Source organism: Cervus elaphus, chromosome 21, assembly GCF_910594005.1.
Source record: "Cervus elaphus chromosome 21, mCerEla1.1, whole genome shotgun sequence".
In the NCBI taxonomy this organism is placed as follows: Eukaryota; Metazoa; Chordata; class Mammalia; order Artiodactyla; family Cervidae; genus Cervus; species Cervus elaphus.
The window spans coordinates 43,130,043-43,202,131 of NC_057835.1; the positions used below are offsets into that span (position 1 = coordinate 43,130,043).

Consider the following 72,089-nt stretch of genomic DNA (forward strand, 5'->3'; position numbering starts at 1 on the left):
ATGCTTATATAGTACCCACTATTTGCCAGACACTATGTGTTTTGTAGGTATCGGTCTACTTCATGTCCAAAACAACACCATGTATGTAGTAGGCATTATGATGATCACAGTCCCATTTTACAGGTGAAGAAAATAAGGCAGAGTGATTCAGTAAATTGTCCCAGATCATAGAGGCACCAGTTCTGAATTTGCACTCAGGCACCCTGACTCCTGACTCTTATTATCATGCAGTACTTCCTCTCCTCAAGTCAGCCTGCACCTCAGCAGCCCTTAATTTCGAGGCCTGGAGCCACAGTATGGAACTTGAGCAACTATAGCCAAATCCTGTTTTTCACTTAATCACTCAACAATAAATGAGTGAGATGGGAAGAACTAGCTTGCAGCCAGCTCTGGCTCCATAATTCATAGAACTCAGTCCAAAATGAAATTGTGGGGCCTCTTGTTCAAAAAGTAGGAAAAAAAAATAGGATTAACGACACTAAAATATAAAGCCTTTCCCTTCTTTCATGGTTTCCCTCTTGTCATGGAATTTTTCATCTGCTGTTGAATGTTGTTCTAAGTAAAGAAAAATTAAAAATTGAAGTTATTAGCATGAATTTGCCATTCATCTTTGTGTTGTGCAATGTCTATTTTCACGGCAAATAGAAAAGCATTTAACTTTTATGTGGAATCACCAAAATCATACAGTGATTTTTTGTTACTTGTACCTGAATATCTTTTTTTTTCTTTCTTACCAGAACAGTGGAAACTCTGCATAAAACTAATTCAACTGTTTTTATTTCACTACTTGACATGCACATTTCACCAACACTTTCTCCTTCTGGCTTACTGATGAATAGGAAGGACTGAAGGGAATGTGAGTTGTCCTGTTCTTTTTCCATTCCTTCTGTGTTATAATTTTCAATGTAAAATAGTTCATCAATAGGAAGGAAGTAGGTTGCTCGGTTGTGTCTGACTCTGCAACCCCATCAGGCTCCTCTATCCATGGAATTCTCTAGGCAAGAATACTGAAGTGGTAACCTAGCCCTTCTCCAGAGGATCTTCCTAACCCAGGAATGGAACTGGGGTCTCCGGCATTGCAGGTGGACTCTTTTCCAGCTGAGCTACCAGGGAAGCCCAAGTTCATTAATAACTGGAACTAATATGAGTATGAAAGGATATGATAAAATTCCTTGGTTGTTCATGTTTCTTGTAACACCATTGCTTTTCTTTCTTTTAAAAGTAATTCTGTTTCAAACAGGAAGCGAATCCTCTTTGGTTCAATTGCAGAAGCAACACACTGTTTACTTGATTAGCATCTCTCTCAACCTTCACTTATGGTGGGTCCCCTGGAATCCAGTGTACATGGACACACAAACACTATGTGTGAATTGGGAGGTAAGGAGCAGTGCAAACTGATATGCATTTTGCTTGTATCTCCTCTGCTCATGTGTGTGTTCCATTGTTCCATGGGACTTTGCTTAAAAAACACAAGTGCAAAAATGAGATTTTGGAGAATGTCATGATGGCAATAGCAGAGTTTTTTGAGGGCAAGGCTCTGCACAGGTTGTATGCCTGAAGTAAGCCTAGCTTTGGGCCGTTAGATGAGATGGAAGCTGAGTTGAACTAAAACCACTTTTTCAAGTTAACCCCAAACATCATGCTAAAGATTGGGATAGATGTATGTGCACTGTCACGGGTATAATAGATGGCTAGTGTGAATCTGCTGTACAGTATAGGGGACTCAACTCAGTGCTCTGTGGTGACCTAGATGGGTAGGATGTGGGAGAGAGCGGGTATATGTATACATGTAGGTGATTCACTTCATGGTACAGCAGAAACTAAACCCAACGCTGTTAAAGCAGCTATACCCCAATAAATAAATCATAATGAATAATAATAATATATTTTTTTAAATGTAAGAGATTGGCCTGGGACTGTTAATTGTAGTCACAAGTGATCAAAACAGGCCACTGTGCCTCCAAAGGCAGTGGAGTTGGCCGACTACTGCTCTATTGACATGAAGCCCTGCTGAATGATGATGAAAGATGGCCTACCATTAACAAATGGTAAGTGCTAAGTGTAAAAACTGGAGAGCCTGGGTGGTTTCAGCATAGTTAAAGGGCAGGTATAATCAAATGGTAGAGAGGAGAATTGATTAGGAGGGTTGCTGAGATGTTTGGACCCTTGGCCGAGGCAGATCTGCCCTGCGAAGGTCAGAGTTCTAGAGGGAAAAACTGGGAATTCTGAGAAGTGGGACAGGGCTCTCTGGGTGTCCCTGAGGATATTGACTCTACAGCCCCTCTGAAGCCTCCAGATGTGCAGAGGTGGCCACCCTGCCCTTCTATACAAAGAGCTGGCACTGCAGCTGTGCTGGAAGATGCTGCAGGCTCTACCCACAGGTCAGTTGGTACCCTGGTCAGATTCAGCCCTCATTCATCTCTTCTGGCTGCCAAGCCAATAACTACAGATTGGATTTTTAAGACTGCTTGGTCAACAGACCAAAATGTAAGCCTGAATAAGCAAGAATGTATTAACCTGAGGGCACTTTCTTGGGAAATAAGGATTAACACCCTAGCAAAGACTCTAGTCATGGGGCACATATGCTGCTGTGGTGGCTTTTGGAAACCTAGAAAAACAACGGCCAACTCTCAGTAAGTTAGGAATGCCTAGGTTGACCTGGCTGATGGTGGATGAAGGGAAAAATTATGCTTGAGAGAGGTGGGCATGTTGGAGTGGCTATATTAAGGAAAACCCACAAAACCCATCATGAGATTATATCCCATGAGAGAGCCGAGAGAGGACCGATCATATGTTAAAACCACCAGGAATGTACTGGAGAGAGATGCAGGCCAGTGATGATGACCATTATCAGGCTCCATTTCAAGGTAGTTGCGAAAAGAATATAGTTGGTTAGTCACCTGGGTTCTAGTCCTCATTCTAAAATAACGGTGATGCAGGATAGTTATAAAATTCTCTAGGCAAATCATTCAGAAAGTTTCAAATTGGAAAAGAGAAGTCTTTATGGTTTCCTCAGATCTGTATAAGTCTATGCCTTACTGCTCTTGGCTCTTAACACTTTTCTTTGGCTGTGTTGAGTCTTTGTTGAGGTGTGTGGACTTTCTCTACATGCAGTGCTCAGGCTTCTTTTTGTGGTGGCTTCCCTTGTTGTGGAGCACAGGCTCTAGAGGGTGAGGCTCAGTAGTCGTGGGCTTAGATGCCCCTAGGCATGTCCCCAACCAGGGATCGAATCTGTGTCCCCTGCGTCACTGGCAGATTCTTAACCACTGGACCACCAAGGAAGTTCCAGAGTTTTATTTTTAAATTGATTTATTTTTCCCTAATGTCTGAAGAGGTAGATAATATCATTTAAGTTTTAGGGATTAGGAAACAAAAGTTAAGAGAGTCTGGATGATTTAGCATGTTTTAAAGTTGACAAGAGAGAGATAATTACTTACTATTGCAAATCATGAAGCAAAGTGGTCTGTGTTTGAATAAAGGCTCTGTAGCTCACTAACCCTGTGACATTGGGCAGTGACCTAAATTTCAAACTTAGTTACTTTAACTGCAAAATGAGGTTAAGGCTAAAATTTGAATTATAGATTATTTGGAATGTTACCTGTGATAATCCAGGTAAAATGCATGTAGCATATATTTAATAAGTATTAACTCAAAATGCATTTCCTTTACTGTTGCTGTTGGGCTTGCCACTTGCATCTGCCTGCCTGATCTTTCAAACTCCATTTTTATTTTGGAATTCCAGGTACAGGAAGATATGACAACGCTCTGTTTTTATTTAAAAAACAAACTAGTATACAAGTATTTATCACTCTGTCACTTCCAATATCAAAATTTAAAAATCAATGGAGCCCAAATTTGAAAATGTACAGAGAAGTTCACCATTAAATCACTTCACTTATTTTCTCTTTTCAAAAAAAAAATATATATATTTTTAAAACAGCAGGATAAAAAAAGAAAATCATGTTCAAGAGAGGGCTGTTAGCCTACTACATTTCTTCAATGATTGATTGTATTTTCTACCAGGACTCAAAGGAAAGAAGAGAACATGAGGGTTGATTGCATCAAAAGTGTGTCACAAATAAAGGAATCAAGAAATCACATATGTCTGCACAGAAGTCAACTAATAAATCAAAAGCGTGTTCTTAGCTAAGTCAGATGTTTCTTTGAAACAGCACATGGTACAATTCTAACATGCTCTAGATTCAGCTACCGAACAGGCTGTTGCTTTCAACTAGTGAAAAATCTTGCAGCGCAAATGTTTATAAGGCTGGTAAAACCTTTTAACTTTATTTTATGCCCTGATTAGCTATTACTGGTCTGATGATTACATTGTAAAACCTAAAATCATAAGTGGAGAAAATAACCTTTTGGCAAGAGTGAACCCTAATTGTTACAACGTCCTATATTATGTGTTCATCATTTCTCTTTAGCAGTTATTTTGATGTAAAATTTAACAAGTTTTCTTTCATCCCATATCAAGTCTGTATTTTTCTTTAAATTGTGGATTTAAATTTCCACATCACTTTTTAGAGTTGAGAGTCATAAAATTAACATATGTCATCATAATTTTAATCAGATCCTCATGATAGTACCGTGTCCTAATCAGGGAACAATAAAAATTATAACCTTTAAAAATGTTAAGATGACTGTATCTTACAACAAAGAATAAGCCAATCCCGTTATAGTGGAAGAAAACTAATTCACATAGAGTTTTAAACTTTCAATACTAAAAAGTCCCTGACTATGTGAAGGTTGCTGTGGGTGTGTGTAACTTTGTAGCAAAGGAGAAACTTCTTAGACTATGATTAATTGACAGAGGTAGGAGGAATTTGGCTCAGTTGATCATTATTCTATTTTTCAATGATATTTAATTGCTATTATATTGTAATGTCAATGGTAGTCAATGTCAAATCTGAAAACTATATTCTACCCCCATTCATCCTTTGACCAAAAAAAAATGCAGCACAAAAATGTGTGTTTGTTAGTTACTGATACCAAGGAAGGACAGTCTTTCAGAGGAAATTATTGAGTACTGTATTTTATCAGATTTAAAAGGGAAGGAGGGTCAGCAGATATTAATGAAAAATTGGGGAATAGAAAACTAAGAGAGGAATCATTGGTTTAATTTTCTAACCAGTAATCAGCTAATTATTCTGAATGGAAACCAATCTTTCATCTTGAGTGACCAAATGCAACAGCAATGAGAAGGAAGAATGGCCTCCTTCCTATATGTAGAGCTACTTAAGTGCAATGAGAGGGCCCTGGAGTTGCTTTGCCAGAATTCTGAAATCCAGGGATTTTTTTTTTTTGCCTATTTCTTCCTTTCATTAAATCTACTCATTATTTTCCAAGGCTGCCAATTCTGTGTGTAGTGTCTATTCACAGCACTTAATATTTCATCAGAGCCTAGTGCTATCATTAGGAGCCAAACAAATAATGGAAAAGCTAGGCTACAAAGCCAAGTGGTCAAATGGGAGGGAATGGCTACATGGTGCCTAAGTACAGCGGCTGTTTCAGTTGTGTGATTTTTTCCCCATCTGGCTCCCAAATCAAATAATTGAAGAACATAAAAAGGGAAATGGCGCTAGTGAAATGTTCCCTCTCTGATAGACACTTGGCACCTGCTGTCTTCATCATGCTTACACTGATCCAGGCCCAAGACCAATTCTGTTCATAGTTAAGAAATATTAATGAGGCTTGCAACAGTAACTTGCTGACTTAGTGTCAGGCCATCCCATATGAAAGACCTGGCCCCTTGCTTGTGCCCCAGTTGCAATAAGGGGTGTTGTAAATCCTTTGAACACAAATGTGACCTTTCCCAATTTCCTGCTTAATTTCTCCATGACTTGTTCTTCTCCCTGAATCTTACCCAATTCTACCTAATACCAGGCTTCTGGATCTCTCTGTCTCCTTTCCCGTTTGCTTGCTTATTCAGACTTCTAATTGCCTGCATGTGCTTCCCACTAATAATCATGCCCCACATTTAGCTGTTGGGATCTTCCTGCCATGTATTGCCTGATCACTTAGATTTGCTGTTAATCCCTGGACCTACCACATGTGGAATCAGAATTACTCCCTTTTCCTACTTTAGCATCCATCTTCATTTGCCTCCTCTTTTCATTCAGGTCAACCTGGCTGGTCTGATATGCCCTGTGTGCTCTGGTTCTTTGATTATGGGACATAGGAAGAAATATACGGGCAGAGGGCCTAGAAACATGGCGGCAGTGAGAAATCTAAACTTCAGAGTTGTCTCTGCCTTGCTGCTATCTTGGATAAATTTTTCCATCCTTTGTTCCTTTTGCATTGTACAGAGAAGGCTTTTGTGAAGTCTTGATTAATCTGAAACTACAGTGTGCGACAGCTCACAGGTAGTGATTTTGGCAGCTATTTTGAGTTTATCCACATGTCAGTAGCAGTAATTGCAAGCTTCTTTTCTTGTTAATTCCTGCAGTTGCCACTCTTCTTCCCCTGCTGTGAAATTTTGTCCCTCTCCAAAACAGAACACATTTTTTTTTTTCCTGATGTGCAGAGCACACTCATTAATTTCTCACTTAGTGATGATTCATTAATCATGGAAGGGCATGTGAGCTGCAGTTAAAGCAACTCCTTTAATTTAATTTAACAAACATTTATTGAGTGTTTAATGTGCAGAGCAAAGCACTAAGCATGAGACCCGAAGAGACCCAGTTTGTAGGATATGTAAATTATCTCTTCATCAGGATAAGTATTTAATAAACTTATCTTAATGAAAATCTAATTGATATATATTATGGTTTTATGTTTAGATAAAAATTTAAGAATAAACTTTAGTTATAAAGAAACATACTTGGATTGTTTCTATAGAGAATGAGTGTGTTTTATTTAAGTAACTTACTTACAGTTCATAGTCTTATGAAAACAGTGCCAAGTCAAAAACAATCCTTCAAAATGTCACAGCTTATGTTTCCCTTTTGTATACCATTTCTTTTCTTCTCTGTTGATTCCATTGTGTAGGAATAATACAGAGACAGAATCACGAAAATGGTTATAAAAGAAATGATCTTTGAGCAAAACTAGGGTACAGTGTGAAATAGTCATTTTATATAATCGAATTATAGAATCATGGAATGTTAGAATAGATAAGATCCAGCCATCAATTTTATTTCAATCATTTTACAGGTAAGGAGGCTCTGACCCAGGAAGAAGGAATGGTTTGCCCATGATTGCCCAACTAGTTGGAATCAGAAACCAGCTTTTGATCCAGGTCTGAAATATTAATCATGACTCTCTGAATGGTGAGAACCAGAAAACAAACTAACTCGGGAAATTATTGGTCATGTGTTTGAGAGGTGGGTGGATTGCAGTCATGGCTTGATCTAAGTGTTCCAGCTGTTTTAGTTTCATTCATTCTCCAACTCCAGAATCAGCTTCTCTCTTTGGTGGACTCAATTCCTCCTCCTGGTAAAGATGTTCATAAGTAGCCACAGGATAAAGTGTTCCTGGCTTACTGACTTTACGGAAAACATGAAAAGAGAGTAATTTCTATTATATGAACATCACTCAGGATCCTGATTGCCTCTTCTTGGCTCATGTGGGCACCACCATGACAGTCACCAACTTCCAAAACGTGGGGGATTGTGACTGGCCAGACATGGCTCACATATCCATTGTCTTTGGTCAGAGAAGCCCAACTGCTACCAAAATAAGGGCAATACTAGGAAAATAGTCTGGACAGACAAAAACAAAAACTACATTAAAAAAAAAATCTTAAAGAATTTAAACTGGCTCATAATTAAAAGAAAACAGAATTGAAACCCAATTTTATATTTTTGGAATATTGAAGAAAGTTGGAGATATTGATTAGGATATTGTTTGCTCTATTAGAGTTTGTTGCAAACAATGAATAATTGTTATCAGCATAGTTCACTCTCCTTTTTCCATAACCTTCCCTTTTTCCATGGGAAGGTTCCCCCCGTCCCCGCCATGATCTAAACCTATCCACTAATAATTAGCAACCCCCACCTTTACATTCTCTCTTTATCTCTCTTATTTTTAACTGTAAAACTCCAGGTAGACATCAGAGAAAATTCTTATGAAAAAAGCATTTAGGAGTTCTTGTTCATATTTTTGCCCATAATATGTTCATAATTGTTCAATATTGCTCATAAATTATTGTTCATAATATTATTCATATTATTTTGATTCTTTGATACCTCTTATGCCTATTACATTGTAATGAATACTAATGAGTTAACGAAGGGTGAATAATTTAATTAGGACTTGCTGCATGCAGAGAAAGTGCTATAAGGTTTTGTTTTTAGATAAATTAAAGCTTTTTGAAAGTTTACCCTTCTGAATATAATTATTTCTGTCCCTGTGTATTATCAAATTCAGTCACTGTAATTCAGTGTGCTCAGACACATACAACACACATATTCATTCAACACTCAGAAAGTTCTTTCTAGAATGAATTAGCTAATAAATGACTATTTATAAACACAAGCACACACATTTATAAACCACCTGACCTCAAGGCAAAGGGGATTAACAACACTCAACCACTTCTAGACTTTACTGATCTGTAATTCCACCTCTGTGAAGTAGATGTTATTCCTATTTAAATGATTATGTAATTAGACCAGTATACTATTAAGAGTAGCAGTTATGTCAGATCCTGTGGGTTTTAGTTCCAGCTTTGCTTCTTACTAGTTTACTTGCCTTTGCTAAGTCTTAGTTTCCTCACTGGAAAAATAGTGAGAAAAAATAGGATCTAAACATGCTTGGCAAATAACACTTGGATTTGCCTCATTCAAGATTTTTTGAGGAAAATAAAGTTAGTAAATGATTCCTGTGTTAAAAATCAAGTGAAACATAGATACGTTATGGCTTCCCAGTCCTCTTTTACCCCAGTTCCTCCCATTAAGTTGGGTATTGTAGCCAGATTTAGACTTTCAATTCCTTGAGTTCTTTATTTCTAGTTATTTTCCCTCTTATTTCATCATGGTCATCCCACACCACAGAAATTCTCTGAGCCTGGGCAAATTTTGAATTCCTCTACCTCTGAAAGGCTCCCTAATAATATTTCATTGTCACTGCCGTCTCTTACTTTCCTAACACACATTGAGAACTCCGGGTCTAGAAATCGCTTCTCTCTCCCTATTAGCTTCCTTGCCTACTGCCAATGCTTTAGGCTTATTTTCTCTGAGAGTAGACACTGTCGATATACCCACTTCTCTTTTCCTATTATCTGTTACTCTCTGTGCACTGTGACCTTCAAGCTTTCTCCATCTCCCCAAACTCTATACTCCAGCAGAACTGAAAGTACTGGAAGTTCCTTAAATGTGCCCTGCTGTTACTGGTTTTTGTTCCTTTGCTTGTACCACTCTCTACTTGAAATACCTGCCATACAAAGATACATTTAATTTTAAAGTCTTCTTGGGAAAAAAATCTCTGTAAAGATTTTCGTGATCACCCATCCTAGGTTAAATCTATTACTCACCCATTTGGTGCCCCACAGTGTTCCGTATCCATACAGGAAGACACATGTTCTACTCATTTACACTTCTGATTTTTATATCCACCTTCCATGGCTGCTTAATTTCTGTATGCTCAGCATTGGTGTAGTGCCTCACATGCAGTAGGCTATTAATAACTATTTATTGGATGAATTTATTAAATGAATTAAGCAAGGGGAAATACTGTCTCCCTGGAAAAATTAAAGTTTTTATTTTTCCAGTACTAAGGCACATACAACTCTCCCTGCCTTTCTCTGCAGCTTTTAAGAAGTACAGAGTCAAGTGTGTGAACAAAAATTATTAGCTATATTAATGCTCATTTTTGGTGTATTTGAATACTTTCTTTTACTTTATGTAGAGTTTCACATGAGTAACTTCAGATTATGTGATTTAAAAAAGTAACAGATGTGTGTGTGTGCCTCTGTGTGTAGAAAGGTGGGTAAATAAATAATTTCAACAAGTTATATTTCAGAAAATAACAGTATTTTTCTTGACACATTTTGAGACTTATATGTGCACCAGATTAACAGAGTTTTTCAACTTGCTGTAAAATAAATAAGATGAATGTTTTGCATGAAGAAAATCATATTCCAGCACCAAGAGTAAATCTCCCCTTTTTGAAATTTATAATCAATACACAGAAATGTGAATATCTTGAATAAATCTTCCACTTAAATCTGTAAATTTCAAATAATTTCCTTAACACAAACATTATCTACGGCTCCTGAAAATATCTAGCCAAATGTTAAGATCAAATCCATAGATGGTATTGTGCTGAAGTCTAAATTTTGTGATCTAGATTTCTGAGAAATATAGGGGAAACCATTGAGATATACAAATTCATTATCGTATAACTAGGAAAGCATGTGCCAAACCACTCAAAAAAGTCCTCAAGTTTGGTAAACTGGTTTTCACACCGAAAATATTTAGTTAATTATGTCAAATATTGGAATGCATAATCTAACATTGTAGTTAAGATATGTATTCCCAAGTGGTGCTAGGGGTAAAGAACCCACTTGCCATGCAGAAGAGGTTAGAGACATGGGTTTCATCCCTGAGTTAGGAAGATCCCCAGAACAGGAAATGGCAATCCACCCCAGTATTCTTGCCTGGAGAATCCCACGAACAGAGGAGCCTGGAGGGCTGCAGTCTATAGGGTCTCCAAAGAGTCAGACATGACTGAAGCAGCTTAGCACGCACATCACTGTAGTAGAATTTGCAGTCACTATCTTTTTTTTTTTGAGACCTGAATGTTTTATTATAAGAAATACCTTTACTTTGACCCAAGTGACAAGAGAGCTCTGAATATAAAGAGTTCTTCATTTTCCCTTTTGCACTAAGGGAATAAATATGATCATGCTTAAAGGAGGAGGGAACGAAAGAGGGAGAAGTAATTTAAAATGTTTGGGGAAATGTGCGAGTGTGCAGTCACTATCTTAAACTAATAAAATGTGTGTACATGTAATTTGGGAGGAACTTTTGGAATGACTGAGTTCATAATTTATTATACAATTCATTTATCAAACAGAGCATAATTTATAATGATTGATATTGACGTTGTCATGTTTCGCATAATTACAGAGGTATGCTGGTATATGTTTAATAACTATTCTTTGAATAAACAAAGTCCTGATTTGCAATGTTTGCCAATTTCCATGGTATAAATTCTCCTACTGCAGCCAACTTAAAGCCACCAACATGAGGTTACCTAACACAGTGTTAGGAAGAAAAGCACACATTGACTCTCCTGAGGCATACAAGCCAGCTCCAACACACCAGTGCCAAACTCTTCTGTAGGTTTCTGGTAGAAGCTCACTGTTTCTATGTAGATACTTGTTTAATTAAATCATAAAGGAAGCCATACCAATGAGGCAGATACTTGGAAGAGCTGTATTCAAGACTTCCTTTTGTTTCTCTGAATTCCTTCAAACTACTAAGGGCAATAGAGTTCAAGTTGTGTTGTTTTTTTTTTTTTTTTTTCAAATTAAGCTTGGGGTGATAATTTTCTAAGAATTGTATTGAAAATGTCAAATGCAAGAAGGCTTTACCCATCCATTCTGTTGTCTGGGAGGCTTGAATGTTGCTCTCAAATTGGGCCCAGAGTCTGTTGTTGATAGGTCTCAGAAAATGAGGAAATATCAACTTCCAAGCATGTTCTGTTTGAATGTTACATCTATAATTGATGATGTATTCACACATTGGCATTCGCTTTTCTTTCCCCAGTTTTTGAAATTTTTCCAGATGCCATTATGGGTTAGTTGTTAAAGATTAGGTCTCTAAAGCATGTTTGCATAGAAAGGATATAAAATCTCTTTATCTGTAAGTTGGAAACAGCATAATATCATGGAGGAAAATAAGTTTGATTTTTATGGTCACTGTCTGAGTGAGTGAGTGCAAGTCACTCAGCCTTGTCCAACTCTTTGCAACCCCATGAACTATTGCCCACCAGGCTCCTCTGTCCATGGAATTCTCCAGGCCAGAATAATGGAGTGTTGCCTTTCCCTTCTCCAGGTGATCTTCCCAACCCAGGGATCAAACCCAGGTCTCCTGCATTTCAGGCAGATTCTTTATCAGCTGAGCTACAAGGGAAGCCCATGGTCATTCTCTATTGTGTAGAAAATACCTCCTGTTTAAATAAGTGATATATTAGGTAATATAAGTAAAAACTCTACACTAGTTACTTAAAACAAAACTTATTCAAATGTTTGTTTTTAATATTCAAATTGTTGCAGCTTTATCTTTTACATATACTTAGTGTCTTTGGGATTTTTAAGAGTGATGTACCGGCCAAAGTATAAGTGTGAAAAATGTCTGAATAAAATGAAACCAAATGTCTTTCTAAGCCATTGAAGTTCATATAGTTTTAATGTATTTTTATGAGTTTTCTAGAAAGGATTGTCTTCCAGAACACTCTAGTTTCATCAATACTGAAAATATTTCTGCAATAATAACCTTGCCCTACAGATTTCTTCAGATCTCTTGCCCAAATTGTGTACTAGAGCACACAAGTCTCATGGGATGGTCCTTGAAATAAAAGAGGAAATTTTTACAGTCAAGTATGAAAATGGTTATATTCACTGACTCCCTTTAAAGTCAAGATATACATAAGAATACCAGTCAAGTATGAAAATGGTTATATTCACTGACTCCCTTTAAAGTCAAGATATACATAAGAATACCAAGGACTCTGAGAAGTACTGCAGAGAAAGATATCATATTTACCCTAAATCATCTCCCAATTATATTGATCCTAGACTCTCTTTTTATGTTATCTTGAAACAGGGGGGAAGGGAGAATGGGACAGTCTTTAAAAGAGTGATATAGCCATAGGATATTAACGAAAACTGGTTAGAATCAAATAGGTCCAAGATGGCGGAGTATTCAACTTCCAGTGAACCTTGAGATGCATCATACAGTTCATTGTAATACATAAGCTGAATGACACGCCCACCAGTGCCATGACAATTTTGAAGCTGACCATCAAAGAGCAAAAAGTGGGCCATGACCCAATTCAGGGAAACCTCTGCCCCATCCCCCAAATAATCGGAATAATCCTCCCACTCATTAGACAGTGAAATTACCTAATCCACAGAACCTAACTCCATGGTATCTTGAAGCCTCACCCTCTCTCTCTTCCTCTCTCTCTCATCTTCTGAGATGGCCAATACTCTTGTCTGTGGAATGTGTTTCTTTCTAAATAAATCCATTTCTTGCTATCACTTCATCTCTGAATTCCTTTGCAGTGAAGCGAGAACCTTAAATTCACCAGCAACAATCCTATTAACATCCATGAAACATACTTTTGGCAATATCTTCTTTACAAAATCTTTTTGAAAAATATTGAATTTATACTTTTTTATCAATATTATGTAATACACAGGTAACTTCAGAAACAAGTTTCTCAATTTTCTAGAAATTGGAAATAACAAAAATTGACTCAAGAGACATAGATACACTAAACCAAACAATGATCATGGAAGGAATTCATTATGTTGTTAAATCAGGGCCTGGCCTGTAAAAATACCAAAGAATTTCATGGATGAATGTTTTCAAACCTTCAAAGAACAGGTAATTCCTATGCAATTTAAATTGTTTCAGGCATAGAAAATAAAGCATTCCAATTCATTAAAAAAAAAAAAAAGCCCAAACTACTATGACACTGACTCCAAAATCTGAGAAAGACACCACAAAAAAGAAAGTGATAAATATGATAATATTCATATTTATGAATATTAATGAAAGACAGTAAATAAAATCCAGCACTACATTAAAAGAGTAATATGCCATGGCCAAGTGGGGATTATTTCAGGAATGCAAGACTGTTTAACAATATGAAACCTTCTAGTACAATTGACTACAGGTCAAAGAAGAAAAATCTTTCATAAACCAGTAGGAGAATAATACTTCTTTAAATAAAATGATACGCATATCTCAAGCCAGTTTCTAGAATTGTTCTTGGTGATGAAACACTTCATGTGTCTTCCCTGAAGTCAGAAATAAGTCAGGTGTCTGTTGCTTTTTAGTAAACTATTATTTACTAATTATCTGGAAATGTTCTAGACAATGAAATTAGACATACGGGTGAAATAATGATGATAAACATTGGAAGAGAAGGGTCAAGATTGTCATTACTTACAGATAATATGATTTTATACATTTGAAAAACTCAAGAGAATCAATAGGAAAAAGTACTATTAGAGTGAATAGAAGAATCCAATAATGTGGTCACAAAATATTAATATATAGAATGGGTTTGATACAACCATAAGGAAGAAAATGATATTGGGAATATATTCCAGTTATAACTACAAATAATAAAAAAAGTAATAACAAGCCAAACACCTCAGAATAAGTATAACAAGGAATATATAGATGCTAAATGAAGAGTGATATTTGAATAAATGGACACATATACCCTTGATAACAATATGCAATATTAAACTATGAAATAGTTATTCTAATTAATGTATATATCCATTGTAATTCTAATTAAAATTCCAACAGAATAATTCTGAAGTTCACTTAGAATAATAAATATGTAAGAATAGGCAATATCTTTTTGTATTATTCAAGCTTCTATAATAAATAATATGAATGGGAAATAACATTAGTCAAACAGCAGAATATTCCTAAGATCTCACTGACTTAATGGAATAGGAATTTATATGTCATTTAAGTCAGTTAGCGGGAGTTTGCCTTGTTGGAGGTGTCTCTTTGTTATTGTTCAGGGGTCCAAGCTTCTGTTATCTTGTGGCTCCACCTTTGTTCAAGTCTTTTGGGTTCTACCTCTTAAGAGTTGCTTCTTGATGTTTTTGCCCATAAATGTGCATTTCTTCCTGGCCAGATCTCAGGCACATAGTCTTAACTGTTTGTGGAGCTAAGAAGTGAAATCTAGCTGTGTATACCTAAAGATAATAGAATGTATTTTGAATGAGACAGAAATCTGACAACACTTTTATAATCAGAAACCAAAAAGTAGATTCTAAAATACATAATGTGCATTACTGTGTCTGTCTTAAAGAAATAGTGATGATCCAAGTAACTAAGGGTATGCTTTTTAAAATAGAGATTTTCCTTCTTATATTGAATAATACTATCATTTTTAAAAATTTTGTTCATTTATTTATTGCTTGCTGCCTGGGCTCTTCTCTAGCTGCAGTGAGCAGGGGCTTTCTACTTGTGGTAATGGGCCTCCCATTGTGGTGGCTTCTGCCTTGCAGATCACAGGCTCTCGGGCACACAGGCTTTGGTAGGTGCGGCACACGGGCCCAGGAGCTGCAGCTCCTGGGCTCTAGAGCACAGGCTCAGAAGTTGTGGAGCACAGGCTTAACTGCTCCAGGGTATGTGGGAGTCTCCTGAATCCGGGATCCAACCGAGTCTCCTGCATTGGCAAGCTCTTTGTCACTGAGCCACCAGGGAAGCCCCAAACAATACTATCTTGCAAAGAGAAGCGAATTGTCTTTAGCCTTCTATTGTGTAGAAACATGCTTTATCATTTGTGCACAGCTGGGCTAATTGGAGAAGCTAAGTGGGTGGATTTTCCTGTAGTTCTCAGTGCTTCCTACTGTTTAGGAAACAGAAGTTCACCGAAAATTTGTGTGGGCTTGCTGCTTGCTCCTACATCTGGAACATAGAATGAACAAAGCAGATGGAACTCAATCTGGCGAATGTGTAGTACTGAAGACATCTTGAGAACACGGGTGTCTTTCAACAATTATTACAGTCTGTGAACACTGGTTTTATGTTGTGTGAGCTATGAGCTTGGAAAATCATATAAGGATGTTTCTGAAACATATTCTAAGTGTAGCCATGTCAAATTATTTTCATGAGAATCAATTGCAATGATATGTGCAAAATTACTGTTTTATGTTAACAACTGTGGGTTTCCCTGGTGGCTCAGAGATAAAGAATCTGCCTGCCAACGCAGGAGACGTAGGTTCAATCCTTGGTTTGAGAACATCCCCTAGAGAATGAAATAGCAACCATTATTCTTGCCTGGGAAATCTATAGACAGGGGAACCCAGAGGGTTACAGTAAAAGAGGTCGCAAAAGAGTTGGACATGACTTAGCAGCTAAACAACAAAAACAATAAGAAATGTACAATATGGTAGCTCTTTTAGATTTTTATTTTCTCCTCATTATAAACTGAGCACTTACAGCACCCTGACCCTGTTCAAGGCACCGAGGATGGTGGCCTTGATGAAAATGGACGCACTTCCTCCTTTCAAAGAGCTTCCAGTTTAGGGTGGATTGCAAGCAGGGGACATGAAATGAATATATAAAAAGTAGAAAAGATCATTTCAAATAGCGATTTGTTACGAGTGACATTGAACAGCCTAATGAGATGGAGGCTGGAAGGGAGCAAGGGCTGACCATAGAGCTAGGTAGAAGTGAAAGTGAAAGTCGCTCAGTCGTGTTCAACTTTTTGCAACCCCACGGACTGTCCATGGAAACCTCCAGGCCAGAATACTGGAGTGGGTAGCCTTTCCCTTCTCCGGGGGATCTTCTCAACCCAGGGATCAAACCCAGGTCTCCCGCATTGCAGGCAGATTCTTTACCAGCTGAGCCACAAGGGAAGCCCTAGAGCTAGGTAGGCCTGGTGTATTTCAGAAGGCAGCGCTTGAGATGACACCTGTATCATGAGAGAGGCAAGTTTTACAAAAAAATACACTCAGCAAATGTTTGATAAATGAATGTATCTATCTATTTATTTTTGGTTCATCTTTAAATTCATTTTACACCATGAAGTAAAAAGTAAAATATTTTCAGCAGCTTAAAGAACTCTACAGTTCAGTTCAGCTCAGTCACTCAGTCATGTCCGAGTCTTTGCGACTCTGTGAACCACAGCACGCCAGACCTCCCTGTCCATCACCAACTCCAGGAGTTCACCCAAACCCATGTCCATTGAGTCGGTGATGCCATCCAACCATCTCATCCTAACAATGAACACCCAGGACTGATCTCCTTTAGGATGGACTGGTTGGATCTCCTTCCAGTCCAAGGGACTCTCCAGAGTCTTCTCCAACACCACAGGTCAAAAGCATCAATTCTTCGGCGCTCAGTTTTCTTTATAGTCCAACTCTCACATCCATACATGACTACTGAAAAAACCATAGCCTTGAATAGACGGACCTTTGTTGACAAAGTAATGTCTCTGCTTTTCAATATGCTGTCTAGGTTGGTCATAACTTTTCTTCCAAGGAATAAGCGTCTTTTAATTTCATGACTGCAATCACCATCTGCAGTGATTTTGGAGCCCAGAAAAATTAAGTCAGCCAATGTTTCCACTGTTTCCCCATCTGTTTGCCATGAAGTGATGGGACCGGATGCCATGATCTTAGTTTTCTGAATGTTGAGCTTTAAGCCAACTTTTTCACTCTCCTCTTTCACTTTCATCAAGAGAACTCTACATCTGCATATAAATGCTTTTCCTGGCCTAATGAAGTTATGGGTTTGGACATTAAGTAGGATAATAGTTCAATCTGTCAGCTTTAAAAAAAATGGGATATAGTTGCTTTACAATTGTATTAGTGTCTGCTGTGTAACAAAGTGAATCATCTGTGTGTTTACATATATCCCCTCCCTCTTGAACCGCCCCCCACAATCCCACCCCTTAGGTCACCACAGTGCACCAAGCTGCAGCTTCCTACTAGTTATCTACTTTACACATAATAGTGAGTATATGTCAGTGATACTCTCCCAATTCATCCCCTTCCCCCCATACCCACGTCTGTACTCTACATCTCCATCTCCATTTCTGCCCTGCAAATAGGTGCATCAGTATCGTTTTTCTAGAATCCGCATATTTTAAACAAACTAGACATTTTAATAGGAAATAGAATTTTGGAAGGAATGTAGCACTTAAAATTATCTACGTGAGACAGATGTAAGTGTTATGGCTTCTACTTTTAACCACTCTCCCCCCATCTCTGCTTCCACACTTGCCCTGTTCTCTTCTTTTCCAACATTGTTAGTGTCATTATTCTTGGTTGTTTTATTCATGTAGCTCCTCACCATGCTGGCAATTAAACAGCTATCCCTGTCTCCTCATCTATAAATTTGGACTAATTATTCCTATCTAGTCACTCAGAGGGCTGAAGTAATAATCGATGGTCATGATTTATGTGAAAATACTATGTTATCATAAAACATTATTTTATATTTCCTAGGCTTATAGACCATTTTAAAGCATCAGTGCCATCATTTATTAAATGGGTATGTTGTTGACTTTCTCCACTGTTTCCTTCATAGGGAAGAAAATAAAAACGCTTCTTTAAAACAGTGTGTTAGTGAATATGAATGATAATTCTCAGATTTTTGTCCCCTCAGCTGATTATCATCACTTTTTCTGGCTTGTCTTTCATGGGAGTGTTTTAGGAAATTTTGATGATTATCATCCACTTCATGAATATGAATTCTTGGGGTTGAAAAGATCACAAAGCAAAGAAAAGCAAATAGAAAAGAAACAAAGCCTATCTTTGTGTTAAAAATTCCCTGATAGAAGGCGATAAGCTGATCAAAGAGTACCCTAAAATATTGTTCTGTAAATAGCTTACATAATTTGATTTTATAGATAGAACATTCCAGAAGTTGAGTGATAAGGCTCTTGGCTACCCTCAATAGACCTTTTAAATGTGCTGTTGGCTTAGTGTTTAATATACTGTACAGGGCAATTTAGTCAGGTAACATGAAGTTACTTTTAGTAAGGATTTTTTGGCAGCGTTAATGGTAACTTTGTTAGGAAAAACTCGTTAATTTCTCAATCCCGCTCTCAATTATACCAGAAATCGCTGATTTTCCACTGAAAGCTATTTAAAGAACCACTGGTGAAAGATTCTAGCATGGATGGAGAACTCTTACCCGAAATTAAGTCTTATGTCCAACATTAATATGGATTTATTTTAACCAAGGCTCCTTAATTCTTAGGAAATGGGACTGTGCGCATTTCCATTCTTTCCAAGTGGGTGTCAATTTTGGACTTGTAAGCATAAATTCAGGCCAATTCCTGGATGTGCTGTCTGCAAGGTACCTATGTGTCAACAGCCCTCTGGAAGAGTGGTTCAATTTCCCCCAGAAGAAGCATTCTTTTTAGGGAGAAAATTTATGTTGATGATTTTCAAATTATTGGAACTCCTCAGGCAACTTTCCAGCTGGCCAACCCCTATACACTGACTTGAGAAGAAGTGCCAATTTTGGATTTTTGGCAGTCACTAGCATGACCTGGTCAACTTCAAGAGGCAGCTCAGGGAAAGATTTCAGCATCCACATTTTAACGCAATTACCGGTTTACTTCTGGATGGGATCCAGCACTTTATTTCTTAATATTTGAAGCTCAATCTCTCTTTTTTTAGTGTGCAGGAATTTATTTTTTAAAGAAATGCTGTTTATTAGATGGTTAATTTTAGAGATCTCTCTTAGAATATGGAAATCATTATACTGTGAAAGGAGTGAACATTTCCCAGTTAGTAAATTACATTTTTTTGGACTACATTCTTAATTTATTAAAAAATATAAAAACTGCACTGAAAATGGTAACAATATAGGCACATACATATTTATCTATAGATTATTTCTGAAACCAAAATGTTGTTTGCCTTTTTTTCAAACAACATAGTATTTCTTTATATTCTCAGAATTGGATTAGAAGTTTCAAGCTCCATTCAATTTTTTTAAAAACATCACTAAAATAATAAGCTTTCTAGACTTTAAGCAGTAATACTAGATGCCAGAATAAATGGAACTATATCAAAGTTTTAAGTGAATATAAATTAGAACAAATGGAACCAAAATGTCATGCATTTTTTAGCTAAGCAAAAATTCCCTAAGTTTCTAATATATATATATATATATTATACATACTATATATCTATACATATACAGTATATATGTATAGATACATGTATGCAAAAAATTTTCTACTATACTTGGTAAAGACTTGAGAAAGAACAATAACAAAAAAAGAGACTGAGAAACTGGAAAACAAACTAAATGAAATGGGAGCACTGAATATGAAATACAAAAAATGAAACGAGCAAGATAAAAGCAAGAGATTATCATACAGTCTCGTTATTTTTAAACATGGCTGCTCGTCATAATCACATTTGGAAATTTGGAGAAAAAAATGATACCTGGGCATTAGTGTTTTTCAAAAAATTCCAAGATAATTCTAACGTACATCTGGATTTAAAAAGTGAGTGGAGACTTTTCTATGAAATGGTGGTTGTAATAATATCACTTCAGTTCAGTCGCTCAGTTGTGTCCAACTCTTTGTGACCCCATGGACTGCTGCACGCCAGGCTTCCCTGTCCATAACCAACTTCTGGAGGTTATTCAAACTCATGTCCATCGAGTCAGTGATGCCATCCAACCATCTCATCCTCTGTCGTCCACTTCTCCTCCTGCCCTCAATCTTTCCCAGCATCAAGGTCTTTTCAAATGAGTCAGTTCTTCACATCAGATGGGCAAAGTAATAAGGTTTCAACTTCAGCATCAGTCCTTCCAATGAATATTCAGAACTGTTTCTTTAGGATTGACTGGTGGATCTCCTTGCAGTCCAAAGGATTCTCAAGAGTCTTCTCCAACACCATAGTTCAAAAGCATCAATTCTTCGGTGCTCAGCTTTCTTTATAGTCCAACTCTCACATCCATACATGACTACTGGAAAAACCATAGCCTTTACTAGATGGACCTTTGTTGGCAAAGTATTGTCTCTGCTTTTTAATATGCTGTCTAGGTTGGTCATAGCTTTTCTTTCAAGGAGAAAGTGTCTTTTAATTTCATGGCTGCAGTCAGCATCTGCAGTGATTTTGGAGCCCCCCAAAATAAAGTCTGTCACTGTTTCAATTGTTTCCTCATCTATTTGCCATGAAGTGATGGGACCAGATGCCATGATCTTGCGTTGAATTTTAAATCAACTTTTTCACTCTCCTTTTTCACTTTCATCAAGAGGCTCTTTAGTTCTTCTTCGCTTTCTGCCATAAGGGTGGTGTCATCTGCATATCTGAGGCTATTGATATTTCTCCCAGCAATCTTGATTCCAGCTTGTGCTTCATCCAGCCCAGCATTTCGCATGATATACTCTGCATATAAGTTAAATGAGCAAGGTGACAATATATAACCTTTATGTACTCCTTTCCCGATTTGGAACCAGTCTGTTGTTCCATGTCCCATTCTAACTGTTGCTTCTTGACCTGCATACAGATTTTGCAGGAGGCAGATAGATGGTCTGGTATTCCCATTTCTTTAAGAATTTTCCACAGTTTGTTGTGATCCACACAGTCAAAGGCTTTGGCATAGTCAATAAAGCAGTAGATGTTTTTCTGGAACTCTCTTGCTTTTTTTTTTTTTTAAGCAGAAAAGAATTTAATACAAGATAACAGGTGCTTACACAATTTTGAGAGTGTGGAAAGAACAGGTGCTGGACCAGACTTTCTGGACTGGCTCCCAGAATAACGCAGAGCTGAACCACAAGGTGAGCTACAGTCTCAGAGGTGGCCGCTACTCCTCACTGTAACAACTGCCTCTTACTCTGGAGGAAGAGCAAGGTGAAGCTGTGACTCGGATAACAGAAATCCAGACTAGGAAGTCACTCTGTGTTTTAATGTCCACAGACCTGTAACACAGACACTGGAGTGCAGCTATGGGAAAGTTTTGAATTTCTATGTTGTCAGCAGCAAGAGCCAAGAGTGATGGGGAAACAACCATTTCTTCTTTCTGCCTTCCAAATCTCTCTGAAATGTGGTGGTGGTGGTTTAGACGCTAAGTCGTGTCTGACTTTTGCGACCCCATAGACTATAGCCTGCCAGGCTCCTCTGTCCGTGGGATTCTCCAGGCAAAAACTGGAGTGGGTTGCCATTTCCTTCTCCAACTCTCTTGCTTTTTCAATGATCCAGTGGATGCTGGCAATTTGATCTTTGGTTCCTCTGTCTTTTCTAAATCCAGCTTGAACATCTGGAAATTCATGGATCAGGTACTGTTGAAGGCTGACTTGGAGAATTTTGAGCATTACTTTGCTAGAATGTGAGATGAGTGCAATTGTGCAGTAGTTTGAACATTCTTTGGCATTGCCTTTCTTTGGGAATGGAATGAAAACTGACCTTTTCCAGTCCCGTGGCCACGGGGCTGAGCTTTCCAAATTTGGTGGCATATTGAGTGCAGCACTTTAACATATATTACATACTTATATTATCTAAGGATATAAAACCCTATTATCTTCTATTGACCAATCATGATATTAAAATGAATAATCACATTAATAAAATAATCACAATCATAAAAGATGTTTATCAGTTTTCACAATCAATAGCCAGACAAAACTTAAAAGATAATTACAACTTCAAGCCATAATGGAAACAAGATTAACCTAACAATATAAAATAATTACATACAATTTGATTGGCTAAGTACAGTGATGTGGGAAGTGGAAGTGCATCCATGCACATATTGTTATCCATCCAGCCAGTCTATGTTTTTTGGTTGGAGCATTTAATCATATACATTTTAGGTAAGTATCAATACATATGATCCTATTATCATTTTCTTAATTGCTTTTGGCTTATTTTTTGCAGGTCTTTCCCTTCTCTTGTGTTGCCTGCCTAGAGAGGTTTCTTACAGTTCAGTTCAGTTCAGTCGCTCAGTCATGTCCGACTCTTTGCAACTCAGTGAATCGCAGCACGCATCCCTGTCTATCACCAACTCCCGGAGTTTACTCAAACTCATGCCCATCGAGTCGGTGATGCCATCCAGCCATCTCATCCTCTGTCGTCCCCTTCTCCTCCTGCCCCCAATCCCTCCCAGCATCAGGGTCTTTTCCAATGAGTCAACTCTTCACATGAGGTGGCCAAAGTATTGGAGTTTCAGCTTCAGCATCAGTCCTTACAATGAACACCCAGGACTGATCTCCTTTAGGATGGACTGGTTGGATCCCCTTGCAGTCCAAGGGACTCTCAAGAGTCTTCTCCAACACCACAGTTCAAAAGCATTTCTTTAGCATCTGTCATAAAGCTGGTTTGGTGGCACTGAATTCTTTTAAGTTTTCCTTGTCTGTAAAGCTCTTGATTTCTCCTTCAAATCTGAATGAAAGTCTTGCTGGGTAAAGTTTTCTTGGTTGTATGTTCTTCCTGTTCATCACTTTAAATATATCGTGCTGTTTCCCTTCTGGTTTGTAGAGTTTCTTTTGAGAAATCAGCTGATAACCTTATGAGAGTTCCCCATTATTTGTCACTTTGCCCTTGTTGCTTTTAATATTTTATCTTTGTCTTTGATTTTTTTTTTTCAGTTTGATTACTATGTGTTTCAGGTAGGTCTTGTTCAGTCTCCTGTGGGTGACTGCTCCTTTCCCCTGGGTCCTGGTGCATGCAAGATTTTGTTTGTCGCCTCCAAGAGTGGAGTCAGTTTCCCCCAGGCCTGTGGAAGTCCTGTAATCAAATATTGCTGGCCTGTAAAGTCAGATTCCTTGGGGATACCTAGTGCCTTTGCCAAATTCCCAGTCTAGGAAGCCTGATGTGGTGCTTGGAAACTTCACAACAGTGGGAGAACTTCTTTGGTATTATTTTTCTCCAGTTTGTGGATCATCCACTGGGTGGGTATGGGATTTGATTTTATCATGATTGCACCCCTCTAGTTGTCTTGTTGAAGCTTCTCTTTTGTTTTTGAACGTGGGGTATCCTTTTTTGGTGGGTTACAGCATCCTCTCATCAATGGTTGTTCAATAGCTAGTTGCATTCGGTATTCTCACAGGAGGGAATGAGCACATGTCTTTCTACTCCACCATCTTGAACTAATTCTGAAGCTTAATATCTCTTTAAAATCATTTTCTGTTTATGTTCTATTTGTAAGAAATTGAAGAGGCTTTAATATAGGAAAAATTTAAAGCAAATATTCTTTAATTTATGGATTTTAAACTTAATTTCTATGTTTGTTTACTCTTGGAGGTTCAAATGTTCTCTCTTCAGGCTATTGATGTGTATATGTTTAGAATGTTAATATTCAATATTCAGAAAACTGAAAAGATGGAGATTATTCTTACAATATTTGTAGAAAATGTGGAATAAAGTTTAAATATCTACTAATTTAAAGATGGTAACATTTTCCCATTCATTAGGTGATCATTTTTTATTCTTAGTGGAATTAATTTATTTATGGGCTTAGTAATAATAGTGATTATCTTTAAACTCTTGAACAGTCTATAAATACCATTACAAAAGAATGAGATGCTATATTTCTGAAAGAGAACTGTCTTTTCTCTACATTTTTAGTGGCTAACTTTGAAACACCTCCTCACTTCCCCCCCTCACCCCCCCATGAAACCACATTTTCACAATCCATATCCAACTTCTGGGAACAATAACATTTACTACTGATCATGATAGAATTTTGGTGGGACTGAAAAATTCTAAATTGCTAGGGAATTCTAAATTGCGTACTGATGCCAAAGAAAGGAGGGACATAAATAACTTTTGAAAGTGTGAACACGAGTAGGTTCCCTAACTTATCCAAGTCTTAGTTTCCATACCTGCAAAATGAGGATAATACTACTCAGCGATTATGATAATTATGAGTATTAATCAAGCACTGTGCCTAGTACCTAGTAAATAGTTACCAAATAATAATGCTTCTGAGAATCAATATGGGCTCTGGAGTCAAATTGTACTGGGTCTGAGTTCTGGCTCAACCATTTACTAGTTGTATGATGACTGGACGAATTAATGAACTGGGCCTCATTTCATCTACTGCTAGATGGATAAAGGAAATAAAATATATAAAGTGTGCAGCCCAGATGTCAATAAATGTTGTTTTATGATTAATAAAACATGACCAGTTGGAGGATGCCCCATGCTAAAGTTGGGTGGCACCAGCTGGCTTAGTGCTTTCCAATTTGCCTCCCATGGTGCTTGATTATTGGATGGACACTCTCTCTACTATGTTTACGTAAAGTGCAAAATATATTGCTTTTCCACATGGGTTTTCATTTGAAGAAAGAGTTGTGTCGCTAAGAGAAGCTTGAAAAACATCCACTCAGTCCAAAGTCATTAATTTACAGATGCAGTGGTTAAAACTCAGGAAAATTAATAATGAAGCAGTCAGGACTGGAATTCAGGTCAGCAAAATTCTGACTCGGAGTTATATGATATTTCCACTATTTCATTCTCAGTGGTACTTTAGTTTTCACTTTAATTAAATAGCTTCAGAAATTGAGATGTCTGCAATTTTTTCTTGAACCATGCACTAATTAAAAAGAACCATCTGTTAATTAAAAAGAAATGTTTCTAAAATTTGTTTTAAAGAATTGCTAAAAAGGAAATGAGGGGGAAATAGTATTATTAAGTGTATTAGTTTAGATTCTACAGAGATCCAATAGGAGATATGTAGCCTTATCTATCTATCTGTCTAGCTATCTAGCTAGCTATCTACCTATCTATCTAGCTATCTATCTGGAGAGACCTATTATAAAGAATTGGCTTATGTGCTCATGGAGGCAAAAAACTGGAATCCCAGGAGTTGCAATGGTATAACTTCAGTCTGAGTCTGGGGGCCTGAGAACCAGGAGAGCCTATCTTGTTAACTTTTTGTCCAAGTTTGATCCTGAAGGCAAGAGAAAACTCAGGTCCCAGCTCCAAGACCATCAGGCCGAGAGAGCAATTTCTCTGCTTGACTTTTTACTCTATTCAGTCTATTCAGGTGGATGAGGACCACCCATATTGAGGAAGACAGACTGTTTTATAAAGTCTACGAATTAAAATGTTAATCTCATTTGGAAATATGCTCATAGATACACACAGAATAACATTTAACTTAACATCTGGGCACCCCATGGCTCAGTTAAGGTGATACATCAAATTAATCATCACACTAGGTAAAATACATTTTTATCACTGATTCAAAGTACAAGGGTACCTAGTTTTATTGCATTTCACTTTATCAAGCATTGCAGATTTTTTAAAAAAAACAAATTGAAGGTTTGTGACCACCTTCCATGGAGCAAGTCTACTAGCATCACTTTTCCAGCAGCATTTTCTCAGTTCATGTCTCTGTGTCACATTTTGGTAATTCTCAAAATATTTCAAACACTCCACTGGCAAAATGATGAGGGTTTGCTGATGGCTCAGATGATGGTTAGAATATTTTAGCAATAAAGTATTTTTTAAATTAATGCATTACCTCAATTTTTTTTTTTTTTAAGATCAGTACTATTGCACATATAATAGACTACAGTCTAGTGTAAATATAACTTTCACATGCACTGGGAAACCAAAAAATTTGTGTGACTCACTTTATTGTAATATTTATTTCATTGCAGTAGTCTGGAATTAAACCCACAATATCTCCAAGATATGCTTGTATAGATTTTTAAGATCTGCATATATTCTCCAATATCAATAATTTTCACTCATTCTCCATACATGAAAATTCAGTTTTTCATATGTTTAAAGTAAATTTTCTACATAGTATTTTAACGTGTTCTTTCCTCACATATAATACTTATATAACATTGTCAAGGCTTTCTGTTTTATGATAATTTATTGCTTAAGTTGGTCTTCTCAAGTGGCTCAGTGGTCAGGAATCTACCTGCCAAGCAGGAGACGTGGGTTTGACCCCTGGGTCAGGAAGATCCCCTGGAGAAGGAAATGGCAACCAGCTCCAGTATTTTTGCCTGGGAAATCCCATGGACAGAGGAGCCTGGCAGGCTCTAGTCCATGGGCTTGCAAAAGAGTCGAAGATGACTTAGTGACTAAACAACAACAACAGTTGCTTAGGTAACTTGTCTGTCAATCTTGTTAACATTATTTTGTTATGTTTCAAATTCTTGTTCTGATATTAGTTCAGGGTATTTGATAGTAGTTCCTTCCCTTCAGTCTTGAGTTTGCCTTAAGTCTTCTAATTATACACAAATATTCTGAAGTAACCCAAATGATTTATTTTGAGTACAGAAGAAAAATAATATTGTGACAATTATAAGAAATGAAACAATGACAAAGATTTGCTGTGGTCATTCATACATAGCAAAATATGAAAGTGTGAATTAATCAGATTATCTGTCTATACTATCTGACTCCTCTAGATAGGCTCCTGAAGATACTCAAGACTCCTCTTCCCCTGGAAGAGAAGGGGAAAAGCAATACTTTCTTCCCTCTCTCTTCAATATTTGACACTTTATGGAATTATAAAAACAATTAGGAAGCATGTCATTCAGTTTTTACTTGATGGTATTTGATAGCATATTTCATCCCTTAGTTGATATATTCTGACACCTATTTATTACGATGTATATTAAGTTTTCCAAAAAAATTGAAAGGTAGCATGTTAATAGATGTATTTCTACCTTTAAACTGTCTAAATATTGAAATTACTACTCAATTAAAACTCTTCTGAAGTTATGCTGTATTTCTGTTTCAGAAAATTATTATTAATTTCCATGTTACCAAGTCAGCATTTTTGAGTATTTGACCAGGACTTGGATGAGGTTAGCAAAGGGATTGTGAATAGTAAAAATTGCATCATGATAGAATTTTAATAGAACAAATTTGGAATAATTTGGAAGCACTTTTCTATATATAATACTTTTGCTTAGAAAGATGACCACCAGATTATCTTCCTTCATTTCCTTAAGTCATTAACATCATTAAAGCCTTCTCTTTCTTAAGCATTCAACTCTTCTGGACTCTATGGCACCACATTGTTATTTGCAGCACTAAAAATCCACTCTTGCCTCTCAGAGGGTATGCACATAACCAAGCCTCAAGATCGTCTTATGGTATCTCACATCCACTGGTTCATCTCCTTGATTATGACTTTTGCAGTTTGATCACGCAGTAAGTGACTTCTACATTGCTCTCAGAGGTTTTGTTATGGTGCCTGCTATCTAGCAGGACAAGCTCTTTCTCACCTCATGCTGTAGCTCCAGAGGGTCCAAGATAATATGTTTCCTCTGGTTTTATGTTTTCTTTTGGTGCCCTGCTGTCTCCACTGGCTCTACTTCCTGTTTTATTGTTTTTGTTCAGCTGTTAAGTTGTGTCTGACTCTTTGCAACTTCATGAACTGCAGCATGCCAGGCTTCCTTGTCCTTCACTATCTCCTGGAATTTGTTCAAACTCATATTCATTGAGTTGATGATGCCATCCAACAATCTCATCCTCTGTCCTTTCTCCTCCTGCATAAATTTGACTAACGCACTTATTTATTTTTTTCCTTCATCACATCACCATCGCTCACAGCCTCAGATGCCTCCTTGCAACTGAATCCATATCAACTTTGGTCTATCTCCTGGGCTTGCACCCCACATTTAAAATCACTTAGATATTTTGGGGGTGTTTTTTCTCACCCCAAATTAATAAGTTTCTCTTCCCCTCAATTCTTCTGTATCACAGTCAATGACAATAGCACCAGCTTTGTAATCTCTCTTACAAAGATTACAAAGCTCTTCTCTTTCTTGTTCCACATTAAGATTGTTACTAGAGTACTCCTTTTATTACATCTCTTAGATGTGACGTTTCTTAATTCTCACTCTTTTGACCTCATCCATTGACTGTTAATTCTAATTCACCAACAATTTACCAAATGAAGCCTCTCTTCTCTTCTCAGGTCCAGGTAATTCAGTTAGATCAATCCTCCTAAAACATTGCTCTATGTTTATTATTGTCTGGATCAAAGCCTCTGCCCAATGAATTGGAGTCCACACTCTTTACACATCATTTAAAATCTCCCATATTTTGGCCCCATCCCAACTTTTCCCACATGTCATACATGACTCCCTCTTTTCAAGCACAATTTATTTGTAATGCTCCAATATGCCTCACATGTTATTCTTTTCACACTTGCACACAAGATCTACATCCTTATCATCATTGCTCTGAATTTTGGTCATTCTTTAGTCATTCTTTGTTTCCCTTGTGGCTCAGTTGGTAAAAAATCCACCTGCAATGCAGGAGATCTGGGTTTGATCCTTGGGTTGGGAAGATCCCCTGGAGAAGGAAAAGGCTACCCATTCTAGTATTCTGGCCTGGAGAATTCCATGGACAGTGTAGTTCATGGGGTCACAAAGAGTCAGACACGACTTTCACTTTAATCATTCTTTAGTCCAACTAAAGTTACCTCTCCTTCATGAAATTTCTGACAGGTAGTTTTTTTAAATTTTTTATTTTATATTTATCACAAGAATGTGATAATTTCAAGTGTGCAGCAGAGCAACTCAGCCATCCATATACAGGTAGGTATCCATCCTCCCACAAGTCCCCCTGCCCTCCAGGCTGCCACATAACATTGAGCAGAATTCCCTGTGCCACACAGGCCCATGTTGGTTATCCATTTTAAGTACAGCAGTGTGTCCATGTCGATCTCAAACCCCCTAAGTATCCCTTCCCCCAACCCTTCCCCTCTGGTAACCATAAGTTTGTTCTCTAAGTCATGACAAATGATTTTTTTTGAATCTCTGCAGAGCTCCTTTCACTCATTTGGCATAACAGTTAACACACAATACTAATAGACACTATCTTAGAGGCATATATAGTCTTTCTTTTCAAAATAAATTCCTTAGGTGAATTGTTTTAGGAGTTTCATATTCCTGTTGTCTATAATAATTTGCATAGTTTATTTTGATGTAATGAATAAATCTGCTGTTGTATTTTAGTCAAGAATTATTTTTCAAAAATTTGATTTCTGTTTTCTGAAGCACTGCATACTAGTTCAGGATTGGGTGCAGGAGTGTCCAGGTAGGGAGAGATGAACTAGTGAAACATGTGTCCCTCCTCAGTTTCTTATTTTAAAAATCTTTATTGGGGGTACTCCCCTGGTGGTCAAGTGGTTAAGACTTCACCTTCCAATACAGGGGATGAGGGTTCAATCCCTGGTTGGGAAGCTAAGATCTCACATGTCTGGGGGCCAAAAAAACAAAAAACCCAAAACATAAAACAGAAGCAATACTGGAACAAATTCAATAAAGACCTTAGAAATAGTCCACATCAGAAAATATTTTTAAGAATCTATATTAAGGGATTTTATTCTATAGTTTTACTAGCACAAAACTCTAGATTGGAAAGGTGAAACTCAAAGTCACATAGACATTTAGTACTGTTTATTTTAACATTATTAAATAAAATTGGTATTTTGGAAATATTTTATATAATAAGCACAATTTTATAAAATAAATTGAGGATTTTTTGTCAACAGAGAGCTCAGAAGATAAACTATATGGTATATCTAATGAAAAATGAAAGCATATTTTTAAATTGTGTTTGAAGAAACGTAGTGTTTAGAGCAACTCGATCACTTTAAACACCTTTCCAGAATGAGACACCCCATTTGTAGGAATATTGACGGAACATGAGAGATTTAGAGGTTAGTACACTTTATGTTGAGGGGAACAAAAAACCATAACTTTGAGAAATAAAGCTCTGAGAATAGTGTTTAGCTCAAAAAGAGAAATATTCATAGAAATATGATACATATTTTGAAGAGCTTGTTGTTCAGTCACTCAGTTGTGTCTGACTCTTTGTGGCCTCATGGACTGCAGCACGCCAGGCTTCCCTGTCCTTCACCACCCTCCAGAGCTTGCTCAAACTCACGTCCACTGAGTCGGTGATGCCATCCAACCATCTCATCCTCTGTCGTCCCCTTCTCCTCCTGCCTTATGTTTATAATGTAGCTTGTTTTGCATGATTTCCAAAGCAGAACCAGTAACAGTGACAGTTATAGAGGCATGTGTTTTAGCCCAGTATCAAAAATCATATTGTATTGGAGGGTCTGAAGCATGAGATGAACTGCTACATGATGTATAGATATTTCTATGTTGTGGAAAATGTTTAAAAATGATTATTTCGTTATCATTGTTCATGTTTCCCTTACACTTAAATTGTACTTCTTTTATGGCACTTATCCCTTTCTATCTAGCTAAATAGTGAAATAAAATATTAAAAGTAACACACATGTATATGTGTGTGTGTATATGTATGTTATTTTGAAATTCATTCTTTTTTAGTATTAGTTGAGGCCCCAGAGGTGAAAAACCATATTGTTGTTGTCCAGTAGCTAAGTTATGTCCAACTCTTTGCAACCCCATGATTTGCAGCATGGCAGTTTCCTCTGTCCTCCACTATCTCCCAGAGTTTGCTCAGATTCATGTCAATTGAGTTGGTGATGCTATCTAATCATTTCATCCTCTGTCATCCCCTTCTCTTTTTGCTTTCATTCTTTCACAGCATCAGGATCTTTTCCATTGAGTCGGTTCTTTGCATCAGGTGGCCACAGTATTGGAGCTTTAGTTTTAGCATCAGCCCTTCCAATGAATATGCAGGGTTGATTTCCTTTAGAATTGACAGATTTGGTCTCCTTGCAGTCCAATAATCCTTGTCAAGTAGCCTCACCTCCATATGTGTTCTAGAGGAGCTAAGAATTTGGGAAAGCAGCAGTTCTGTTAACATTAGTGATTAGCCACTTTAACTTGTTATATGGGCTTAAAGGATTGATGGGGCTTCTCTGGTGGCACAGTGGTAAAGAATTTGCCTGCCAATGCAGGGCACACAGGTTTGATCTCTGGATTAGGAAGATCCCCTGGAGAAGGAAATGGCAACCCATTCCAGTATTCTTATCTGGAAATCCCATGGATAGAGGAGCCTGGTGGGCTACAGTCCATGGGGTTGCAAAAGATTCAGACATGACTTAGTGACTAAACAACAACAACAACAAAAAGGATTGAAAGAGGATGCTTTTAGAGAAAAGTTATTCTTCAGCAGGAGAGAGTAGTAAGCTACTTTACTCTTACCTGAAGAGAGTGTGTAGAACTTTAAAGTTTATTTGTATCCTTTGAGTTTAGGGAACTGGTGTTTGCTTCTTGACAGGAGAATTCTAAAGGCAAAATGAATATAGGCAAAATACCTGTTTGGCAGCAAAGACAAAGGGAAAGCCAATTGCCTTGTAAGCCAACTGCACCTTCATATTTGGAGAAAGTTTGTGTACATTTTTGCTTGAACCGAGTAGACCCGTGGGAGAAAGACATTGAGGGGAATCCTTCAGTGTCTTCAATCTACAAAGGCCACTGGGAAGATTCAAAGTTTAAGTTGCTGGAAGGAAAAGAGTTGTTGTCTGCATCGTGAAAATTGCTTTTGGAGTTATCTAATAGTGTAAACTCAAAACAGGGTCAGCATTGAGCATATGAAACCCAAAGTTCATGGGTGCTTTATAATGATAGTACCAACCAGCCACACAAACCTGGGTGGGGGATCACTTCCACTTGTCTCTCTCCCCTGGGCCCCATCTTGGGAGGACCAGATACATGACTTGACAGTAAGGCTGAGTGAAGCCGTTGCTAAGAGAAGACCTCTCCCTTTGCTAACTTTTCCAACCTGTGGTAGCACTAAGCTAGTTGAGGGAAGAACTCAGTTGTCGATAGTTCAGAATTTTGATTATTACACCAGATTGGACATTTCAATTACCAAAATGAGACTGTTAATATGAATACAGTGATGAAAGGGATATTAATTATCCAAGACCAAAAGCCATAGGATTTGCTTCAGGTGTCATCAGGGGCAAGAAAAGAATAAATCCACAGAGTGGGTTATTTTTAATAAATAAACCAGGAACCTGTGAATTTGTGAGGCATGTCTCCATGAAGAATGTCAAGTAAGCTATACAACACTCTGGGGTATGAAATGATAATATTTCATGATTTAAGTACTCCTGGCTGTATGTTTGAGACCTCTTCAATTCTTCTAGGCCAGAGGTATATGTTTGACACAGGAGGGGACATGGGGAGACACACTCAGTCTGCAGGTTTCTCTCTGCTTGTGTCTTGTGATTGTTTATCTCCTTGAAATTACTAGTAAATCTTGAGATGAGGTGAGATAGCTATTCATATGCATCTAATTTCACCATCAAACTTTTTGGGTTATTTTGTAACTTTATGTAATAATCAGACTAAGTTGATTTTTATTTACCTGGACTTAAATGAATCAGTTATGAAACTGCTCCAAATTTCATCTAGTTGTTAGCAAAACAAGTCAGGAAAGTTGGTATGAATACAAAGGTAGGGAAAAATAAAGTTATTTTCCACTTGTGCCCTTCAAAGTCCAGAATGTTTGATAAGTCACACACAACACTTTTTGTGTGTGAAAGAAAGTGAAAGTCGCATCCAAGTCTTAGAGACCCTACGGACTATGTAGTTCATGGAATTCTCCAGGCCAGAACACTAGAATGGGCAGCCTTTCCCTTCTCCAGGGGATCTTCCCAACCCAGGGATCAAACCCAGGTCTCCTGCATTGCAGGCAGATTCTTTACCAGCTGAGCCAATACATGCCTTTTACTCTCTTTTAGATTGTAAGCTCCTTTATCACAGCAGAAACATCTTTGTTCTCACTTTCTATTACATTAAATTAAATATGGAAGCATTTCTAGTGTTAAATATGGAAGAGTTTCTAATGTTGCCTGAGGATGAGAGTAAGTTCATTCCAACTTTTATAATGGGAAATTCTATTAAATATTTTAAATATTCAATGTTTAACCATTCACAGTATGGGCCTGTAGTTAAAAATTGAAATTTCTCAAATACCATTCTCTTAAACATGTTTCTCATAATGAAAAGTTTCCAAGGACCAGACCTGACTCATTCAAACAATACTCTTTTTAAAGACAACATCAATGTAAGTATTTTGGTAACTCCATGAAGTTAATTACTTATAACTGGATTTGAAATGTGCCGATAATTTATGTGGAAACATCATTATATTAAGAATTACTTGAATTCTGATAGAAATAGAATTTATTAGCCTTGTGACCCATGAAAGTGTTCACTTAGACTAATTTTGTGACTCCCTGAATCATAATATTTTCAACTCAATCTACAGAATGTGAGAAATAGTGTTTGTTTTGCTTAATTTCCAGATAACTATGCAGTAAATGCTTTTAGTACATATTTAATATGTAGCAGAATGGTGGCTCTTTGTCATGTGTGAAGATCTCTTCCTAATTTATTCTAATCTATCCCTTAGTTTATTCTAATCCGTTTCTTTATTTACTCTTCTGACTTTTAAAATCAAAGTTATTAAGACCTATTTTACATACCAAAGATGCACCCAATTTAAGTGTGTAGTTTAATGTGGTTTCAACAAATGTACACTTAGCATGGGCTTCCTTGGTGGCTCAGTGGTAAAGAATCCTCTTGCCAATGCAGGAGTTCAGTTTGGCTCAGTCACTCAGTTGTGTCCAACTCTTTATGACCCCATGGACTGCAGCCTGCCAGGATTCCCTGTCCATCACCAACTCCCAGAACTTGCCCAAACTCATGTCCATTGAGTCCGGATGCCATCCAACCATCTCATCCTCTGTTATTCCCTTCTCCTCTTGCCCTCAATCTTTCCCAGCATAAGGATCTTTTCCAGTGAGTCAGTTCTTCACATCAGGTGGCCAAAGTATTGGAGCTTCAGCTTCAGCATCAGTCCTTCCAGTGAATATTCAGGACTGATTTCCTTTAGGATTGACTGGTTTGATCTCCTTGCAGTCCAAGTGATTCTCAAGAGTGTTCTCCAACACCACATTTCAAAAGCATCAATTTTTTGTCACTCAGCTTTCTTTATGGTCCAACCTTCATACATTTTGGTCTGCATATTGTTTGAAAAAGAAAATGATAGGATCACTAGGCTATTTTGTGTTCTCTGTGTTAACTCCTTTTAAAAAAATATTGGTATAAAGTTGATTTACAATGTTGTGTCAGTTTCAGGTGTACAACAAAGTGAATCAGTTATACATATACATGTATCCAGCTTTTAGATTCTTTTCTCATATTTAGCATTACAGGGTATTGAGTAAAGTTCCCAGTGCTATACAGTAGGTCCTTATTGAAAGTGAAAGTGAAAGTCACGCAGTCGTGTCCAGCTCTTTGTGACCCCCTGGACTATACAGTCCATGGAGTTCTCCAGGCCAGAATACTGGAGTGGGTAGCCTTTCCCTTCTCCAAGGGATCTTCTCAACCCTGGGATCGAATCCAGGTCTCCCGCATTGCAGGTGGATTCTTTACCAGCTTAGCCACCAGGAAAGCCCAGGTCCTTATTAGTTATCTATTTTATATGTAGTAGTGTGTATATATGGGCTTCCCCTGGTGGCTCAGTTGTTAAAGAATCCGCCTGCAATGCAGGAGACCTGGGTTTGATCCCTGGGTTGGGAAGATACCCTGGAGGAGGGCATGGCCACCCACTCCAGTATTCTTGCCTGGAGAATCTCCATGGACAGAGGAGCCTGGTGGACTGCAGTCCATGGGGTAGCAAAGAGTCGGACATGACTGAGCACCTAAGTACAGTAAAGCACAGTGTGTATATATCCATTCCAATCTCCCAATTTATCCCTCCCCTTCCTTACCCCCTGATAACCATAAGTTTGAAAACATTTAGCCACACCTTTTACTCTTATGGAGATAGATGAATAGGTGGTGGGGAGAAGTCTACTTTTTGGTTTGTTTTTTAAATAGTTGTTAATAGTGATGTCAGTTATTTTTTGTGGACTATCTATACAAAATGCTTTCAAATTTCTTCATAATTTAAAAGAAATCTTGTAAGAATAATTGTTGGAATAATGACTCCAGGGTACATATATTTTAAAGATAGTTTTTAGAACACAAAAAAATCACTGTGTAGTAATTGGGACTAATTCCAAAAGCAATATAAAAACACATTACTTTCCTCTATATTTACAAGCACTAATATAGGAAAATATATTAAACCAAATCTTTGGGGACTTAAGTAATATTATGTGTCGTATACTCGATGTTGGAATAAGTGTTTACAGATTTTTCTGTATTGGACTTTGATTTTTTTCTTGCACGTTTTGAAGCTTACTTGATTGTGAATGTATATGTTAAGTTGGGAATTTGATTCATGCTTAACAGGGAGGTTTTATTTTTGATGGCCTTCCTTTTACATTTAGTGCACTAAATAATCCTCTGCTTCTATATTACATCATTTTTACAAAGCCTACTAACGTCAGGGTTGACAAATTTTTTATTTCTTTTTTACCAGCCACATATAGGTTACATATTGGCATTTTAATGAGGTAACATACTGCTATATTTTCAAGTGAGAGAAGGCAATTTCCTTTTTGGTAGGCGGTTTTCTTTTAAAAATCTGATTTAGTTTTTAACTTGATTCAGTTTTTAAAAGAAATATGACTCAACCTTTCTCATTTTATACATGAAGAATGATTCCTGTAAAATTCAGTAGCAAATGCAATAATTTCTAACTCTCAACAAGAAAGATCTTTACCTCTTGGACTACTTTATTTGAATAGTAGTTGTAGTTCAGGTTTTTTTTTTTTTTTTTAATTTATTTCTTTAAGATGATACATCATTCCCTTTGATATTAATTTTACTCCAAAATTTGACCTATTGAAGAATCATAGGTCAGTTTTTTATTGCTTGAAATGTCAGTATTCTCTCAAAGACTGAGTGGGAGTGTCATTGGTACCATGTTTTCACAGAGCAGTTTGCCATATTGATGATAATTTTAAAACTTGCATTCTCTATAATATAGTGATTCTAGAAAACCATAGAACAGAATACTTGTTTAAGTATACAAATTACTTTTAAAAACGCATTGCAACATTATCTGAAATATTAAAAAGATATAAATCACCTGCTCAGAAGCTCCTTGAGGGCAGGGACTTTGTCTGTTTGATCTGTTTTGTGTATCAGGGCCAAGGACACAGTAAGCACTCACTAAATATTTATTTAATTTTTAGAATATATTCTCAAGGATTTTGTTCTTTGTGATACTATTATGAGTGAATTGATGAATGAATAAGTTGTCCTCCTAATTTCATTTTCAGGTTGTACATTGCTCATATATAGCAATACAGTTCATTTTTGTGTATTAATCTTGAATGCTTATTTTCATAATATCAGTAAAAGCTTTTTTCTGTATTTTTTCTAGATCCTCTCCCCATAAGATAAGCTGTCATGAAATTTTAAAATAATTCCTAAAAATAATTCAATAATTATTTATTAAAAATAATATTGATATATGCCCCTTAACAGACTTACCAATATAGAAAACTGTAAGGAAAAACATAAAAGTCAGCATCCATATTTAACAGTGAGTCTAAACATGTCTGATCATGGGGTTCTCAAGGCAAGTATGCTGAAGTGGTTTACCATTCCCAGTGGTCGTGTGAGAGCTGGACCGTAGAGACGGCTGAGCGCTGAAGAATTGACACTTTTGAACTGTGGTGTTGGAGGAAACTCTTGAGAGTCCCTTGGACTGCAAAGAGGTCAAACCAGTCAATCTTAAAGGAAATCAATCCTAAATATTCATTGGAAGGATTGATGCTGTAGCTGAAGCTCCAATACTTTGGCCACCTGATGCAAGGAGCCAATTCCTTAGAAAAGACCCTGATGCTGGGAAAGATTGAAGGTAGGAGGAGAAGAGGATGACTGAGGACGAGATGGTTGGATGGCATCACCAACTCAATGGACATGAAATTGGACAAGCTCTGGGAGATGGTGAAGGACAGGGAAGCCTGGCGTGCTACAGTCCACAGGGTCGCAAAGAGTCAGACACGACTGAGCGACTGAACAACAACAGCTAACCACGTCTGTGGTTGTATGTAAACTGATGTGTATTTGATCACAGAAAGACCTTTTTTTTACACAGATGGGCATTCTCATATTTTTGTGTAAATAAGCTAGTTTTACATCATTAATTTTAAGGACTGCCTTATATTCTATGTACTATGTATTTAATATGTATAATTTATTTATCAGTTAACATTAAGTTAAAACTTACAGCCATTATAAATAAGACCAAAATGAACATTCTCCAGTGCATAACTTTGAGATAAATTTGTGTTATATCTCTTCAGGCTATAATTCCTGGGAAAGGTATTGTTAGATCAAGAAATGCTCACACACAACCCTAAAATCCTGTAAAATCTTTAGAATAATTTACTTTCCTATCAATATTACATGAAAATCTCAATTCCCTACACCCTGGATGACACAATTTTTTTTTTGTTTCCTTAAATTTTTAAACCATTTCAAATGTATCTTAACCATTTATAGTCTATTCCTAGTTATCAAGGATACCCAACTACTCAGTTTTTCTTAGTTCCAAAAAAGAAAGAAAAAGAAAAGACAGACAGTCAACAATTTTCCTACAGATGTTATCTTTAGACCATGTTATTCAGAATTTTAAGGGACAATAGTGGTTCTTTTTTGACCTCAACTGTTAATAAGCAACCCTGAAAGATAGTTGTCATATTTATAATGACTACCTCAATTGAAAGAGAACATGACTAACCTCAGGCAAATATACTATTATATATTTTAAACTGTTAAAGCTTTTCTCATTGTGGGTGAAAATCTACCCTTTTGAAATTCTACCGAACTGGTCAGACTTTTTTCTGAGGCAATGGAAACTTTTTCCATTACTTCTTCCACACTAGAGGTCTTTATATATGAGAAGACATTTGTTGTGTATCCCATTAGTTATTTGTTTCTAGAAACTTTCTAGCATAATTAAAGAATTATAATATTCAATTTTTGTGGACTGTGGTTTGATAAATCACCTCAATCTCTATTTAACAAACTATTCCTTCACTCTGTGTTGCTAATGGGTTTTAGAAGTTTGGTAGTTTTTATATGTAGTCTAGATACATTTAAATAAATAAGGTACAGTTTTGAAGAAGCAAAATATTAAAAGATAATCTGAGGATAATCTGTCTGCAATTTAGTACAGAAGGTGGTTTTTTTCCATTTGGTTAAGACCATGAGAAGCAAAAATATATGTGAATGTGGTTTCTGTCTACTAGAAGTACCTTACACTTTTATTCTGTCCTTCATATTATATGTTAAAATCTTAAATTTATCATCTGCTTATATTTTAACACAGATATGTACAAAATCAGAAAAACTGTGATACTCCAATGTTCTATTTTTTTATTTTTTTGCTTGGAAATAGTTTCTATAAACTTATGGCTATGGATGAGCTCATCTGAAGTACTCACTGGCTTTTCTAATAGAGACTTTATTGACTTTGGTATGTAGTTTGTTAAAATTAAAACATTAGGTTTATATTCCATTGTGGCAAATGGATAAAGAGTAAATATATGTCTCCATTTCTGTGAAGGCATTTTGAAGATTTCTATTTTTTGGTCTTCAAAAAAAATAAGAAGAAAAATGTCTGAACTGTCAATACAAAATGCATAAATATTTATAAATACTTAGATTCTTCCTTCTTCTTTGTAGTTGTAATGCTAGATTTAACCAGGATTGGATGAATAGTAATTGGAACTGTAATAGCCTGTGGCTTCTTGACCTATACTGTATTGTAATTACTGCTTTTTGGTCAAGACTACTCTACACCTAATGGACTCAGTGCAACCTTTTTCTACTCTTATTAAAGTTAAGAAATAGGCAATAAATATAGCACAGGATAAATATGAATGTTATCATCCAAAATGGAAGCCCTACCACCCTTGTACTCATTGTTCATTTACCATTAAGTGTCTGCAATGGGCAGGTAATACTCTTTCTTTTTCATATGTGAATGATGAATATATTTCGTTCTATTTCACATTTTGACACTGCTTCTCATTACAATTTTTCTTTTCATGTTATGCAGTTGATGGGAAGTCAATTTTTCTGTATATGATAGATTCTATCATTTGCACTGTAGTGTATCTCTTGGCAGTGAATATATTACAATAGCACATCCCAGCGGTTTAAACGGAAAGAACTCAAGTTCTAATCTAGACCCAGACCCTATGTTTATCTGTTTCTCAAATGGACGCCCTACTCATGAAAAATAAATGTTCCTAAATAGTTCTTATTTCATTTGTCCTCTACCTCAAACTCTAATGAAACTGGAAAAAAATTATGTGTTACAAATGTTTGTGTATTATTTATGAGAAATTTTCCACGTAATAACACCTATACAATATTGATGTTTCATTATTCATTAATTCTACCAGACCATGGTTTGGATGGCAAGTACCTGAATACTTTTTAAAAGTTATGAAGTATTTTGGAACACTTCCACATATTGACTCTTTTATTTCATGGCATGAAACAGGTAAAGAAACAATAGAATTGTCATAAAAGTGAAGAAGATGAGAATGAGAATTTGAGAATGTGGAGCTTATTTTTTTAAATAAATTAACAATGGACTAAAAGTAATCAATTTCTCAGAGAATTTGAGAATGGAGGAATCAGGTAAGACATGTTATTTCAGAATCATGTGAATGTCTCAACCATTCAGATGGCACTTAGTAACATCCTATTTTAAAGTGTTTTAGTCTAGTTTATTTTTATTAATCAACTTCTCATTAAGTCTAAGATAGATTAAGAATTTTTTTAACTATTAAAAATTGTATGTCAATTTTTTGAAAACAATTTAATCAGCTACTATTTGAGCACTTATATCTGTTATTTTAAGAAATAAATTTTTGAGTTTTGTTCATTAAAATTTTTGTTGGTTTTAAATTATTTTCTTAGATAAACATAATTATTTTAGCTTCTGTTTTTCCCCTTTTTCTTTTCTCCTCACTTACTCACAGATGGAACTTCTATTGGAAGAATTCTTTTCCAACTCTCATTCCTGAAAGATTACAAAACAATGAGAGAAATGATACACAGATTTTAAAAAGACAAGAGAACTTTTGTCTTCAATGTCACTAGAGACAGCATCACATGATTCTGTTCAAAACTCTTCTTCAAGATGACATGTTAACCTTCTCTCCAGGTTTTACTCATTCCCACTTTTCCACCCAGTTCCCTTATTTTGGTAAGAAATACTTGCCAGAGTACCTTCCATCCCACCGGTCTTATGTTTATCTTTGGGTAAATGAAATGTTATCAAGGCAAGTAAAGTTTTAAATTGCTACACTGACAACCGGTAGAAATTCCAGTTGATGACTAAGAAGTTGAAATCTTTCATATCCTCATATTTTGACTGTACTTTGCCATCTTGCCTCTGTAAGCTTTGTAAAGTCATCAGAGATGTACCATTTCATTGCATCTCTTTGGCTACAAAAAGTGATGCCACACTCTCACACTCATATCTTTCTTTTTATTCTCTCTTCTTAATAGTCTCTCCAATTCTACTACCAAGATTGTTAATAGAAACTCAAATTACTATCCTCAATTGAAACTCCAACACTTTGGCCACCTAATGCAAAGAGCTGACTCATTTGAAAAGACCCTGATGCTGGGAAAGATTGAGGGCAGGAGGAGAAGGGGATGACAGAGGATGAGATGGTTGGATGGCATCACCAACTTGATGGACATGGGTTTGGGTGGACTCTGGGAGCTGGTGATGGACAGGGAGGCCTGGTGTGCTGCGGTTCATGGGGTCGCTGAGTCAGACCCAACTGAGCGACTGAACTGAACTATCCTCAAAATATTAGGTTCCTTTCCTTCCCCATTATGTGAAATGTCTTATAGAAATAGAATATCTTCCCATTATAGAAATAGCTTATCTAGAGTTAATATTTTTAATTTTGCTTAGTTTTATTTTTACAGGGAGAATCTTCTCATTCATCACTTTCAATTTTGAATCATACATCTATACATATTAGGGAAATTTAGGAGAAATGTCTATTACCTTTTCTGAAATAAAACAGTATAATGTCAGATAATTTAAACTCAGTATATTTAGTTGTCATCAGGGATTGTAAGTATTATTTTTGAATCCATTGTCCTTTTCTTTTGTATGAATCACTGAATACTTTCTAACACTGTCATTCCTTTTCCACTTTCATTAGTCTTTTACCATAGCCTCTTTCTCCAAATTATTTAGGGGCTATTTTCATCATATCAGCTAATCTCTGAAAAAATGAGCTTTGATATGACTCCAGCCTTTATAAGACCCCACTGCTTTTGTTTCATTGTTTTTATACATACTTGGCAATTATAATTTTATGATTCCAGAGTCTTGACAAAACCATCTAACTTTTTCATTCCATTTCACAAGGATTTTGAAGCTGCTGACTGCCTTCTTGTTCAACTCTACTGTATCACTCTTTACAGTCATGAAATGCTGTAAATCTATTTACACATTTCTTTTAGTTTGCCACTAATTTTCTTTGAATTCTTCTCCCCAAATCTATTATAACTTGAAAGTGTCTTATGTTATTTAAAATCATTTTTCATTTAGTATACAATTCTAATGAAATACGGATTATTAGTCCTCAAGTAAATAATTTATGTCACCATGCCTTGATGTCTTCATGTATAAAATGTGGATTTGAGAACAAATGGTTCCTGACACTAAAAGTACTTACTTTCCCATAAAATACAAAGGGAATGTATACTAGATTTATTATGATTTATACACAATTCCATCATATTTACCAATTGCTTTTTAAAATAGCTTTATTGAGATATAATTTACCTATAGAGTTCACTGTTTTGAAATATATACTTCTGACATTTTTAGTATATTTTCAAAACTGATCCACCTTTATCACTAATTTTAGAATGTTTCCTCACTCCCAAAAGAAGTTTATCCACATGAGCAATTATTCTTCATTCTTTCCTGCCCCCGCCCCGCCAGCTTCTGATGACCACTAATATACTTTGTGTTTCAACTAATTTGCTTATTCTGGAGGTTTCATAAAAATGAATCCTGAAACATGGTCTTTTGTAACTGTTTTTCATTTATTATATGCTTTCAAAGTTCACCATGTTATAGCATATTTCTGTACTTCATTTCTTTTAACACTTGAATAGTATTCCATTGTGGGAATATAGCACATTTGTTTATTCATTCATCAGTGATTAGACATTTATGTTGTTTATACTTTTTTGGTGATTGGCTAATGTTGCTCTCAACATTTGTGTACAGATTTTTGTGGGGACATATATTTTTATTTCTCTTGGACATATAGCTAGGAATAGAACTCCTGGGTCATATAACTCTGTGCTTAACATTTTTAGGAACTGTCGAAATACTTTTTGAAGTGGTTGTAACATTTTATAATTCAACCAACAATGAAAGAGGATCCAAATTTTTCCTGATCCTCACCAGAATTTAATATTATCTGTCTTTTTTTTTTCTTTTTTGTCATCCCAGAAGTGATGTCTCATTGTGGTTTTGATTCGTATTTCCCTAATGAGTAATGATATTGAAGATTTTTCATATAGTTCTTTGATATTAGTATAACTTCTCTTTAGAAATATCTATTCAACTCCTGTGCCCAGTTTTCAAGTTAGGTTGTCTTTTATTGTTAAGTTGTAAGAGTTATTTATATACTCTAGATACAAATTGCTTGTCTGATATATAATTGTAAATATTTTGTCCCATTCTATGATTGTCATTTCATTGTCTTATGATGCCCTTTAAAGCACAAATTTTTCTAAATTTGATAGATTCCAGGTTTCCTATCTTTTCTTTTGTCCTTTGGGCTTTTGATATTATTTCTAGGAATGCTATGCTTAATCTGGTTTACATATATTTACATCTATGATTTCTTTTAAGAGTTTTCTTATGTGAAATCTAAGATATATTCTGAGTTAATTTTTGTATATAGTATGAGATAAATTTGCACCTTTGTTTTTGTTATTTTTTGCCATGTAGATATCCAGTGTCCCAGCACCGTTTGTTGAAAAAATTCTTCTATGCCCATTGAATTGTCTTGATACCCTTGTTTGAAATCAATTGGTTATAGTTGTATGGATTTATTTCTGGACTCAATGTTATTTGACTGATCTGTATATCTATCCTTATACTATTATACTGTGGATTACTGTAGCTTTGTAATAACTTCTTACATGATGTGCAAATCTTCTAACTTTATTCTTTGTCAAGATTGCTTTGGCTATTCCAGGTTCCATAATTTTTTTCAAATGTGGTAAATATGCTTAAAAACCGTTAGTTCTTAAGTAGCAGTCAATTACTATCATTGTAAACTGTGGCTTGTGTTTTTTTGAAACTTGCATTTTCTGTAGCTTTTAGCACCTTACTTCTAGGAGTGCTAGAAACTCATACGTTTTCCACATATGTGGGTAGAATAATTGTTAGCTTGGCACCTCATAAAACACAGTACTGGCTCTATATTGTTGAAGAGCTCCTGTCTATGCTTGATTTGAGTGTTAAAATTTGCATAGGGCAAACACCAAGCACATATTGCTCTTTAGAACATCTGCAATTATGACATAGGCTTTTCCATGTTGTAGAAATAAAGGGTAAGAAATAAAACCAACAGGTTAGACTCAGTGACAGTCTTTGTAATTGTCCAGCCTCAGACTAGCCTTGGTAAAACACTAAAAAAAGAATCTCTCTATCCTCTCTTATGGAGAATTAATCATTATTGTGAATTTTAATCATTTGTTTAATTTTTGCTTTTAATGATGAATTAAAAATTTTTATCTAAAATTGCTATTTGTACTACACACACTGCATTAACTAGATAGTCTGTCTGCAAGAGCCCCAAGTTGAGAAATTCGAACTTGGAGATTGAAGAGAGCATTTAAAAAATAACTAAAACATTTTTGAACTTTCCAGGAATTGTCCTGTGCCTCAGAAACCATGTGATATTTTATAATTATTTGAAAACTATTTTCTGCAATTCATGGAGATAAAATGACCAAGGCAATGATAAAAATCCCAGAATAGCTCATATGTGGTTTTGTTTTGCCTTTGTATCTGGTGTTGTGATTGCTGTTGGAGAGCTTTTCTCTCTTTAGCAACACAGAATTGATTTTCTAAATGAAATGCATCACAGAAAAAGTGTCTAGTGACTAATTTTAATAACAATTTATGGAGCTATCACGGGACAAGCAGTCCTCTAACACTTATTTGCCCTTGAGATTTAGAAGAAATCATATCTCTAGTGCTCATAATAAGGAGCTAATTTAACTGAGTTCAAGTTAGCTGTGAACAAATGGATTAACAAGCACCTTATTAAAATTTTAATTTACATTTCATTTATCACATTTAATAGAATCAACTTTGTTGTTTCAGGGAGGGGAAAAGCATTAATTTCCAAGCATAACTTTAGGTACCATTAATTTCAAATGTTTTTATTGTTGGTTTTCATAGTTACCATAATTAGGTACCCTCTACAGCATGGAAATAGAAGACCCATAACGTAAAATTTTGTTGTTAAAGACCATTTAATTGTTCAACAAATTAAAAACATTTATATTTATATAGCTTTTGGATTTTCTTGCCACTGTAGAATGTTTAATTAAGGTAATTTAAGATCTTTGGTCCTCTTATGATATAATTTATGTAGTTATATATTTCTATGTCTGGAGGAATAGTCTGGATTTCCAATGATAATGTTTTGACTTAGGGCTTTATTTCTCATGCTACTTATTTTTCCCTTTGTCTCTAAAGTATTTCTGTTATTTGCATATGACAGTATATGTTCACATTTGTTAACAAAGATTCATGCATTTTATTGATAATAGAAGAAAATTGCTATGTGATCAGGAAAAAAATGATTTTTGTATGATTGTATTTACTATAATATCATCAAACAAGAGACTGATGACAAAAATGTTGGAATACACAAATATTAATTTTAACAAGGAAAAAGACTTAAAATCGTTGTGCATATTAAAAGCCTTTTATTCAGCTTTGCCTCTAAAGCAAGTCAGCTGATTAGTTGAACAGGAGTGAAAGGATATTTTTACCTTTTGCTTTTGATTTGTCTTTAAAATTGATTTATACTTATAATCCTTGAACTTTGCTGGTTCTTATGAAATAATTGATGACCTTGATCCAGTTTTACAATGGCAATCATAAGGATTTGATATACTTGAAGTAACAACTTTAATTACCTTATAGATTTCTGAATAAGGGAAAATAAGTATATATTGAAGGGCCTGTATTCTGTTTTCAGAAGTAGTATCCTGTCAAGATATTTTTCAGATTATATCATCAACATAGTAAAAAGTAACATTTCCTTAAAGTGAGACAAGTGATCTAATTTTAATGACAGTTCGTGTGAATGTCAGGCACCCAGATATAGTTTAGAATGCTTAGTAATTACAGCAATCTTTCTTCTCTTTTATTAATTATTTCAAGAAAAAGAAGTAAAAGCTTTAAGAATGGGCACAAAAGGCAGTTATATTGGATCTTTTTTGTAAAGCAAATAGCTTTCAAATCATTCCATTAACTGTCATCAGAGAACAAAAAGAATTAATCAAAAGTGACACCAATTTCAAGGGCCTGCCAAAATCTCAGGAGAAAAACAATACCATCATAAAAAAAAAGAGAAATTAAAGAGTACTGCCCTTGATTCCATAAAGAGATTTCACTTCTTTCCCTTGTGCAACCACATTTGTGCTTTAGAAGATTATATAGAAAATGTATGTTTTGAATTCTAGTGCATTTATTGCACTAGTTAAAGTGAATCAATACATTCCTTGATAACTGTTTTTTTCTGAGTTATTCTTTTTATTGGACAATTCGTATCTTTGTTATCTTTATATCTTTGTTAGCTTATTTTCTTGATTTTGACTAATTTTTTAACATGCTATTTGAAATTGTTAGAATCTTGAATGGAATGGCAGAGAATCACAATAGACAGTTAAAGCATACATTGTTTGAAAACTAAAAGTAAGATAAAAGTAAGTGAGTGAGTGAAGTCACTCAGTCATGTCCGACTCTTTGTGACTCCATGGACTGTAGCCCACCAGGCTTCTCCATCCATGGGGTTTTCCAGGCAAGAATACTGGAGTGGGTTGCCATTTCCTTCTCCAGGGGATCTTCCCCACCCAGGGATCGAACCCAGGTCTCCTGAATTGAAGGTAGACACTTTACCCTCTGAGCCAACTAAAAGTAAGATAAAAGTAGGGAAGGACATATGGAAAAAAGGTATTTTTGTTGAGCTTTAAAATGGAAATTCCTGGTGGCTCAGGTGGTAAAGAATCTGCCTGCAATGCAGGAGATCTGGGTTCTATCCCTGGGTTGGGAAGATCCCCTGGAGAAGGAAATGGCAACTCACTTGCCATTTGCATGGAGTATTCTTGCATGCAGAATTCTATGAAGAGAGGAGCCTGGTGGGCTATAGTCCATGGGTTCACAAAGAGTTGGAAATGATTGAGTGAATAACACTTTTAAAATGGAAATATCCAAGAGTTTCTAATTTAGTATCACTTATTGCACAGTTGCTTTTAAGTACCTGCTAAAAAGAAAAGACTTAATGTTTAGTTGGAGTATTTCAAACCTGCATGTGTTCCAGTATTCGTTAATACTGGTAACTGGTAACTCTGTGATGTACGTGCCTGCGTGCTCAGTTGCTGCGTCCTCTCAACTCTGTGGGATCCCTTGGATCCCAGCCCTCCAGGCTCCTCTGTCCATGTAATTTTCCAGACAAAAGTGCTGGAGCGGGTTGCCATTTTCTGCTCCAGGGGATCTTCTTGCCTCAGGAATTGAACCCATGTCCCCTGCATCTCCTACATTGGGAGGCAGATTCTTTACCACTGAGCCACCTGTGATGTGCATAGGGGTAAATATTACTTCTGTGTTTTACTAGAGTTAAGCAAGGCTCAGAGTGTTGAGATTACCAAGATAAGAATTGGTTAAAGGGGGCAGTTAGTCCTGGATCTCTAATTATTTCTTCAATAGTCTTCCCACTACACTACAGCTCCTATCTTCGTATGTTCTCTGCAAAGCGCCCTAAGTCTCAGACTTCAATAAGATGTGAACAGGAGAAACACATTAAAGCTAATTCCTTCTTTCTAATTGTTCACTTGGGAACCATCGGAGAACAAAACAAAAGTACCTGCCTCTGTGACACAACAGAGGAAGACAGAAAGTGAGGAATAAATACAATAAATAAATGAATAAATGAATGAGTGAATTAATAAATAGACAAGTGAATAGAATTTGTTAAAAAATAATAAGTTCTATAGAAACAAAGCAGATCAGGGCTTGGCGCACGGGGGGCGCTGGGTGAAGGTGTTAGAGAGATGCCCTCCTTGAAGTTTCTTTTTTCTTTTGTTTAAGAAGGTGTGTCACAATCTCTACATGCCTCATTATATTGTACATAATAAATGCTCGTGTGTGTGTGTTAAGTCACTTCAGTCGTGTCAGACTCTTTGTGACCCTATGGACTGTAACCTCTCAGGCTCCTCTGTCCATGGGATTCTCTAGGCAAGAGTACTGGAATGGGTTGCATGCTGTCCTCCAGGGGATCTTCCTGACTCAGGTATGGAACCTGCCTTTCTTATGTCTCCTGCGCTGACAAGCAGATTCTTTACTACTAGCATCACCTGGGAAGTCCACATAATAAAGTATAACAATTTAAAAATAGATTATGTAAATTATATATGTATGTGTATATATTTACACACACACACACACGTCTGATCACTTTTCAGATTCTGAATTTGTGAATTTACCTACTTGCTAAAATTAAACCTCAAGTCTATACTCAAGGTACCTTATTGACCACTCACAGATATGCACATATGCAGAGTAGCAAAACATTTGAGTCACCTGATGTGCATGCTCCCAGCTGAACAAGGAAATGCTGCTTTCTTATTTCAGATCTCAGTCTAGAAACAAGTGGCCTCTCCACAGTATATTTAGCATCACCTTTTTACAACTTTGTCTTTTTTTTTTTTTTGATAATGTTGCTGCTTAAAGTGGACTCCAAGCAATGTGATGAGATTTGTGTAGTATTCCTAGATGCAAGACATTATATTGTGCTCAGTGAATAAAATAGGTGTGTTAGATTAGCTTCATTCAGACCTGAGTTATAATGCTGTTGGCTGTGAGCTTTACATTAATGCATCAATGATATATATTAAATGATATCCTGAAGCACAAACACATAAAACAAGGTTATGTATTGATAGGCTGATCAAAATGTTGTGACTAGAGGCTCTTAGGAATCTAATCCTGTGCTTTCCCTAGGGCAAATGATTCAGTGCTTGCTAATTTAAATTTTATAATGACTTTATAGAACATAACTTTTGTGAATAATTAAAATAACTATAAGATTATATAGTTATTATATATATTTTTATGATATATATTTGATATATATACATTTATATGATATAATTTGATATATATTAAAATTAAAACTCTAATTGCAAGTAATTCTAACTTTCACCAATAAACCTGATTATTTTTCATGTTTGTTATTTTAGTATAATTCTATACAATGTAAGAGCTTAAAAATCATTTTCTTGAGGAATTACTCAAGAAATTCTGTTTGAGATTTCTCAGTTTGATTCTGTTTTCTGAGAAATTATTTTAGAGCTCCTTGAAAATATTCTATGACCTAGGATCTTACACTTGATTTGTGGCTCACTTCAATATCTTCCTTATAACACTTTGCTCATTTCTGTACTTTTCTTCCTGATTTTCTCTTCATGCTTCAATCTGGATATTTTCTATTGATCTCTCAGTTTACTAACATTTTCTTATGCTGTATCTAATCTACTGTTAAATTTATTAGTGCATAATTTCAGTTTTTATATTTTCTTTTGTAGAATTTCCATTAGATTCTTTTTTATAGATTTTAGTTCTGTTTGAATAGATGTTGCAATGAGTTCTTGAATATACAAAATTAAACTCAGAACTGACTATGTGGTAGAAAGTTAAGTTGTTCTGTCTAATACAGTGAAATAGTTTGGAAATAGAGAGGTAAAGGACAAAGAGAGATTATTGAGAGTAAGAGTGTGTTCAGAGGAATATGGTGAAGGATTGGACAGAAAGGTAATCAATGAGAAATGTACTATGATTATCTTCTGCCACACACACATTTTAATACATACCATACACACACACACACACACACAAATTACCTATATCTTCTGCTAAGATTATTGCTCACACATGCGCTGGTGAATTACTTTGAGTAAGGGAAATCAAGAAAAAAAAACAGCTAAGTTCACATCAAAAGCAGTGAGATTAAAATCATTGAAGAGTATGAAATACAGGTAAGATTAAGAAATTTGGAGCCAACCTAACTCCCTAAGAATTCACAGAAATCTTATGTTAAGGCATTGGGCTTCCTTTGTAAAATGTGATAAGGCTCACCAAGCTGATATGTTAGGCTTCCTCAGATGCTCAGTTGTAAAGAATCTGCCTGCAAAGCAGGAGGCCTGGGTTGGATGCCTGGGTCGGGAAGATCCCCTGGAGAAGGAAATGGCAACCCACTCCAGTACTCTTGCCTGGAGAATCCCATGGACAGAGGAGCCGGGCAGGCTATAGTCCATGGGATCACAAAGAGTCAGACATTTCTGAGTGACTAACTTTCACTTTCTGTTCAAGTTGATATCAGAAATATAACTAATTAAAGCATAGGGCAGCTTGCAGAAGTTTTTTCAGGAAGAATTACTGAATGAAGTCAAGGATGGATCTATGTGTAACAAAAAACATCTTTGAAGGAAGGCACTCACAAAGGTAGGAGGGTAACAAGAGTGATAGTGTCTAACAGTCAAAGCAACAGCCTGTCTCAAGGAGAAAGGAGTAGTCAACAACATCACATATAATTACTAAGTAAGATCAGTTCAGTTCAGTTCAGTCGCTCAGTCCTGTCCGACTCTTTGCGACCCCATGAATCGCAGCATGCCAGGCCTCCCTGTCCATCACCAACTCCTGGACACCAACACATGTCCATAGAGTCGGTGATGCCATCCAGCCATCTCATCACTAAGATAAGACTGGATAAATATATTCTTTTTTTTTTGGTTACTTAAGTCACATCATGGAGAAGGCAATGGCACCTCACTCCAGTACTCTTGCCTGGAAAATCCTATCAATGGAGGAGCCTGGTAGCCTGTGGTCCATGGGGTCGCTAAGAGTCGGACACGACTGAGCGACTTCACTTTCCCTTTTCACTTTCACGAATTGGAGAAGGAAATGGCAACTCACTCCAGCGTTCCTGCCTGGAGAATCCCAGGGACGGGGGAGCCTGGTGGACTGCCGTCTATGGGGTCGCACAGAGTCGGACACGACTGAAGCGACTTAGCAGCAGCAGCAGCAGCAGCAAGTCACATGAAGCTTTAACAAGAACGATTTGAGCCAGTAGCTATGGTACTAGATGCCAGAAAGTAGTGGGCAGAAGCATAAACTGCAAATAATAAATAAATTCAATAAGCACTTTGTACTTTTCCAAGAAGTTTTTCAATAAAGTAAGGATGGAAAAAAGAGTGACAGATAGAGGAGGGTTTTAAAATGTAACTGACAAGAAAGAGCCAGAAGAGAGAGAGAAATTAAGCCTAAACCAGAACACTCCTTTTAAATATGTTTTCTGGTATATGTGACACAGACTCTTTAATTACCCAATGAAATCTCTTCACTTCTAGAAAAATACTTATTAGATGTACTTACCAAAATTTCCATGCCATTTGAGGGACTTATTTGAGGCTAATTGGTTCTAGGTTAAGACCTTTTGCACCAAAGAGAGGGAAAATGAATGATGGACCAAGGTTCTTGAGACAGAAAGAATGAGTTCAAGAACAAAGATGAGGCATGTCTTGAAATTGATGGAGTTACCATAATTATCTTCTTTTAACATTAAGTGCTTTCAGAGACAATTAAGGGATGGCTCTTACTTTACATGCATTGGCTTTGTGTGTGTGTGTGTGCACCAACTTTCTGAATAGTTCAGCAAGATTCTAAGTCCACTCTATCAGTGGAAAGATGAGAGGCTGATTTGAACTTTTTTCCAATCAAAAGAGCATAAAGTTTCTTTATGGAATTCCCCAAACGTGTTATCGGTCTGGTCGTTATCCTAATCAGAGACAATCCCTTTTCTGTGCTTCAAGGGTGATCTGTACCTGCCTCATTCAGTTCAGTTCAGTTCAGTCGCTCAGTCGTGTCCAACTCTTTGCGACACCGTGAATCGCAGCACGCCAGGCCTCCCTGTCCATCACAAACTCCCGGAGTTTACTCAAACTCATGCCCATCGAGTCGGTGATGCCATCCAACCATCTCATCCTCTGTTGTCCCCTTCTCCTGCCCCCAATCCCTCCCAGCATCAGGGTCTTTTCCAATGAATCAACTCTTCGCATGAGGTGGCCAAAGTACTGGAGTTTCAGCTTCAGCATCAGTCCTTCCAATGAACACCCAGGACTGATCTCCTTAAGGATGGACTGGTTGGATCCCCTTGCAGTCCAAGGGACTCTCAAGAGTCTTCTCCAACAGCACAGTTCAAAAGCATCAATTTTTTGGCGCTCAGCTTTCTTCACAGTCCATCTCTCACATCCATACATGAGCACTGGAAAAACCATAGCCTTGACCAGACGGACTTTTGTTGGCAAAGTAATGCCTCTGCTTTTTAATATGCTATCTAGGTTGGTCATAACCAGATATCAATTAATCATCAGTTTTGACCTTTGAAAATTATCTATTTATTTATATCCCTGCCTCATACTAATAAAGAGAAGTGTGGGCTAAGTTGCTTCAGTCGTGTCTGACTCTTTGTGATCCTATGGTCTATAAACTTGCCAGGCTCCTCTGTCCATGGGATTCTTCAGGCAAGAACACTGGAGTGGGTTGCCATGCCCTCCTCCAGGGGATTTTCCCAACTCAGGGATTTAACCTAGGTCTCTTATGTCTCATGCATTGGCAGGCGGATTCTTTACCACTAGCGCCACCCGGGAAGCTCTAATACAGAGGCAGATGGAGTAAAATCGCCACATTATGTTGTAATTGCTTGCCTCTGTCTGACCAATTGTTGACAGTAGAGCTCTTTGTCACAGTTTTTTCCTCAGTTGCTAAATGTGTACTGGATAAATGAGTTAAATTATTTTTCAAGTGGCAATGTAGTGAGCACAATGAGAAATCTGATAGATACATAAGCGATTTCTAGGAAACCCACAGACTGACTCAGTAACCATTATCAGCTGAAACTTAGTGCTTGCTCTTAGTATTTCCACATGAAAATGCAAACAAGAGTATAGACTGATTAACCCCCAATACTGAATTCTAACTCTTGTAGGTATGATTTGTATTAATTAATAAAAGTAATAATGAAATAACCACTATCTTAAGTACCAACCCTGTGTAGATACTTATGTGCATATGTTCATATATATATATGTGTGTGTGTGTGTGTGTGTGTGTGTGTGTGTACACACATGTGGAAGATTGAAGCTGAAAAAAGAATATGTACCTTGTTTAAAGACATAGAATTTGAAAGTGGAGAAGTAGAAATAGATCAAAACTCCCACTCTTCCTTGAAAATTCTATATCCATAACTCTCATGAAATATGCTAAAGGAGCAAGTATCTTTTCTGATTGGTGCCTAAATCAGGAAAAATTATTGTCCTTCTAGAGAAATACTTTAAGTCCGTTTTCTAGTACATTATTTTAGAATTAGAAGAACTTGAGTCAGGGCACAGACCCTCTTTAATACTACAGATCCCCTTTCCTTAGGACATATGATCTATAATACATTTTGATGTGATTATTGGTGAGTTATCATGTTAAGAGACCCACTCAATTAAAATGTCATTCAAACCAGTCAGTTTCTCTTGACCATTTGATTCTGCAGAAAGTATGAAGGATCTGAGATTTTATTCTGCTTGGAAACTAAGAATGTGGCTTGTGGCACTGTTATGCAGGCTAACAGAAGACACAAACTCCAAGGTCAGAGAAAAAGACCGTAATTGTTCCTGGCACATCAGTGAGCAGAATGGACACTGGCATATCTTCACCAGTTTTCCTTGGCTTCTACTTCTCTTGTGCAATGCGAGTGGGCCCAGATGGATGCCTGTATGTACAGTATATTTTACTGGACTCAGAGAGGTACCCTGAGTTTAGGGAACCTGAATCTTTATAATGGGGAGTCAAATGGGCCTTCTGGAGGGAGACACATCTCTACCTGTCCAGACTGCAAGCAAAGCTGTCTTTTGTTTTGAAGGGAGACACTATATTTTCCAAGGCTGCTTGCCTTGAAAAAATAGGCTGGAACAAAGGGTAGTCAGTGACTTGAAATGAACGTCAATGTCTCATTTCACAAGATGGGCAGAAATGTGGGAAACTACTCCTGGAGAGTTATCTTTCAACAGGCTCTAAAAATTCATCTTTCTTTACAGACTTGGACATTTTGCTGGGAGCTGTTTCCATTTTAATTGCTCGGTACACTATGCCAGTTAGTCAGCATCCTAGCTTAGGAAAACGCATTTTGATCTTATTAGGCTGTGGGTATGATTATCATATGAATCATAAATGATGGTATGATAGGCTCACCACCTTAAAGCAAGAGCAGCTCTTATTTTCTTCAATTACATATAATTACTCTTGGAAAATTGTATGAAAAGACTCATTTTACATTGGTGTGTCACTTAATTATACATCAGGAGTGACATGAAAAACTCAAAATATTCTATAAAGTTTCTTAAAAAAAAAAGAACTGAAACATTTCTCACTCCAGTATTAACCAAAATTAAAAGTTTTAAGATCATCAAGTTTCTTGCATATAAACTGAGGTTTCTATTACTCTCTCAAACTGAGTAGTAACCAAGCCTTGCTAGAACTTTCAATTTTGAACCTGGGGAGGTTGTAGGAGCCCCAAGGGCCTGTCGTTTACTCTACCCCAGACTGTCTGCATGCTCTCTTCCTTTTTTGGTTCCTGTGGGTTTGTCCAGCCCATTTCATCTCCTGACACTTTTTAAAAAAAAAATACAAGCCTAATTGCAGAATGTAATGTCGTCTCCCTTAACTTTTCTCTTCTTAGCTACTTTGGGAAACAAAGGCCAGGATGCTTTTCTGTTGGAGTATTTTAATGATAGTCACTGTGGAGAAAGCAACTGAGATGAACTGCATTCAAATAAGGTAGTGGCAAATTGGCAGATATCAGATAAAGTCCTTCTTGTGTAAGAATCTTTCAAAGGCTCTCCATTTCTTCACGAAGTCCAAACACCCTAGCCAAAAAAGCTTGCCCATCAGTTTATCCCTACTTCACTTTCTATCCTAGTACTGCTCATCACTTGTGGTGTTGTTGCATATTCCACAATGTTTCTAGTCAAAGTTTTCCCTGTATTCATACTTTCCCATCCTTCTGTTCAGTTCAGTTCAGTTCAGTTCAGGAGCTCGGTTATATCTGACTCTTTGAGACTCGATGGACTGCAGCATGCCAGGCCTCCCTGTCTATCACCAACTCCCGGAGTTTACTCAATCTTATGTCTGTTGAGTTGGTGATGCCATCCAACCATCTCATCCTCTGTCGTCCCCTTCTCCTCCCACCTTCAATCTTTCCCAGCATCAAGGTCTTTCAAATGAGTTGGTTCTTCACATCAGGTAGCCAAAGTATTGGAGTTTCAGCTTCAGCATCAGTCTTTCCAATGAATATTCAGGACTGATTTCCTTCAGGATGGACTGGCTGGATCTCCTTGCAGCCCAAGGGACTCTCAAGAGTCTTCTCCAACACCACAGTTCAAAAGCATCAATTCTTCAGTGCTCAGCCGTCTTTATAGTCCAACCCTCACATCTGTACATGACTATTGGAAAAACCATAGCCTTGACTAGATGGACTTTGTTGGCAAAGTCATGTCTCTGCTTTTTAATATGCTGTATAAGTTGGTCATAACTTTTCTTCCAAGGATTAAACGTCTTTTTTTTTCATGGCTGCAGTCACCATCTGCAGTGATTTTGGAGCCCCCCAAAAAATAAAGTCTGCCACTGTTTCCACTGTTTCCCATCCTTAGGAGTTTTCTTTTCCTCCTATATTTGCCTTATTCTTTCTCTTTTTTAAAACTCTGCATTCAGAAGCTTTTTGAATGATCTCCAGGAAGCTTTCTCTGACTTTAAGAGATACACTCATAATATACCATGCATATTTTTATAATGTGCTTAACCCAATTAAAATAATATATAATTATAAAATTACCTATCTGTATCTATATATCTTTATCTATGTTGTTGTTCAGTTGTTGAGTTATGTCTGACTCTTTGGACGCCATGGACTGCAACATGTCAGACTGCTCTGTCCTCTACTCTCTCCTGGAGTTTGCTCAAATTCACTTCCCTTGAGTTGGTGATGCTATCTAACCATCTCATCCTCTGCTGTCCCCTTCTCCTTTTGCCTTCAGTCTTTCCCAGTAGCAGGGTCTGTGTGTGTGTGTGTGTGTGTGTGTGTGTGTGTGCTCACTCGTATCTGACTTTTTGTGATCCCGTGGACTATAACCCACCAGGCTCCTCTGACCATGGGATTTCCCAGACAAGAATCCTGGAGAGGGTTGCCATTTCCTCCTTCAAGGTTTTATCTATCTCGATCTCTCTTACTTCTAAACTGTGTCAGTGAGGACAAACATTTCCCCAGGACACGTGGTAGGCATTCAATCTTTGTTGAATGAATGAGTAAATTCTTCTTTCCAGGCTCACCCCTGCTGGTCCCAGTCTCACGCTGTATAGTCCTTCCCACCCTAGCAATTCATTTGCTGTCTTTGCACTCCTTACTGTACTTTCACCTATGCTCTTCCCTTATCAGAATGGCAAGCTTTGAATAAGCCCAACTCCTTCCATTATGCTTTTGTTGATAAACTGCCACCTCCACCTCTGGTAGACTGAAAGGATGCTCTCAGTGAATCCTGTATAGATAACTTCTATGGCCACATGTAAAATATTTTTAACACATTATTTATTTTATGTCTTTCACTACTTAAGTTCAAAGCCTTTGACAATAAAGACAGTGTAGTAATTACTTTTGTCAGTCCAGAACCTAGCGAAATGCTAGGTTTGTGAAATGATAGTCTGTTCAATGAATAAATTGATTATTCAGTAAATGAGGGCTCTTTACCTACAACATTTGACTTCCAAGCTGATCCAGTAATGGAAGCTCATGCCTTCTGCTATCCACTTTTGTAATATTGAGGGTGGCATTTTTTATGTTTGTCGCTTTTTATCTTTGACTTTTCCCCTCTCCCTTGAAGAAGTAATGAAGGCAGGTTAGACATGTCTTTTCTTTCAAATAGAACATATGTGTTTCTGAAGAACTCTTGACTAGTTAGCTCCTCGTTATCCTGGCTATTATCCAGCTAACGTATTCTAATCTCTAGCTAGACTTTTTTTTTTTTAAACAAAAACATGTTTGCATCTAAAGGGTCTTGGATAAAAAATATTTACTTGAGAAGAGTGCTTGAAGAAACTTTCCTAGACATTTGGTCAAAACAGTTCATTCAGGAATAATGGCATACTTTTTGAACAACCACTCTGAGCTGGGCAAATCCTGCTAAATAGAAATCAAATGAAGACATAAGATTTGACTGGATAAAAGCTGAGTAAGGATTATATTAGAGTCATTTTTCATAATATGCTAGGTTTTCTGACTACTTAGGAATACAAGAGAAGAACATATGGTAATATGTAATAAATATTTATTTAAAATGCAAAGACAGTAGGTACACTCTCATTATGTTTTAGGAAACACAGAGAACACAATGTCAATTTAATAGTCACCTTGACAAAATATTTAGAAAACCAGAGGTTGGAGGAGATACAGATACAACATTCATAAGTTAGACTTGTAGATCTGGTGGCTAGCTGCAAATATATACATATATGAAAGTGAAAGTGTTAGTCATTCAGTGATTTCCAACTCCTTGAGACCCCACTGACTATAGCCCACCAGGCTCCTCTGTCCATGGAATTCTCCAGGCAAGAATACTGGTGGAGTGGGTAACCATTCTTTTCTCCAGGGGATCTTCCTAACCCAGGGATGGAACCAGTGTCTCCTGCTTTATAGGAGACTCATATATATATATATATGTGTGTGTGTATAAGATATATATGTATATATTTAATAATTATTCAATGCAAACTCATTTTTGTAAAACACAATTCTAGGTATCATAGTGTGTAGAAAACTAAAGAAAATATGCTCCCTGCACTCAAAAAGTTATTATTTTGGGGAAGAGGGTGAGAGGAACTTTCTTCTCAGGTTTAGAGGGATTAATTTATAACGGAGACCAAGGACTTTTTTGTAGCATGACAGATGCCATAGTTGAGTTAAGAAGATCTAATTATAATTAATGAGCTTCCCTGGTAGTTCAGTTGGTAAGGAATCAGCCTGCTATAAAGGAGACCCTGGTTTGATTCCTGGGCTGGGAAGATCCTCTGGAGAAGGGACAGGCTACACACTTCAGTATTCTTGGACTTCCCTTGTGGCTCAGTTGGTAAAGAATCCACCTGCAATGTGGGAGAACTGGGTTCCATCCTTGGGTTGGGGAGATCCCCTGGAGAAGGGAAAGCCTACCCATTCCAGTATTCTGGCCTGGAGAATTCCATGGACTCTATAGTCCATGGGGTCACAAAGAGTTGGACATGACTGAGCAACTTTCACTTCACTTCAATCATAATTAATTGCAACAAGTTATTAATTGCTCTATAGTTAGCTTTGAAAGCACATCCACCTAAAACCAAAACCAGTTCATTTACTGAGTTTATGATTAACCTCTCCAAAACTTTATTCTCTATCTTGTTCTCTCTGACCTCAATCCGGTGCTAGCTGAGCTCTAATCAACCAGAGTCAGATGACTAAAATTGCTGTTATTGATAACATTGTTAATGTACTAAATTTGCTGTGAGGCATATCATCATTAGTGTACAAACTCAGGTTATTTCTCCAGGGCAAGAGGAGCTAACATACCTTCAAGCCACAGACCACCTGGCTGAGAATCATAAACCAGAGACAGCCTGACACCTGAAACTATGATTAAGAAATATCAGAAGTGTCATAAGATGATGACTAGTCACAGCCTCTTTGTTCTTCCCTGTTAATAAGACCGCCTAACTCAAAGACCAAGTGGGAGTTTTCTGAGGCTTATCTTCCAGTCTCTGCTTTGTGTCCTACAATAAACCATTATTTTGCTACAAACCCACTATCAGTGTTTGGCTTTCTGCTGCGCTGATACCCAAGCTCATATTTGATTATAGTTTCTGACACCAGTAGACTTGCTTGGGATGGGTAGGTCACCAGATAATGCTGAAGGATGGACTGAGACAAGTGGGCATGCAGGGGACTTTAGCCAAACTAATGTTTTTTAAATAACTGTTCAACATTTGTTCATAAGAAATGCTGAATAAAATACTGAAGGAATGCATCCTGTAGGGAGAAATCTAGAGAGAAGATCATCTGTAACAGTATTCAACACTTTTCCTTTTACCTCCCCTTTTTACTTTTAGCTCTGGCTGAATTGTGTTTCCCACACAAACAGCAAGTCAGAATTACAAAGTGATTCATGGCTACCATGTTACTTGGGCATGCTCTTTATTTGGTAAGAGCTGTTGCACACCAGATCGTGCGTTTGTGCGTGCTGAGTTGCTTCCCTTGTCTCTGACTCTGCGACCCCATGGGACTGTAGCCCTCCAGGCTTCTTTGTCCATGGGATTGCCCAGGAAAGAATACTGAAGTGGGCTGCCATTTTCTCCTTCAGGGGTTCTTCCTGACCCAGGAATGGAACCTGTGTCTCTTGCGTCTCCTGCATTGCAGGTGGATTCTTTACCCACTGAGCCACTGGGAAGCTCTGTTGCATACCAGTTCGGTTCAATTGCTCAGTTGTGTCCAACTGTTTGTGACCCCATGGATTGCAGCATACCAGGCTTCCATGTCCATCACCAATTCCTGGAGCTTGCTCAAACTCAAGTCCATCAAGTCAATGATGCCATCCAACCATCTCATTCTCTGTTGTCCCCTTCTCCTGCCTTCAATCCTTCCCAGCATCAGGGTCTTTTCCAATGAGTCAGTTCTTCACATCAGGTGGCCAAAGAATTGGAGTTTCAGCTTTAGCATTAGTCTTTCCAATGAATATCCAGGGCTGATTTCCTTTAGGATTGAGTGGTTTGATCTCTGTGCAGTCCAAGGGACTCTCAAGAGTCTTCTCCAACACCATAATTCAAAAGCATCAATTCTTCGGCACTCAGCTTTCTTTATGGTCCAACTCTCACATCCATACCTGACTACTGGAAAAACCATAGCTTTGACTAGATGGACTTTTGTTGGCAAGGAAATGTCTCTTCTTTTTAATATGCTGTCTAGGTTGGTCAGAGCTTTTCTTCCAAGGAGCAAGCATCTTTTAATTTGATGGCTGAAATCACCATCTTCAGTGTTTTTGGAGCCCAAGAAAATTAAGTGTTGGCACTGTTTCCATTATTTCTCCATATATTTGCGATCAAATGATGGGACCAGATACCATGATCATAGTTTTTGGAATGTTGAGTTTTAAGCCATCTTTTTCACTCTTCTCTTTTACTTTCATCAAGAGGTTCTTTAGTAGCTCTTTGCTTTCTGTCATAAGGGTGGTATCATCTGCATGTCTGAGGTTATTTATATTTCTCCTGGCAATCTTGATTCTAGCTTGTGTTTCATCCAGCCTGGCACTTCGTCTGATGTACTCTGCATATAAACTGAATAAGCAGGGTAACAATATATAGCCTTGATATACTCCTTCCCAATTTTGAACCAGTCCATTGTTCCATGTCCAGTTCTAACTGTTGCTTCTTGACCTGCATACAGATTTCTCAGGAGGCAGGTAAGGTGGTCTGGTATTCCCATCTCTTTAAAAATTTTCCACAGTTTGTTGTGATCCACACAGTAAAAGGCTTTGGCATAGTCAATAAAGCACACCAGAGAAAGCTCTAATTCACTGTATTGCACACCAGAGAAGCCTCTAATTCAAAAAGATACCTGCACCTCGATGTTTATAGCTACACTATTTATAACAGCTAAGACATAGACCTACCTGTCCATTGACAGATGAATGGATAAAGAAAATGCATATAGATATATATGCACACACACAATGGATACTACTCAGTCATAATTAAGGATGCCAACTTGCAGTAACATGGATGGACCTAGAGATTATCACAGTAAGTGAATTAGGTCAGATAAAAACAAACATCATATAATCTCACTTATATGTAGAATATAAAATATGACACAAATGAATTTATTTATGAAGCAGAAACAGACTCATGGACATAAAAAACAAGCTTATGGTTACTAAAGGGGAATAGGGGGTTGGGGAGGGATAAATTAGGAGTTCGGGATTAGCAGATATAAATTACTAGTTATAAAATAGATAAACAACAAAGTCCTACTGTATAATGCAGGGAACTATATTCAATATTCTGTAATAAACAATGGGACTTCCCTGGTGGCTCAGAGGGTAAAGCGTCTGCTTTCAATGCAGGAGACCTGGGTTCGATCCCTGGGTGGGGAGGGATAAACAACAAAGTCCTACTGTATAATGCAGGGAACTATATTCAATATTCTGTAATAAACAATGGGACTTCCCTGGTGGCTCAGAGGGTAAAGCGTCTGCTTTCAATGCAGGAGACCTGGGTGCGATCCCTGGGTGGGGAAGGTCCCCTGGAGAAGGAAATGGCAACCCACTCCAGTATTCTTGCCTGGAAAACCCCATGGATGGAGAAGCCTGGTGGGCTACAGTCCATGGACTCACAATAATGGAAATGAATATGAAATATATATATATTAAATGCATATATATAACTGAATCACTTTGTTTTATTCCAGAAGCTAACATAACATGGTAAATCAAGTGTATTTTTTAAAAAAAGAAAGAGTTGTTGCAAACCATTTCTGCTCCCAGGAACTTAGCAAAGTATTACCTTGCAACTATAAATGGTATTTTTGCTGAAATTCTTATTAAATTTCTTTCATCCTTAATTCTGGACTTCACAAAATGTGTTTTTTGGAATAAATCTTGACCAGGAAAACTGTCTTATTGGAATTGACTCCACTCATTGATAAATGAATTTTGTATTTGAATACTCATCACTTTGCTGACAAAGGTCTGTATAGTCAAAGCTATGGTTTTTCCAGTAGTCATGCACAGATGTGAGAGTTGGATCATAAAGAAGCTGAAGAATTGCTGCTTTTGAACTGTGGGGCTGAAGAAGATTCTTGACAGTCCCTTGGACTGCAACAAGATCAAACCAGTCAATCCTAAAGGAAATCAACTCTGAATATTCATTGGAAGAACTGATGCTGAAGCTGTAGCTCCAATACTTTGGCCACCTGATGTGAAGAGCCGACTCATTGGAAAAGACCTTGATGCTGGGAAAGATTGAGGGCAGGAGGAGAAGGGGGTGGCAGAGGATGAGATGGTTGGATGGCATTATCGACTCAATGGGCATGAGTTTGAGCAAACTCTGGGAGATAATGAAGTACAGGGAAGCCTGACATGCTGCAGTTGATGAGGTCACAAGAGTTGAACAGAACTAAGTGACTGAGCAACAGTAGACTCATGGAGAGGAGTGTCTCTCAATTTTGCCCAGCTTCTAGCTGTTGCAAATCTTGTTTAGCTGTATTTCTGCTGTTGCACACTTGTGTAAGAGGGCACCACTAACTAAAGGAGTATGTTTTAGTACACAGGCTTATTTTGAATATAAAAAGTGGCTGAAAGTTTAATCAACTGTGCAAGTGCATAGGTGAGCGGCATGAACATTGGTTAAGTCTTAGAGGAACCTCTTCACTTTGGGTCACCAGCCAAAATTTCAGGACTAACGGAAGTCTTCATCAAGCTTCACAGGTTTTTATTCAATAGGAATATGACCTGGGTCATACCAATATCTATCTATCACCTATCTATTATCTGTCTATGTCTCTCTATGTATGTGTCTATTTTATCATGTATCTGTTATCTGTTTAGCTATTTATCATCTATCTATGTAACTATTTATTATCTAGCTAGCTGATTATCTACAAATCATCTGTAATATCTTCATTTTACTGTTAGGAAGTTGAATTATTTTGGAAATAATAAGTAGCATCTAGTGATAGGATGTCAAAATTAAAGATTCTCTTCACTTCAAAACCCTGTTGACAACCCTGCCCTGCCCATGAAGGCATATACTACAAAAATCTAACAGTGAAATAATATCATTTTTGAAATAGACCTAAGTGATCTGTGGTAAATTCTGAGGGAGTATGGGGTCTCTTTTAAAACAGTCTTGTTGTTACCTGCTCCTCTTACCACACTGAGTCCATCATTTGAGGTACTGAGTGGCACCTTATAGTGGAGATAGGAAGAAGGGGGTATCCTCTCTCTAAAATGCACAAAGATTAAAATAGAGCAGAGTAGTGAGACTCTAGGGAGACGCTTTCCTTCACTTACCAAGTAAGAGTGGTTGGTTGCATAAATTTCATCAGTCAGGTAATGTGTCACTTCAAAAGTTGCTGAAAGCTTAGCCCAAATAAGAGGCAAAGGAAAAAGAAAAAAAATGCTGGCTATGTTTGCAAGAATGATGACTTTGAGAAACTCTGATCTGAGAGGTAAGTTTCCGAGTTTAGAGAATCTGGAGTGGGTATTGAATGGGGAAATCACTGGAAGACATGAAGCCAAGAAATAACATCTTCTACTTTACAGCTGCACCTAAGACTAATTTTCTTGTTAATTAAAGAATATTAAACCCTTACAGACTAGGTTAGAGATCTCAAAATTAGAGATAAGTTATCTGGAGTAATTTATATAAAGTTGAATTAAAACATCCACTGCTATTAAAGAAGTAATACCCTCTGTACTTTCTTAGAGAATAGGCTCAGTAGTCAAGGGTATAGATGTGGCCATCACATCCTTACTCATTTGTTGTACAAATTTAATGGGTTCCTACTTGATGCCAGGGACTATAGTCAGTCTAGGAGGTTCAACAGTAACAAAATACTCCTGACAACTGCTCTCATGGACCTCTGAGATTAGGGTTGATTTCTTCTTCTTTTTGCTCTGTTTGAAACTCTCATTCACTAGCGTTCCTGTCAATGTGTCCCTCCCCATTTTCTGCCATTATTTCTGTGCATCTACTATAGTCTAAACTTGCAGCAATTTCAGTATCTTTTTCTAAGCCTGATCGATTCTAGCTGTGAGGAATACTATAATAATTGCTGGTCTAGGTTGGCAGAAGGCAACCATTTCCTCCTGAAAGAAAGATTTTGTTTTTATTTTTTAATATAAGTTAAAAAAATATTCTCTTCTTTTAAATCTTTTTTTTTTTTTTTTTTTTACAAACCCTTGTGTCCAGGGCTGACTTTCAATAGATCGCAGCGAGGGAGCTGCTCTGCTACATACGAAACTCTGACCCAAAAGCAGGTTGTCTACAAATGGTTTAGCACCAGGTTTCCCATGAATGTGTGGTGAGTGATGGGAGAGGGGGCAGCTGCCTTTCAAGACATTTTTAAAAATCCCATACTTTGACATTCGTATGGGCAGGAAGGCAGAATCCAGATAGTAGATGAGAAAATATAGGCAAAAATCAAAGCAGGAAACCAAGGGATCCCTACTTGCCGACAAGTGTTGAGGACTAATCATTAAAAGCAAAAATAGTATTAAGTCCTAAAAACTAGTGTGGGGTCTTTGAATAGTCTTTAAAGTAAGTTGAGGGTGGAAACAGAAATCTGAGCTTGGCTTACATCATTTTGAATATTGAGCTGGCAGCAAACCAGTAGACAGCAATTAAAACCAAAGAGAGGGGCTAACTTAAAATAACAAGTCCACAGTAAATGGAGAAACTAAAGAGGGTTAAGAAGATGGCAAAATGTTAGGCTGAGGTCAATAGCAACAATTGGAATTTCTCTCTGAAAGGCAAGACGCATAAATCAGGCTTGCTATAGAGTACATTTTCAAAGTGTTATTTGGCATAAAATTCTGACCCCAGGTGCCAGCTTCAGTTTTACTCTACATTCTTAGTACCAGTGTATTAGTCCACTTAGGCTATTGTAACAAAATACCATAGATTGGGTGCTTAAAAAACATAAATTGTTTTCTCATATTTCTGGAGACTGGGAAATTCAGGGTCAAGATATTGGCTGATCAGCTGATTCAAGTTGTCCATGAAGGCTCTCTTACTAGTCTGCAGATTGCTGTCTTCTCTTTGTATCCTCACATGTTACAGAGAACGAGACCGAAAGACAGAGAGCCAACTCTCTGGTGTCTCTCTTTTTTTTTTTTTTTTATTTACATTTCAGTTTTCATAAGGCTCAATCCCATCATAAGGGCTCCATTCTCAAGATCTCATTAAATCTACCCACTTTCCTAAGGTCCCTTCTCCAAATACCATTCCCAGTGGAGGTTAGGGTTTCAACATATGAACTGTGGGCATTGGGATTTGCACAGTTCATTCCATAGTGTTTTACTCCTGCACCTCCAAAATTCATGTCCTTCTCCTATGCAAACTGCTTTCATTTCATCCCAATATCCCCTAAAGTCTTAACTCTTTCCAGCATCAACTCAAGAATCTAAAGTCACATCTACATATCATCTAAATCAGATATGAATGAGATGAGGTATGATTCATCTCAAGGTAAAATTTTTCTCCAGCTGGGAATCTATAAAACAAGACAAGTTGCACACTTCCAAAATACGATGGTGGGGCAAGCATAGGAAAGAGAGTCCCATTCCAAAAGGGAGAAATAGGAAAGGAAGAAAAAAAAAAAATGATGAGCTCTAAGAAAGTCCAAAACCTTGCAAGTCAAACTCCATCAAATTTTTAAGTTCAAGAATAATCCTCTGGTTTCAGGCTCTGCCTCCTTGACCCCTGGAGTGATGGTCCACAGTAACCAGTAAGATTAAATTTTTCACCTGCTCCTCTCTGTTTCCATGTCCTGTGGAAAGGTTGAGCCCTCTCCAAGATATCTGGGAATCTCTCAGGCTTAAGCTGTCATAGTTTTTTAGACCTGTGAGCTTTCCCTCTTGGGTGAAGCAGCTTTGGTTAGCACTTATATTCAGAGAGGCTCTAGAAGTCAAGAGCCTTGGTTCTTTCTGAAGTTAAGCTAAGAAACTGACTCTAGCATGTAACATTCACAAGCATACTGTACTTCAATGAAGATTTTTGGAGAGGGTTTTAAGGAACTCATGCAACAAATGTAAAAAGTTGAACACTAGTCATTTTATTCTTTAAAAGTCCTTTCGCCAATGCAATTCAGGTGGGTTTCCATGGGCTGATTTCTCGCAGTGTCCCCATCTCTACATGTTACCCTTGTTGGCCTTCTTCTCTGTTCTCCTCCTTCCTCTTGAGAACAAAATAAAGCCCTCTCTTTGTAAGCTACATTTGCTTTTCTTGTCTTGAATACTGATGACACTGTTTCCCAAGCTTTCAGCTTCCACCCTCTGCTTTAATTATTTCATCAAGTTATTTTCTTAAAAACATTCCCTTCCTAGGATGAGTTATAATGACAAGGGTTGAGATATATATATACATATGTATAAAATACTTTGAAGCATTATATATATATAACATATATAAAATATTTTGATGGACTATATGTATTTCTTTTCCAAAATACAAAAAAAATAAAGCATGGGGAATAAATATAATCCCTGATTTTACTATTCTCAGATTATAACATTTTAACCTGCCTGTTTTATTCTTTTTTCTTATGATTTATTTTGCACATCTACATATTCAGACATAACAAAATAGTATCATACTTAGCAAATTAACTGATAATTTGTTTTATCCACTTACATTTAACAGGTATCTTTCAGGGCCATTACATATCTTCTTACATCATTATTTATAATGACTACTCAGTATTTAACTGAATACAAGAATAGGGCATAGTTCACTGGTTCTCTATTACACACGTATGTTTGTTTCTAATTTTTGCTAATATAAACAACACTTTAAAATGCATTCTCAAATATATACCTTTGCTCCGCAGAGATCCACAATGATTTTTGAAGATAAATTCCTAGAAATGAGATAGCTACATCAAAGAATATTTGTTGCTGCCTTGAATAGTGTTGTTAAAGCCTTTTCAGGCAGCCCAGCCAGAGATAACCCACCTTATGTTTAATGGGGCCATGTCCTCTAAGCAGAAAGGGGCTCCGATGGGGTCCTGGCAGAGTGAAGCTGAGCAAAGAGTTATTTATTGTGGTCAAAAAGAGGTTAGAACTTCAACGTGAATCCTGTTTGTGGATGACCTAGGGACAGGGACAACACATTTTTTTCATGCATGTCTACTCACAATGTATATAAATTCTCACAGACACATATATTGCTTCTTCCACCCCATCTCAAAATGCGCACACTCCTGTACCGGCACACAGCTCTTCACATTGGCCAGGACGGTGCCTCCCGGAGATGTGGTTGCTTTCAAGCAGTTAGAAGAACTCTTAGAGTTTAAAGTTGAATTTTATTTTAGAATACCATTTGCTGTCTGAATGTTTTTGAAGTGTGCAAAAATCACCCTTTCTTCAAGTGACAAATTTAAAAGTGAATTTATACATAGGAATGTAGCGAGGTGTTTGTGTGAAGTGGTACTAGACGAGTGTTATCATCACAGTTTCTGTAAAAGATCCTCTCAGATGAGGGCAATATTCCCTGTTGTGTCAAGTGCCCTGTGGTTGCATCACATCCTCCCTCCCACTAAAGTACCACTTAGTACGATGGGGTGCAATTAAACCAATAGAGCGCTGGTGCTCTGAAAGGTAGCTCACTTCCAAAGTGTTTCATTTACTCCTCTGGGTTACTAATGGGTGGTTTCCCCACGTAATGATGGGTAATTCAGGAGTGAGAAAATATTTTGATCTAGACTAAATGGCATAGAACTGATTCTGCTTGATTAGCATTATTTCAATTCAACTTCTCTAGAAACATAGCTTTCATTTATCATTATCTTTCCTAAGGACTAATAGAACAGTAATACCCATATGTAGCATATTCTAATATTTTGTGGAGAAAATGATTTCTAGATTTTCCCCAAATGTATTTTATTCTTCTCTTGTGCTTTGCCTTTCAGCTTGAATTATAAATTCATACTGAAGTGGTTATTTCTACCATAAGTACAGTCCTAATATATTGTTGATATTTAGACATATGATTAAGAATTATAACAATAAAAATTTAGTTCCACAGAAACATTATTAGATTTTCCTTTATCGTAGATCATCCTCCTGGTAATATATGATAGCTGGGTGATTTATGTGTTCTGAAAATTTTAAAATATTTCACTAACATTGTAGCTTTTTGGGCTAGTTTTTCAGAACGTTCTAACTCTACAGATTTCATTTCTTCAATTTTTCTACCTAAAGACAGATATGAAAAGCTTTTCGATATCCTAGCCATTTTCTATTTATAATGAATTTCATGCCCCTCTTGGTTTATTAGGTCTATTTTTCCTCAATTATCTCTTCCTCAACATAGAGTATTTACACAATTCCATCTTGTTGCTGTGTTCTTATGGCTAGTACTTTACCCTGATTTATCTTTTCCCCTTTAAATTTAAATTACTGCAATGTATTGTTGCTTTAATCCTGTTTATATTCGTTTCTAGGACCTTTAAATAGCAGTTTTGGAGTTACTTTTCTTGAATTTCTTTTAACTATTTCTTTCTGTTTTGCAATGGAAATTGTACATAGTGCTTTTTAAAGTTTTACAATTATGATATAATTCAGTGTACTTTAGTCATTTGCCAAACTTTTGTCTTTAACATAACCTGTCTGTGGATTGTCCAACTCCCTGACGCTTCTACTTCACATTTACAGAGTAAAACAATCTTAAGCTGTGCTGGTGATAACCTGAATTAGAAACAAAAACAAAACAAACACAAGTCAACCATCCGTCTGTTCTCTATGTTTGTAATTTTGTTTCTGATTCATAGATAGGTTCATTTGTGTCATGTGTGAATGATAGCATAAGGTATTTGTCTTCTTTTGACTTACTTCACTTAGTATGACAATCTCTAGTTGCATCCATGTTGCTGCAAATGGCTGATGATTGCCAAGAGGAAGCAGGTCAGGGGAGCAATGGAATGGGAGGTTAGGGGTTAGCAACTCTATGGACCATATCCCACTAGGTTCCTCTGTCCATGTGATTCTCCAGGCAAGAATACTGGAGTGGATTTCCATGCCCTCCTCCAGGCAATCTTTCCAATCTAGGGATTGAACCCTAATCTGTTACATCTATCTGCATTGGCAGGCAAGTTCTTTATCACTAGTGCTGCCTGGGAAGCCCTAACCTGTGGTTAGTTGAATCCAAAGATACAGAACCCATGGATATTGATTTCCAACTGTATTTATTTATTTATTTAGGTGTACTTTGTAGGCACTGGATGCTTTAAATCTGGTCACTTTTTCAATTACTAGCATACTGATCTTTTGAGATCTAAGTTTTGGCAATTTTTGAATAATTTTTAATGAATAATTAAATTCAATCTTGTATATAACTTCCTAATCATTAAAGATTACTTGATTTTTCTAAAATTTATTCTACTCTATTTTCAGGAACAGATTCTAAGTCCTACTTTGGAATTCTAGAAGCTACACATTTAAAAAATTTATAAAATTTCCTGTATTCTTTGAAAACTCTACTCTTCCTCTGAGAAGAATCTGTATTTATCACTTCTATTACTATCATGATAACTTTAATGATCAATTATACCACCAGTAGGAGGCAAGGAGGAAGGAGAGACTTCAAGTTCAATATTTTATAATTATTGCCATGCTAACTAATTAACTAAATCTCTGAGGGGAAATGTTATATAGATTTCCATGACAAATAAATAAAGTGAGATTCTATTACTAAGCATTGATTTGACAGAGATTCAAGACAAATTCATCTATCTATACAGATTGACAAGTATCTAAATCTATCCAATCAATGCAATCTTGGTAAAGAAGAATGTGAAAATGGCAGATGGCTATCAACTACAATGCCAATACTATTGACTGTCTAATGGCCAGGAAGGAAAATAATTGCATTCATTTTATCATAAATAGAGATATTTTCAACCTCATTGAGACTGAAAATGAATAAACAAGTTAAGACATTGCTAGTAGTAGGCAGTGCAAAAGTGAAATAGAAAGCGGAAGTAGGGATGTTAAGGGGCTTTTCTGGTGGTTCAGACAGTAAAAGAATCTGACTGCAGTGCAGGAGACCTAGGTTCACCCTGGGTCAGGAAAATCCAGTGGAGAAGGGAATGGCTATTCACTCCAGTATTCCTGTCTGGAGAATTCCATGGACTGAGGAGACTGGTGGGCTACAGTCCATGGGGTCGCAAAGAGTTGGACACGACTGAGTGACTAATACATACATGCACAGGGATGTCAAGAAATAAAGTTATTAGATATTCAAGCATAGTCCAGGCATCACAAAGTCATTGTTTTTTTATCAAAAAGAAGTAAACAGAAAGATATGAATTGTGTTTTAAGGTTGTCTGTCATCTCCGTATTGTGAATAGAATAATGAATAAATTTATGTTACATTAACATATGAACTTTGACAGCACAAGGCTGATTACAGTATAAATCTATCAATTGGGGTTTACTCAGAGAAATAAATTGTAGGAGTATGTATACAAAAAAATGACGGCCAACATGGGACAAAATAGAATCAAGAAGGTACCATATTATCCAAGATATTATCAATAGCTTATCTAATATATGTTTTTTAATATACATAAGGAGACCAAATTGATGTTGATTTTTTTATATGGTATGAATGATATTCTAGTTCATACCTAGTTGATTTTGAATGGATGAATCTTTATTGTTTAGAAAAAGATGTTTTATATATTGAATGAGGATACGTTATATTTTTCCTAATACATTATTCATTTTCTCTAGTATGATTCTATGTAGTAAAACATGGCATTTCCTCACCGTCTTTTTAATAAATGTATTTTTTAACTGGGTCAGAGTCATAAATACTCCTTCCAGTGCTTTCATTCAGGACAGTTAAAAGGTGCCTATGGATGGCCCTAGTACCCTCACAAATCTTGGAACAGAAAAGACCCAGAGACCCCTATCCTCTTAAGCAATGGGCTGTATCATGTAACATGGTAGGGTGACTACAAAATTTATTGTCCAAACGGAGACACTTTTGAAAATGAAGGAGAGTGCTATTAATAATTACACCTGGACAACAGGCATAAACCACAAGCATCCTGGGCAAACCAGGACATATGGTCATTCTCTTATACAGAGGCAGCACAGTGATGTATGAATGGGATAGTAGAAGCCTAGAATGTAACTTGGTTTGGGGTTTTTTTTAGCTAGAGCATCTTGTGTTGCCTACATGTAAATTCTGTTTTCTCAAAGTTTTGTAGGGAAACAAACTATTTTTCCCCCATTATGAAAGAAATTTAAGTCATTACCTATCTTAGATGCTGTAGAAGATAATTTGAGTATGGGATATATTGCAGTATTGGTTATCTTCAATCCATGGGCTAGTGTTCTCTTGATATTGATAATAGGATAAGAGCTTCTGAAGAGCTATGGCATGCCGCTTTTTTTCCTCCCAGGATTTGTTTGAACAAATTCTTTATATGATATCAGTCATCATTTTATTAGTTTCTAATTGAATTATAACAAAAAGTAATTTTAAAGATTATATTGAGCTTTATGTTGAGGCCAAATTAAACATATAAAGGAAATATGTAGTCTCTATTCAAAGGATTTATTTATTAAGCCAGTTACTATTCAGTTTTTCTATGACCTGAATTTTTTCTATTAGACCTGCCAAATTCTGAGATATACTAAAGTATCATAGTCTAATTTATTCAATGTTTTATTTCACTTTCAATAACTTTTGCTTTATACCTTTAAACTATCATATTGCTGATATCTGACATGAGCATATTATTGATATGTGTGTGCATTTAAGGCTGCTTTTATCTTTATCTCCTTTATGAATTGCAATATTTATCATTAGACAATGTCACTTTTTATCCTATTTTGCTGCTTTTAGCCTTATAATCCACATCATATATGCATTCTAGTTTTCTTTAATTTCATATTTGCCTGGTATCTCTTTGTCCACTTTTTTATTTTCAATCTTTTTTTAATCGCTGAATTTTACTTGTGTGTATCAGTTTAGATGGGAAAATACTATATTTCACCAACAAATTAAATCTGACATTTCAGAGACTTAAAAAAAAAGCAAAAACAAAGTTCATTTTTGTCTCACACTAAATTCAGTAAAGATTCTTTACTTTTTTTTTTTAAACTTCTTTTCTTGGTTGCCCTGTATTTGTTGTTGCCATAACCCAGGTTGTTTCCATCTAGTTGTTCCACCTTCTCGAGATGTGTTAACTGCAGCAGAAGAAAGAATTCGTGTGCATGTTTCCTTATACAACTATCTGGCTCACAGTTCATTGACAAAAACTAGTCATGTGACTCACTGACCAGCTAGAGGTCTGGGAATGTGGTCTTATCACTCAAAAAAAGAGAACTTAATAATGCTTAATGCTTTT

At 36.7% G+C, this 72,089-nt stretch overlaps 1 long non-coding RNA gene across 2 annotated transcripts; it reads left to right on the top strand.

The window, feature by feature from the left end:
- Positions 1 to 736: 736 nt before the first annotated feature.
- LOC122678978 lies at positions 737 to 41,184 on the top strand. 2 transcript variants are annotated; one of them, XR_006336303.1, is made up of 4 exons: positions 737 to 856; positions 7,159 to 7,274; positions 40,037 to 40,176; positions 40,521 to 41,184. It is a non-coding gene; the product is annotated as an uncharacterized LOC122678978 (long non-coding RNA). The 2 variants fall into 2 exon arrangements; XR_006336302.1 differs by lacking the exon at positions 737 to 856 and adding an exon at positions 1,244 to 1,377.
- The last annotated feature ends 30,905 nt before the right edge of the window (positions 41,185 to 72,089 follow it).